This window comes from Candoia aspera, chromosome 3 (genome assembly GCF_035149785.1).
Source record: "Candoia aspera isolate rCanAsp1 chromosome 3, rCanAsp1.hap2, whole genome shotgun sequence".
In the NCBI taxonomy this organism is placed as follows: domain Eukaryota; kingdom Metazoa; phylum Chordata; class Lepidosauria; order Squamata; family Boidae; genus Candoia; species Candoia aspera.
In genome coordinates, this window is record NC_086155.1 from 105,815,820 (window position 1) to 105,887,908 (window position 72,089).

The window sequence follows — 72,089 nt, forward strand, 5'->3', positions numbered from 1 at the left end:
ACAGTTCCTGATATTTTTTGGCTCCAAAACTAGAAATGCGAATTGCTAGGTTAAGGTTGACCAACTAAGGCAGCAAATGTTGGGTAGCCCCAAGCCTTCTTTTGTTAGCAGATACAGTGAAGCAGCCTGGAAGTACAAGGTGATAAATTCATGAACAAAGCTTAAGAGCATATCATTTGTTCCTCTCTTCCATACATCTGCAGAAAAACCGTAGAAGTCCTGCATCCAATAAAAGACTGGATGTGGGGGGAAAGTGGAGCAACCAATAGCCAGAAATGGGTATTTATTCTGTTCTTGAGGGGTTCTGAAGGAGGCTACGGAAGGCTTTTCTGAAAAGACTTATGCTGGCACACTTGCACAGACTGTATGGTATTTCTAGAATAGATTGTCCTATAACACTCTACACAAACATCTTATAGTGAAATGCCAAGTAAAGTTTGATTCACTGAATAATGTTAACTTAATAATTTCATGCTGTCAAAACAAGTGTAGAGGCAAACTGAATTAATTTTTGAAATCTGCATTTCTCTAAGTATAGTAACGCAATTCTCCAGAAAGAAAGGATTGCAAATATGCATATATCAGGGAGAAGAGTCCCACCTATATTAGTATCAAATGTATTAAAATGCATTCTGTTGGGGAAAATTGCTTGCAGAAGTCCATATATTAGCAAATATTAGTAAAATGATGTACTGAATAAAATATATTGGAATAGCGGTCCTCAAATGTGGCAATACTGCTTATTCCCCAAAACAAGACATTAATTTGTTTGTGACCCCCCCCCCCTCTCCCATGAATAAAACTAATGACTTCATTTGTGTTCAGGTTGGGCAAGGAATAAATATACTGCTTTTAATGATTAAATGTTAATCGTTATGTCACAGGATTTCTCAAATTTTATGGTCCTATTTGCATGCACAACCCTGATCAGGTTTTTTATTTGTTTGTTTTCATTGTGATTCCCCCCACTGCCCAAATGTTTGTGGCCTTCTGCAGGATCCCAAGCTATAGTTTGAGAATTTTTATATTAGAAGATACACCCCCCCAAAATACATAAATATTTTTATGCAGACTTTTGAAAAACAAAATTTCAAACTGATGCAGAATAAGTTGAATTAAATGTAATCTTATTTATTTATTTATCAAATTTATGACCACCCATCTCCCACCGAGGGGGGACTACCAAATACCAAAAAATGAAAAGCCAAAACTATCAGATATGCCCACTCCCATCCGTAATATCTTACAAAACTAATGCTTCCGCTGCTGGGTTGGCTTCCAAGCTCACATCAAGATTCTGGGATTTTGAAACCTTAAATCAGCCTTCCACAATTTTATTTCCTCCAAACGTAGTGAGCCTGTAATTTCCAGACAGGAGTGCTGCTTAAGTGGAACATGCATGGATTCATCCCTTTTTAAAAAATAAACTCCACAAATTGGGCCATTTCTTCCTATATTGGGAAGAGCTTCAGGACAAAATGAGTGCCCTCAAGCCTTAACACACACCCTGCACCCCTCAGTAGCTCCATAGTGGACCTGCTGGTGATACCATGATGTCACCATCTGCTTCCTGCAATTGAGGATATATGGAGAATACATAGCATTCTTGCAGTGTTCTCAAAATTCTTTGCGCACAGATTAGTCAGCTTTTCTAAATGTTTTGTGCAGATTTCATCACCTTCCTTGATAGATGATGGCTCCGAGAAAAGTGTCAGAGTTCCTCTCTCTCCCCTGTTTCTCACTGAACAAGGAGATCAGAATATACCCACTCTAGTCTAATACACTCCACTCATAATGAGGAGATTCAGGTATTCTGATTAAATGACCAATACCCCAGTGTTTTGAAGGTAGTGGCAAAAATTTTATTTATAGCCTTAGCTTATAGAAACCATTTGGTCCCTTCAACGAAAGCTTAACTTGATAGGGTCTCTTCCTTTTATATATGTATGTACTATATATAGCTATTTATGCATGTATTAATGATGTGCTGTATTTTTAAATTTTATGACTTGGTCTTGGACCATAAACCAACAAACCCACAAACCAAGGCTTATTTTGCAATAACTCCAAGATTCCATGTCTGCTTGTGCTTCTAGTTATAATCATCCTGTTTCTGTATATAAATCAGCTCTTCTCCTCTTCCATAGAACAGGGATAATTAAAGATGTATTTGCCATGATTTAACTACTTTTCTGTATAAAGAGCCATTAAACCTTCACCTCTTATGGTTCACCTGCTATGATGGCATGCTCATGTCAACCTTTTTCTGGTACGGAGGCACAATTATGGGAAATGTTTCACCTGCCACATTTATATGCGTGGGTCAGAGCAAAGCCAGTAAAATGAAAAGGAAAGGGATATTGTTCCCCTTATTCTGCAACAAATTGCTTTTGTGCCATTACCAGTACTCCTGAGTGTGCAACAGGAGGGAGGAAATAGTGGGTGATAGCCAGATCTTTATTCCGTTTGACTAAGGTAGACTTCCCAACTGAGGATGAAAAATACTAGGATAGGGAAGGTTCCCCAAGAACTATTATTTTATTGAATGTTACATATATTAATGTATATGCAACACTAAATTTGAAATTGCAAAACACATCCACTTTTTCCTGTACATTCAATCTCTAGTCCTCCTGATTTTAGACAATTGTTTTAAAGATGTTTTACTTCCTTTTATAGCTTTTCTTTTCACAAAATATATAAAAACAGTATTTTTCTTGGGACTCCATTCTGTGTACTGTACACTATTAACTCTAACAGCATTATCATATATGGTACTTTACAGTGGATCAGCACTGCATACCCATGGTCACATACTACGTTGCAATTGAGTAGCTAAGCCATTTCACTTCCAACTCAGCTGTGGCCCAGCAATCAGAAATGGCCAACAGTATTTGGTGGAGTTCTGAAGAGCTTAGCAGCAAGATTTTTCTTCTGCAGTAAGTTCTGCAGAGCTTAGCAGCAAGATGTTTTCTTATTTATTTATTTATTTATTAATTATTCAAATTTCTATTACCACCCATATCCCCCCAAAGAGGGGGACTCTGGGTGGTTTACAATAAAATTATCCTTTAAAAACCTCAGCACATAAAATTACAAAATCAACATCTACAACTTCCACACTGGTTCTGAATGGGGCAGTGCCACCCCATCCAGAACTAGAGATGACAGCTTCCCAGATACCGAGGAGCCATCAACCCACAGCAGCTCCATTTACCAGGGTTCAGCTGAAGCCTGTTGTTCCCTATCCAGGCCCCCACAGCCCCCAGGCACTGAGAAAGGGCAGCCACTGCATCACTTACTTCCCCTGGGATGGAGATGTATAATTGGGTATCATCAGCATACTGATGATACCTCATCTCGTGACGACAGATGATCTCACCCAGTGGTTTCATGTAGATGTTAAATAAGAGAGGAGAGAGAACCAAACCCTGCAGCACCCCACAATGGAGGGGTCGAGGGTCGGATCTCTCCTATCACCACCGATTGGGATCAGCCCATGAGGAAGGAGGTGAACCAGCACAGAACCACACACCTGCCCCCAACTCCCTGAGCCGCCCCAAAAGGATACCATGGTCAATAGTATCGAAAGCTGCTGAGAGGTCCAGAAGAGCCAGGATGGATGCTCTCCCTCCATCCCGCTCCTGCCAGAGATCATCCATAAGCGTGACCAATGCAGTGTCTGTCCCGAATCCTGGCCTGAAACCCAACTGAAAGGGGTCTAGATAATCTGTTTCATCCAGAATCCTCTGGAGTTGTAACACCACCACTTTCTCAACCACCTTCCCCAGAAAGGGGAGGTGGGAGAATGGATGAAAATTGTCCAGAACAGTAGGGTCCAGTGATGGTTTCTTGAGGAGAAGGCACACCAGCACCTCCTTAAAGGCAGCCAGAACCACCCCTTCTCTCAAGGATGCATTAACCATTGCCTGGACCCAACCACATGTCACCTCCCAGGCTACCTTCACCAGCCAGTAGGGGCATGGGTCTAGATGACATGTGGTAGCATTTACAGACTGGAGGATCCTGTCCACTTCCTCGGGCCCAACAGGATCAAATTGTTCCCAGATAACAGGGTAAGTACATTCCCTCGGCATCTCCTCAGACTCTGCCCCACGCTTAGAGTCCAACTTGGACCGAATCTTAAGCGATTTTATCCTGCAGATGCTTGGCAAACTCCTCCGCACAGCCCTGTAGGTGGGAGACTAAACCCCCATTACCTAATAAAGATCGAGTAATTTTAAACAGGGCAGTCAGGCGGCATTCTGCGGATGCAATAAGAGCAGAGAAATATTGATGTTTTGCCACTCTTACCGCCACAAGGTAGGCCTTAATAGTGGCTCTAGCCTGTGTTCGGTCAGATTTCAGTCTTTGTCTTCCTCCAGCGGCACTCTAGGCATCTCTTAAACCTCTTCAAAACCTGCAACCCCTCCATGAGCTACAGGGAGTGTCGGGTAGAATGGGGCAAGAGAGGCTGCATAGGCACGATCGTGTCCAAGGCCCTGGCCCCCTCCCTATTCCAGGTTGCGACCAGGACCTCCACTGGACTGTGCAGCAGATCCCCGGATATAACCCCCAGCTCCTTCTGAAACCCTACCAGGTCCATCAGTTGCTGGGGGCAGACCAACCAAAGGGGTCCTGCCTCCCTGTGGATGGGGGCAGCACAAGAGAATCTCAGGGACACCAGGGCGTGGTCTGACCATGAAACTGGGAATAGATCTAGATCTCCCCTCAGATCACATTGCCACTGCTCCAACAAGAAAACCAAGTCTGGAGCAAGGCCACTGTCTCGAGTCAGTTCCTGAATAATCTGGGACAGGCACATGGCTTCCATGGTAGCCATGAACTCCCGAGCCACCTCCGAGGCATGCCCCAGGGATGGCAAATTGAAGTCCCCCAAGATCATAAACCTGGGGAACTCCACTGCCAGCCCTGAGATGGCCTCTAGCAGCTCAGGCAGGGAGGTTGCCACACAGCAGGGAGGCTGGTATAGCAGCAACACTCCCAACTGTTCTCGGGAACCCAACTTGAAGAACAAGGTCTCACAACCAGCCACCTGTGGAGCAGCGCCTCTGAAGGCCATTAGAGACTCTCGGATGACAACTGCCACCTCTCCTCCCCTGCCCCAGTGTCATGGCTGATGCAACACCTGAAACCCAGCCGGGCACATTTCCAAAAGGGCTACCCCCCCTTCCTGGCCCTGCCAGGTCTCGGTGATACATGCTAGGTCTGCCCCCTCCTCTGTGATTTGTTGTTAGCTGACCTAGTGTTCAAAAGCAGCAGCTGGAGACCAGGGCCCTCAAGGGTCTGTTGTCCAGGGCCTGGGTATGAACCCGGAGGGCTGGAACACACCACCGGTAACAAACACCAGGGGCGTCTTCCCCAAAGATGGCCTTCCCTCTGGTTTGCATCATAACATCCCCGACCCGTCACCACTTCAATAGTGTAACCCGCCCTATAGCCCCCAGAGTTACCGGGCCAGTTGCCTCCACTCCAGGCTGTTTTTCTGTCATGAAATTCTCAGTGTTTTGAGGTTGGATGAGATTAGAACACTTGCAGCTCTATCTCACAATTTCACTAAGATTGAGGGTGAAATTGATGGTGGTGTGAAATGGTCATTGATCTAGTAATAGTGATAGGTTTCCCTTTTCCTCTCTTAAAAATACTGATGAACTGTGCATGCATTGATCCTGCAAGCAGGCAAAATAAATGAATATAGTATGCCATGAGAAATTCACCTTCCAAGAAGAGTACAAGTCCAGCCTTTTTATCTATAAAAGTAATTGTAAATATATGGCCAGTGCTTTCTGAACCTGTAGAAGAGAGAAGGATATCTTAAGCAGATTTCTTGTGAATGTGAACTGGGCTTCAGTTAATGTTGAGCTCCTTGGCTCTCTGCAAAACTAGAGTAAATGAGGAAAAAAAGGCAAAAAAAAGAAAAGAAATTATGTTAAGATACTCAGTTGGCACAATTTATACTGGATGCACAATTCAGTGTACTTTAAGCAAAACAAAAATGGCCTCATTACAAAATGTTAGCATGTGCTAGTATCTTGACAATTATTTTATATAACACAACATGGGCTTTGCTGAGCTTCACAAAGCAGTGTAGTTTTGCGATTTTACTGGAGGAGGAGGAGAGCCAATATAAGAAGGATTAATTGGAATGAGCAGTTGGGCATATTTGATACAGAACTTTCATTTCTTGGGAAAAGCTACTCTGATTTCTCTAGTGCATAAAATGAGGAACAGCTTGCTTTGATTGAAAAGTCCATCAGGGAAGGAGCAACAGTGAGTTGCCACAGTTATGATTAGAAATTTGGATCTCCAAAATGTTGTTAAACTCCTGCTCTTATCAGATGCTTTTGAACGCCAGCATGGTCAATAGTGATGGATGCTGGGAATTCAACAACTTCTAGAAAGCTGTACATTTCTTACTCCTGCATTATGGTGTTCAATTCTTTGACTTTAAAGAACCTGGAATATATTGAATTAGGATAGGAAACAATTTTCCTGTCGTTGTCATAACCTCCAGAATGGCTAAGCATTTCCTAAACCTTTTCCCATTTGCACCTAACCACAGCATACAACATGCCCCACCCACTCCTTTTTCTACATTGTCTCCATAACATTGCCTTCAACTTATTCCTAACCCATACCTGAAACATACCTTAGCTGTCCCAGCATTAAATAAGTGTTCTCCCCCTTAAGAGGGCAACAAGCCATGGCAGTTTCAGTACAATCCAATGCAATCCAATCCACCACTATCAGGTAAATCCAGGGGGAGAGAATCTGATTAGTATATCTTGGCTACTTCTGGCTGGTGTAGGCTCACCCCATCACTACAGTTCTTTCAAACTGGACTCTTCCTCAATATCTAGTAGGTCTCTGAACCAATTCCTGGCTCAGGGACCTGGATCAGTCTGAGCAGCAGCTGACCAGCAGTGGTGGTAGAGAGGCTACATGATGATGTGGAAAAGAGAAAGCTAGCTCTTCCTCTCTAAATCCACAGTGCAACCCCTCCTTCCCCAATACCAGCCAGGGGTTGGTTTTGAACATGGTTACTGCTGTTTGAGAAGAGAACCCTTTATTCTGAAGAACACAGGTTTGCCACTTTTCCAGAACAGCACTAAACCCATGTCAGAATCAGCTGGAATAGTAACTGCCCAGTGGAAGTAGGTTGTGCGTTGTGAAATGGCAGAGGGACACCCCTTCTCCCATACCTGTCAGCTGTTGTCAGCTATTCAGATTCATCAGTACTATGCTTGGTGGATGGTTTCACTGCTGGTTGGTGACATTCAGAAAGTGGGGAGATGGCAGCCTTTAATGAGGACATTGTCCTCTAGCTGCAGGTCAGAGCATTTCAACTGGGATTAGCAATGGAAAGGGCAAAATTATGCTGGATTACTTTTCTGCTGGCTCACTGAATGGAGGCAAGCATTTAAACCGAATTGTGAGAAAGAGCTCCTAGAATATAAGGGTGAAAACAGAGTCAGGAAAGTGTGACATGAGGCATGTATCCACTGGCCTCAATTTCTTTTTCACAGGGGAAAATAATCAGAATGTAGAATGAAAATAAAGTGACCACTCTTTCCTCTGCACTGCTCAGGAACAGGCATTAATGAATAATTTTCTTCTTATCCACCTGGCCTCTTTCGTTAGTACTGCTGGTTGATGGGTATAAAGAGCCTTCTTTGACCTGTTATGGATATGTTGGAATACAACACACATCATTCAAACAAGCATGTCTGTTGTGCAGCAGGAGGTTAACTTGTGTAGTTGCAAAGCTCACAGCATTAAGTTGGCGTGGAGGAGGGAATTTCTCAATAATTGACATCTGCAGTACCCCAGCTTCTGATTCTACCTGGAACACAAAAATATAGTTTCTTTAGTCATACCATTTAGATTCCAAGGTGGAAATTTGGGAAATATATTGGTTGAGTGATTTTAAAAAAAAAATAATATTCTGTTTTTCCTAGTTCAGATTTTGATTTTGTGTTGAAACCAACACAAAACCAATAAAAAACGTTGTGTCTCTCTTTGTGTGTTGCCTCAATATTATTCTCTTCTACCAAGAGGAAGAAAGTATGTTATTATAATCATACACGATGGTGTCAATTCAAGAGCCAGCTTTGCTCAGTGAAATGACTGGTACTATAGCTTTAGAAATGTTTAGACGCTGTAAAATAAGCAGTTAAGATTAAGCATTTTTACTATAGAAATTTCATCAAAATTACAGTGAAACCTTAAAAATGAAGAAAGAACATAACTGATTATATTATCTACATGAGGGTCACTGTGGAACACAAAAACTTCTCTCTGGGACAAAAAGTAAGCTGTAATACTTTTCATCAGGTACAGAGGATGGCAATTATAAATGAATTTTAAATTCCAATGGAAGGGAGCTATAATTCTTAATGAACCTAATCCAAATTGAATTCATGGGAGTTCACATATGATTAATGCCATCTCTTGTAGAAACCTGATCTTCACCATCTGAAATCTTTACTTCAGTTTGTAGACTATATATCCTCTAGATGAGGTATCTTGCAACTCTCGTAATTTCCATTCCATCATTTCTATAACACATTTAAGAGGCAACAAAGTACTTGTATCTGCTCCTGAATTCTTGTTTCAGGTCAATTTCTCTCTAAAACTTGTTCAGTGTTTTTTGTATTCACAAAGTTTGGTAAAAACAGAATGGCTGTATCCCCTAGCAGGATAGAGGATATGGTACCAAGCTTTCCCACTGCAAAACAAATGATATGCTTGATGAAAACTCTTGCTATTGATATTTCCTGAAAGGAGTCTTGTCTTCCATGAAGGAGGAGGGACTATTGCATTCTGAACAAATCATCTGCAGTTCTTTAGCATCTTCCCAAGGCAAACAAGCTTGGCAGTTCTAAGCAGGGGATTTAATGGCTTCTTTTCCAGATCTTCGGCACATGAAACATTTTGGACTTTTGAATCCAGTTCATTCCAGCTAAGCCATCACTTCTATTTTGTGATGGCTTATCACAGATACATTATCCTAATTTAATTTAGTGTTATCAAGCAGCTTGACAACTTTGATTAAAATAAGTATGGCATCACTTGAAACAAATATTAACAGTAACCAAATCCCAGTCCTGTTTCAGTGGAGCAGAAACCACAAACACCTACCCATAAACACCTTAAGATTTAATATGAGACAGAAGGGACATCCCAAAACACAGATTTACATAGGATATTCAGTCTTTGTTTCTAAAACATAGCTGTGCTTGTGAGACCATCCAAAGCATATTTTTCTCTATTATCAGATTGTCCTTGTAGGCAGATAGATCTTTGCAAGCCTGACCTGGAAGCTTTAGAAGGGTTCCCTTGACCCACTCTGTCCTATTTAAATGAGGTTTGAAATGACTGATCTCCTGGCAATTTCTCCTCTTTCTCTGCCCAGAGTTGGATTCTAGGGCACAATCTAAATCTGTGCCTGAACCTTTCAAGTCAAGACCAGTTGCTGGCTAGTTAGACTCAGGGTGTGATGCATGTATGTTTAGTGTGCCATGTGGGATTAGTTCACATTCCAAAAGAAATCATGACTCCTAAGGGATGAGAAATGTTGACACAGTCCTAAGATCATGACCAGTGCTACCTAATCTACACAGGAAAATACTCTGTGTTGTCACTGGGATCCAATCAAGTTGTCCAGCTGCCATGGTGCCTATTTTCCCCTGGCATGTTTCCTATGAAACAATGATTTCAGTATCCAGAAGTGCTTGAGAACTTATTCTTTCTGGCAGGGAATGCTTGGGGATAATCTCCTGCTTCCTGCTTGGAAGGGTGCTTTGTGCTTTCAAGATGACAGAGGTGGTAGAGAGCTGGGTTGGATTGGGATGGGATGGGAATGCAGGAATCTCATGGATTGTCACTTCAGTATCTCTAACCTAAAAGATCAGAAGAGCAAGGAAGCTATTAAGAGTTCAATCCCATATATTAGAGTTTTCCAAGGAAAGGCAAAGTAGCTGTCAAGCTGGCTTTAATTATGATGGCTTTATACATTAAAGAAAATGTATTGGCTGTGTTGATCTACTAAGATTCCTTATGATTCCACTAGATGAATCTGGATTGTTAACTAAATCATGTTCTATCAACATCACAGAAAAGACTTGTTTTCCCCAAGTGCAGCACAGCAGAATGTTGTGTTCAATTTCATGGCAGGCAGGTGAGTTCTCCTCGGGTACAGTTGGAACAAGCACTGAGTATGTATTACAAGAATGTTACCAGAGAGTGCAGCTACCTGGCAGAGTCACACTAATGGGTTGTTCTTGGCATGCAAACGTGGTAGCAGATGTGAAACAGACCAGGGAATTACTGGGATTTACAGCAAAATTACAGGTACACTTTCCAGTAAAATGTTTAGAAACTCCATCTTTCAAGAGGGCAGCTTAATTGCTAATTTCAGCACCTCTCAAAAATCTCCAGCCACAGGTCAAAGAAGGTAAGGTATTATGTTACAGCAAGAAAACTTAGCTGAGAAGAGGCTTGGTTTCAACTCTGTCCAATGCTACATAGTGTGATATTTAGGCACCCCATGATCAGGGAGAGCAGCTCATCACATAAAGTTACATTCCAGATATCAGAACACTAGGACAGCTTGCTGGCTTTAGATAACATGTGTTCCTAGACAGTTTACTGGAACTACTGAAAAAATTACAGGTGAGACATGAAAGCGGTAGTCTTCCTTTTCTTGCTTACTTCTATCTGATGTTCAGAGTATGCTATTGATGCTCCCAGACAGACAGCTCTTAGTGCTACCAACGAAAAGACATCCTGCAGATACTCTGTTTTCCCCTCATTTTTTTTAGATTAGAAAAAAGATGGAAGAAAATACAGTGGGAAAATGGCTATGTGTGTGTGTGTGTTACAAAAGGGACATCATAATATTCTGGACTCCTCTGTCATATTTTATGAATGAAGCAGGACCACTGCATAAGAAAAGCTTCATCTGGAAGCATCCAGTCTCTGGACTTTAAGGTTCCATCATCAGAACTTTTGTGTTTACTTAGGATCTTTCCTAAAGATCCTAGGAAATTTATGCTAGGCCATATGAAGAAGTGTGTATGAGTGGGGGCAGGGAAATAAGACAGAGATGGTATCAGTGTAGCAGCAATCAGATTTTTCTGTTTTCAAATGGCATATTATTCTCTTGAGGAAAGGTATCAGGGATGAAACGAAGGGCATTAAGAAGGAGGGATCCTAATGGCTGTCCCATTAGTTCAGTATTGGGGAACATATTGAGTGCAAGGTCAAGTGAACATCAGCTGTTGATTAGGAACAGGTTAGCTAAGCTGCCCAGAGGAAGCTGGAAAACTGCAACCGGCAAGGAAATAGGGTGAGAGTAAAGAATAAGCTACAGCCCCTTTGTGATTGGTAAGAAGAGAGTGAGAGGTGTTTTTCACAGCAGTTTCAGTGCCCAGCCCTGGACAGTTAAATCCTACAATTAATATTCCTGATTTGTGCTTACCCCTAGAACATGTGATTCCATTGAAATAAGGCAGCTGCCTCGGACAATAACTCCCTTGATTTGGTACAAGATTGTTGGATGGCTATGGAGAACTCAATTCCCCTATTATTTAGTACCACAGAAATTGAAAAAAGAGAGGGACAGGGGGTTATACAAGAAAAAGATATCGTATTTATCTGAATTCCTTCTTAGCATCTTTCATTCTATTCACAAAACTGTCTTTCAGTTTCCTGACCTAAGTAGGGAATGTTCACACTCTCCAACAACAGTGGTTTATTGCAGCAATAACTTCACTTCTGTTGTGTCTGCTTTGCAAGTTCAGGAGAAATTAAGTACACAAATGGGGTGTTTAATCACTGAAGTTATTGCTGAAGTAAATTTAGCTGTTTCCCTGGATTCAAAGTTCTTTTCTTCCATGCACCTACATATGGAGAACACACTCACACATTGCACAAATTGCACAGACTATTAAAGAAATAATGTAAAGTATTTTGATTGTTTACTGCTTTCCTTTTTCTTAAAAAAAAAAGATTCTCTCCCTCCCCATCATAAAATATGATAAAACATACATTTGGCTAAGATGTGTGCAGGAGTACACACTTGAAAATGGGATGTTCCACTCCAAATTTTTTTAAAAATGCAAAAGTCAAATGTTTTTTAAAAAGCCAATCAATTAAAACAAATACATAAGTGAGTAAGTAAGTTAGTAAGTAAGTAAATCCTTGAAAGACCAATTGTTCCAAATATATATTTCCAAGTATATATTTATATTTCCAAATATACATTTAACAACAATTTCCAAATATATAATTGGAAACAATATATATCGTTATATATTTGGAGACAATATATTGTTTGCCAAACCAAATCAGTTCCAAATATATATTTAACAACAATTGCCTCTGCATCACTTTTCCTGGATGGATGTCTTTTGTTTTCCTTAGGAAATTAGTCACATATGACAGAATCTGGTGATTAAAAGGGACAGAAGAGTGTGGCATGTTCCCTAGTAAGGAGAGGGAGAAAGAGAGAATTTAGGCACACTTTTCATATCCCAAATGATATCAGTCACTGAAGGACTTGCACCCTAAAGTAATGGCTCCAGGAATGAAACAAACAAACAAAAAAAAGTGAAGCAGGGATATGGTGAGGCTGTTGAAACTTGATTCCTAAACTTCTTTCTTTGAAAGGCATATTTCCCACTGACAGAGATGGAGCTACCTTCCAAGAAAGGTGTGCTTAGGACGGTGGCTTTAGAAGGGACCACAGAGAGTATCAAGCCCATGCCATCATTAGAAACACCCATAGAAATAATACAAAAGTAAACAGTACCAAGGAAAGCAAGGACTAAAGAGGGTTTTCCAAACTGGGCTTTCTTGAAACACTTGCAAGAATCATGTCCAACCCTTCATCCTCATCCGTTTAAGGGCTTACTAGCCAAAACTGTCAGACACAGAGCAAAGGTCTTTATTGCCGTTCCTGTCATGCTGCTTTCAGTCACTTTCTTTTTCCCAGACTACAGGTCCCTTCACATTTTCTTGCATGTTCCACTTGCGTAGTCTCTAGGAAAGCGAAAAGGATGACCTCTTCAGTGTCTGACTAGGGCATTTGCAGCAGCACTGCATTGTGGCCTCGTCTTAGGTAAACTATTCCAGAGACTTGTGCCATAACCTATTTCCAAGTTCACAGAGCCTGCAGTCACCTGAGTCTAATAGGCAGGTCGTCGGCTGTCTCACGGAATTTAATGGCTGGCATGAAAGTAAGGCCTTTGAATGTTGCAGTTCCTTTTTCTCTCCAGGGTTACAAGAGTAGCCCCACCTACTCTTAAGGCTAGCTGCAGAGTTTACCAGTCTCGTATTCCACTGGGTTTGGCAGCTTGGCATTGAAGGCCTGCAGGGTAGATTGGATCCGGCTCACTTCATTGTTGGCCAGTTTGAGCCTATGCCTAAGCAAACAAGAGAAAAGGTCGAAGCGGGTTTTCCCAGGCGGAGAGAGACGGTTCACTCGGTCCCTGATCTCAATCAGTTGTAATATAGCAGAGTCCTGGGAGCCTTGTGTATACGGGTAATCTAGCTGAAGGACAAGGTCCCGAATTGCATCAGACTCAAATGGCAGGCTGTAGCCAAAGACCTGTAAGCTATTGATTCTCATATAACCTAAGTTCTTAGAAGGATCCATTTCCAAAGGCTCATAAAAGATGGTTTCATTAGAGCTGTCATTAAGAGATTTGATGCGGCTCCGCAAGTAGACATGGACTGTTTCAAAAAAGGTCTTCCACTTGCTGCCTAAGGTGAGAGTCCAATTTTGGCACTGGCCAGAGGAATCCACATTAGTCCTTTCCCAGTCAGGGAAGCCAGTTTCATTGGTAGGCATGAACCAGCTCTCTGAATGGCTGCCCCCAAAGGGGTTGACGTAAATGGCCATGACTGGTTCCAAGGTGCTATTCTTGGTGAGGCAGATCTGGAGGGAGAGGGCCAGCATGAGGTGGACCAAATTTGGCTTGTATTTGTTGCTTTTCAGTGTCACCAGCATCCTCTTCCTCCAGGAGGGGTCAAACCAAGTCCCCAGGCGCATATCATTGCTGATGAAGATTGAGTGAACTTCAATGCGGCTGTCCCGCTTTTGCAGAAGATATTTGAGCTCCAAGTCCTGCAGGTCTGTTTCCAGCCCTAAGTAATGCTCAAGGGACTCTGCCACCTCTGGGCGGCACAACCCTAAGGTGAGGATATAGCCAGGATTGCAGGATCCACACTGAGTGACATTATCTTCCGCACAGGCAGCACATCCTGGCCCTTCTCCTACAGCGCAGGGGATGGTGACCTGACAAGAGGGCTGGTCGTAAGGGCAGATACAGCTGTGGCTTTCTTCAGCAAATGTCCCTGGCACAGAGGTCTCACTGCAGTAAAGGAGAGACTGAGCACGGCTCCACCAGTAGGTCAAAGGCCTAGAGGAAGAAGACAACAGAGAGAAAAGTGAGCTCTGGAATAATACTTCAGAAGCATACCATTAAGTCTAGCCAGATTCTATGCTTCACCAACTCACTCCCCAAAGAAAAAGAAAAAAAAATTCCCCTAAAGGAAAATCTTATATTGCAATATCCTTCATAGAATTCTAATTGTTAATTCAAGTTGAAATAAAAATAAATTACAAATATCTGAAATCTGTCTAAATGGGGGAATTCCAGACCAGAAGTTTCAATTCACTAGCTAAATGGAAATATTTTCCTTTGCGTTACAAGGGCTGGGCAAATGCAGTCCAACTGGCTTGAGGTGAGAATCTGAAACCAGAGAAACTGTGAGCCCTCAGACAATTTGGGATGCAGTAGAAGATTCAGACCAATTCCCAAGTGGAAAAACCATCAGGCCTAATCAGCATACTCTTTTTTCCCTACTTCTCCCCCATTGTCTGGCAACTGAGGCAATGTAGGAGAAAGGGAAGAGGACTGCAGGGTCACTTCTCCCAAATCCAGAAGGGTCCATTCTCACTTCCTCAGTTGCATGAAATAACCTTTACCTGCTCCTGCTCAACCATTATACTCAGTGGGGATGTATTTTCCCCTTCCCATTCAGACTACAGCTGCATTGTACAGCACTTCTACCTCCTCCATTCATAGGACTCCTCCCCATTCAGTTGCCTGAAAGTCTTTCTCTCTTAGGCAAAAGATATCTGGGTTGCAAAAATCTAGATGACCAATAAATGGTACTAAGGAGTTAGACTTTTCTGAATTGTTTTGTTGCCATCTAACAATTGTCCAGATTTCTGCAGCAGCCCAGATATGGTATGCCTATTCTCTCTCATCTTATTCCTTTTCAAGCAAGGGGGAGGAGGAGGAGGGGGGGGGGAAGAAGAGAGTTTCCAGCAACAATCACCTGGGAAGCCACCAAGATCTCTGAGGTCGCCACTACCAGTGTAATAGCTAAGGTGACAAGAGCCTTTGGACCAGCAGTGGCAGCAGGTCTTTCCTCCCTTGCTCTCTGTTTCTGCACCATTCTTCTGCTATGGCTCCACACTTGGGCTTCCATATCTGACCTGCAAAAATCTGGAGGACCACTAGATGTGGGAGCAAAGGGATTCAGAAAACTCTAATTCTTTGTGGATGAACAGTTTTGCCACCCAGATATTACCAGCATGACCAGGTTTGTTGAAGGAATGGGAGGTAAAGGGGAGCCTAACAGACTCCCTGTGCCAGCCTTCACTATATTTATGCCACTGCAATCAACTAATTATTTATTTAAAAGATTTATATGGCTGCCCATCTTAAGCAACTCTGGGTGGCTCACGTGTCAATATAATACTCTGTTTTTCATTTTACATATGTGGCTGTTTGTTATAGTTCTTGGTTTGCAGCTTTCATTTTCTTTAGGTTACTAATGTATTGATTAATATGCACTCTAAGTCTCGATACAAAAAAAAAAGAAAAGAAAATTTGATATGATCACATCACTGCATCAAGATTCCTTTCTGAGCTATGATTTAATTAAAAAGACATAATGTGAACACTGTAGCAAGCTGTGTATCAATTCCAACATTAATTTTAGTTCTCTAAGTCAGACCAAGAGACAAATAGAGCAGAAGACAGGACAGGCAGAACCCTTGGAACAATGACAGATTGGTACCCCTAAGCACCTATTCATAAGACTTGAGAGATATAGCACAAATTCTGGTGGATTCTTTTGTCCATTTTTGTAGTGAGGATAAAAGGTAGAGATGTTAAAGTGTTCCCCACTCCCAAAGTACAAAAGAAGCTGAGCGTTCTCCAAGGTCTTTCAGTCTCCCTGAAATCCTTCTCTGCCCCTACCACTCCTATGAATATATGGAGGGGTGGGGAGCGTATGAAGACTCACTGAGCTACTTTGAATATTGATGGTATTCTTTCAATCTATTTCAAAAAGTGCAGAATAAGGATGGAAAGTACCACTGCCACAGATTTTAGTGGGAGCAAAATGGTACAGTCGCCAAGCAGATTCAGTTGTGGTGATGAACAGCCAAGAAGATATGGAGTATGTTAGCATCCATCATTTTCCACATGCACAAGCACACACATACACCCACCACCACCAACAAAAGCACCTTTGAGAAAGATGCATCCCAAACCAGAATGTATATTTGGGGCAGCTGCATACAAAACAGCATCTATTAAGTATAATTATGTTTTGAAAAGTCTATATTAGGAAAGGCTGGTGACAAAATTCTATATGTATATTGGGAAAAATTACAAACAAGACACATGGATTTTCCAGCTTTAAAAATAATTACAAAAAAAATCAATGTACTGGAATAATATATAAAAAACTGCAATATTGTCTGGAGAGCCAGTTTGGTGTAGTGCAGCAGGCTAGAAACCAGGAGGCCATGAGTTCTAGTCCCACCTTAGGCACAAAGCCAGCTGGGTGACCTTGGGCCAGTCACTCTCTCTCAGCCCTAGGAAGAAGCAGGTGATGGCAAACCACTTCTGAAAGCCCCTTAGCATATTTTGATTTAATATTGTCTTTCAGCCAAAATTATGTACTTTTCCTAATTACCCTGATATTGTCAATTTAGTTTTGGATACTTTGGATATTTGAATACCAATTTCCTTGTACTGGTTAATGGCAGCAATAAAGACTATGGTTACTAAAACCTTCTGAAACCTTGCCAAGAAAACTGCAGGGACTTATCCAGGCAGTTGCCAGGAGTCAAAAACTGACTCAAAGGCGCACACACACACACACACACACACACACACACACACAATCTTTATCTCTGGATAAAGAATTCTTCTACTACTCAGGTGAGATCCCTTCAAGTTCCAAGGGATACTGAGATGACTTTAGGCCCTTAACATTTAATGACATTATCCAGAGTGCCACAAGGCCCAGAAGCCCCAATTGTGAAGTGTGTGTGTGTGTATTCAGATCATTAGTCAGACTGATGAAGGATGTGTATGAGTGTGTCATTACTGTAGCAGGGATAGAAGAACTGTACCCTCAGCCTTGATTGGCTTAGTACTTTCTACATCAATCATTACTATAGAATATTCTCTCTGACTCTTCACCCCCTCACCCCACTTCAGTTTAATGAAAGCTGGAGAGCTACTCAACAATTACATGTCAAATAAATTGGTAGAGATGACAGGTTTCAATACTTTTTAAAAAATAAAATATTAAAAATATCAGTCACATAAAATTAATGGAAATGCTGATTAGGTAGGAATAGCTGGAATACTTCATCCTATCATCACATGTTGACCTATTCTGATGTCTACAGAACTGTTAGAGAAAGTGGCTTCAGTACTGAATGGACCTGCTATTCTGGCTATATAAATTGAAATACGTACATACATAAAATTCCATGTTTGGAAAATACTGGAAAAAAAAGTAAAGGTAAAGGTTTCCCTTGACGTAAAGTCCAGTCGAATCCGACTCTAGGGGGCGGTGCTCATCTCCGTTTCTAAGCCTTGGAGCCGGTGTTGTCATAGACACTTCCGGGTCATGTGGCCAGCATGACGACTCGGAACGCCGTTACCTTCCCGCTGAAGCGGTACCTATTGATCTACTCACATTTGCATGTTTTCGAACTGCTAGGTGAGCAGGAGCTGGGACGAGCAACGGGAGCTCACCCCGCCGCGCGGTTTCGAACCGCCGACCTTCCGATCGGCAGCTCAGCGGTTTACTTACACTTCAGCTCCAATTCTGTCATTCTCTCCTGTTATTGATCCCCTCTGAATCTTAATGCAAACTGCAGCAGGTCTGTTTTAGCCAGGCTGGCCCACCACATTTTAGCATCTAAGGTGGGATACTGCTCAAACCACACCCATGTGCCCCTTGCTTGGGCCCAAACCTAGGGAGTTCTCAATTATCCTTCATCCTGTTTTCCTTTTCTCATGGTACTGTTCTGCAACTATCACAGTAGAGAAGAATGAACACGTGCTTTGTTCAAAAATTTCAAGTAACTTTTAAATGCCTGAACAACAAATATAACTTCTCCTGTTTTCTTTCTTCTTTCAGATGAAGCACTGGAATTTTCATCTGTTTGAATGATCAAGATGGTGCTTCTCCTGGCTTCTTGGTTGCCAAGATTTGAACTGCTTTCTAAAAGTCTACAATCTGGGCCAACTCATGCTTTACTAGATGAATACAAGGCCATCTTGCCTCTTCTCTGTCATTACGGAGTGTTTTGTTTAACTTCACTTGGAGAAGTTGCATTTTCTACTGGGCATCTATTAGAGGAAATTTAGAAGTCTGTGCAGAGGAACAAAAGCATTTGGAAAGAGATAGATTCCAGAACTTTGCTACTTTGGTGGTTGTATTTATTCAGGTAGGTTCACCGCCCAAACAACAATACCATCAGGTGTTTGTATTGCATACAATCCAATGCTATAAGGTTCCAAGTGGGTCCAAGGTTTTTCTATATTTCATCACTACATCTCATAGATGGTTGACCTTGTGAGCATCTAAAGTTGTAGGACCACTAATGCATTGTCTTTCAGGCCTATCAGTTATCTTGCATCTATGTATAAATAGTTGCCTATTTGTATTTTCAATTTTGTGCCACTTTGATGATAACTTTGACATTGGTTCTGTGGTGAATTTTTATGTTTCAGATTTGGTTTCTAAATGAATCCTTTAGTATGCCTTTCCATCACTTGCTGTGTTACTCAAAGCTGATTTTAATGACAATTGCTCTCCTTGCCATATTGAGCTCACTTAAGCACTGCTCACCTCCCTCCCTCCCTCCCTTTAGATTTATATGGCCACCCATATCACAAGCATGACTATGAGCAGCTAACAGAATTTAAAACAGCAATACAATTATCAACAATGAAGTAGCAAAAAAGTAATAACAAAGGCCAAAAAGCATAAAATGACAATCAAGAGAAACCTCCCAACTCCCATGCTGAGGAAAACAGCCATCTCTTAAAAGCTTTCCAAAAGGCCAGCAGGGTTGGAGCCAATCTGGGATGGTGTTCTAAAAGGCAAGTGCTGCCTGAAACCTGACTGAAATGGGCCCACTTCCTCCAGGGCTCTGTGATGCTGCAGTGCAACCTCCTTCTCAACAATCTTCCCTAAAAAGGGAAGGTTGAAAACAGAATGAAAATCATCCAAAATTGTTGGGTTTAACGATGGCTTCTTGAAGAAGGATAGACCACTACATAAGTGCCGACAGGACCAACCCATCTCTCAAGGACTGATGCCCAGACCGAACCATATGTTGTCTCCCAGGAAGCCTTGGCTAGCAGAGGGACATTGATCAAACACAGAGGTGGCAATAAGATCCCTGCCCACATCCCTTGGATCCATGTCTGATGTTCACAATGTCTTTGGCAAATCTGCGGAGTTGAGTGTCTTGCCATCAGTGTTGATACCTTCAACTCCCCAATTAAATGTTCTGAAAATTTCTTCAAGTGTTAATGTGAAGAGCTTGGGGAGATAGTGTTGCATTGTCAGACACCTCAACATACAGGGATGGTGAATGAGCAATAAAAGAGAGGATGATATTGACCAAGTAGCCTTTATTTATTGATTCAATCTTGAAAAGGCTTTCAATTCATCTCTGAAATCACTTGCATTAATATTGCACATGTCATGTGTCAATATTGTTAACAATGTTCCCTGCATTATTGGTGTATGTCTTTTTCAGATACCAAGAGGAGTTTGGGAATATCATTTAACATCTCATATATAGTGCTATGCTCTTTGAGCTACAGGAAATGTTTTTCAGCTGACTGCATTGCACAATCTAGTACCTGGTTAAATATTTCTCCTTTTGTTTAGAGTCTCTAATGGGATTATCCCATGTCTCATAAGCAAAATGTCTTCTTTAATGATTCTTGTATGCTTGAGTGAGTGGGAGCTTCTATGCACTCTTCATCTGATTGGTAAGATTATAGGTATGACTATGCTTTCACTGGTTGTCCCACTGCACCATCTCTCTCTCTTTCTCTCTCTTCCTCTCAGAGTCAACATGCTGGAATCTCCTGCTTATTTATTTCAAACATTAAGCCATAAAGAAATACGAAGTTAGATGTTTCTGCTGATTCCCACTTTTTCCCACGAACAATTTCTGTTAAAGGATTATCCTCCGTAATTTGAACTATGACATCATCTGTCTTCTCAGTCTTGTGTTTGATAAGCTTCATCAACTCCACTTGACTTCCCTATCATATGGCATTCAGTGCTTTCAGTGTTACAAAGGAAGTTCCAAGATGTTGTTTCAAAATTTGCCATAGAGAAGTTGATACAGAAAACACAGAGATGCTTTACATTACTTTTAAAAATTCGGCAGCCTTGCTAAAAGCTGATGTAGCATCACTGACCAGCAAGTTCAGTGAATGAAAAATACAAGGGATTAAAAGAGTTTGAGGGTTTAACTCTCTGCTCCATTTTTTCTTCTTGTATGGGTATCTTTATCATAGCCCTGATCAGGTCAGCTACTATAATTCCTCTATCTTCCAGCTTTCTAAGAAGCACATTTGCCGTATCTGTAGTTCCTGTATCACCAGAAGTATTCATACATTCTAGAAAATGTTCTCTTACAGCCCTAATAGCAGGGACATGTTCACTAGCTTCTGTTGCTATTACAAAGTGCATTATTCAATTCACATGTTCTATATGACTGATGTCAGGTGTACAGTTCAGAATAGGTAAAGGTAAAGGTTTCCCTTGACGTAAAGTCCAGTCGTGTCCGACTCTAGGGGGCGGTGCTCATCTCCGTTTCAAAGCCTTGGAGCCGGCGTTGTCATAGACACTTCCGGGTCATGTGGCCAGTATGACTCACGGAACGCCGTTACCTTCCCGCCGAAGCGGTACCAATTAATCTACTCACATTTGCATGTTTTCGAACTGCTTGGTGTGCAGAAGCTGGGACGAGCAACGGGAGCTCACCCCGCCGCGCGGTTTCGAACCGCCGACCTTCCGATCGACAGCTCAGCGGTTTAACCCGCAGCGCCACCGCGTCCCACAGTTCAGAATAACAGAGTAATAATACCTTGCTGATTTTATATTTGCCACAATCTCCTGTTTGACTTTTGTTGCCAGTAACTCTTATGGTTTTATTTCATTTTTTTTTCAAAGTAAAGGGGTGTGTAGAATTTGTGGGAGGATGACTCTTCTTACATACTCTCGGAGTACAGCATCAAACTCAGCTATCAATTTTACAATTTTAAGGAAATGTCCACTCTTTGGAGCATAGAACTAATCTGAAATGTCACACAGTGCTAGCTTTGGGGTAGCAAGCATTCTCACAATGGTAATGAAACTTTTCGGAGCATTTTGTCCGTGAAGAGACTCTGATAAAATTTTCTCTTGATGCTAATAATCTATGGTGACCTTTAACCTTGGTGTCCGCTTAAGCTCTTTCCACTTACGGAAAGCTCTTTGGTGATTTACTGACTTCTCATGGCACACCAGATTCCTATGCCAGATTTTTCCAGTCCTTTTTTTCCTGAGGAACCCATTCTGGCTGGAGTATTATGATGGAAAACTTTGCAACAAAACCATTTTGGGACAGTCTGGGTAGCTGAGTACAAAAGCCATGGCATCTAGACTTTGCTGCTGCTAGGGATTTCACATCAATAATAGGATAAACTGAAACATTTATTTTTATTGTTTCGGAGGAGCATGAAATTTTTCATTTGCTCTAACCCATGCAATACATGGTAAGTGCTCACATGGGTCTATAGTCCTGGATAATCTATTGTAGATTTAAGAGATTTAATTTAGTAGCAACTGTTTCTTGTGCCCTCACCAAACTCTTCCCTGGCCAACATGTTTCTTCAGAAATTTGCTTGGTTATATCCATTTGAGAGCAGTTGTCAGGTCAACTGCATTTGGACTAACTAGAAGGGTTGTCATGAATATTTGTGCCTCTGTATCTCAGAAAATCTGTGGAGATAAAAGGCTTCCTTTGCTTTTTGTCTCTTTTTGAGCATTGTCCCAGAGGTATTTTTTTTCTTTCACTCATAGCTGCTGTTCTGTGCCAGTTATAGTGCCTCTCAGCACTAAAAAATAAGCAGGCTAGTAGCAGGGCCCATGTGGAAAGATATTATTGTTGCCCCAGCAACAATATCTTAAGGTCAAGTGCCTTCTACTGATATTTCTTCCTGTGTCTCTGAGCAGTTGACTGTTTGTTCTCCTCAAATGGATTCAAGGTAGCAGCTTCTTGAGAAGCTTTTGTTCCTCATTGTAGGACCCTGGGGTTGCTGCTATACTGTAAGGGGGCCTTCCTTCTTTCCCTCTCCATAAGTTTCTCCTTTCTATTATGTCTTCTCACTTCCTCCTGGTATATCTCTTGTGCCCTACTTTCTTCAGCATAGTACTTTCTTGCCTCTCTATGCATCTAGAGCAGAAGGAATACATTTGTCCCAGCAAAAATTTTCTACATTCTGAATCTTAGTAGCAACCCCTTCCATAGTCCAGCATCTGAGGCAGCCACCTCATTTTACCTCCCAGTAAAACCAGCACTGTGTTTCAGCACGTATATGGCATAAAAATCCAGGAGAAAGATAGCAGCTTCTTTTCATTTCTTACTTTAATGGGTTCCTCCTATCATCATATAGAAATCACTAACTTCCATAGAGCAAATACAAACAGTTGCCTACATGCTGGTGCCATGTACAAGGAAATGTTTACTTTTAATGTGGGGCAGTTTCACAAATACATTCACATAAAATATGTATGTATTACACTTGATATCCACTGCTATGCAAAATCGGGTGGTAGAATGAAGGTAAGAGAATGTTGACTGCATAATCTGTATGGTTCAGAATTCCACTGCTTTTCATTTTGTACCATATAGCTAGTATCCCTAAGCTTTTCAGATCTGAAATTCCATGGTAGATGGCACCAACCATGCAAAAATTAAACCCAGAAGTATTCCCAAAGTCAATCCAACATAGAATTCAAACACGCTTAGGCCCCAGAAACGAATGGGCTTAAGACAGCATTCTTCCAAATGAATATTTCTGTAAGTTTCACCTACAACTAACTTTTCCCTGAATATTCTCCCTGACTGGAGATGTGCAGGCCAAAACATCTGGAGGATCAAATTTACAGTGCAACTATCACATATTTTCCCTAATTTAACTAACCTCTCCTTTAGGAGTTTGAAGTGAGGTTGCCTGGGGCAGCGTTTGGCTAGATTGAAAAGGCGTCGAACAATCCGATGGCTTTTCTTCGACAGCATCTTCAAAGTCATGCCCAGTTTTTGATAGCGATGCTGAATATCAAGATCCACTGCCCAATATTGGGAGATGGCAGTTATGTTCAAGAAGCGATCCACTGGCAGCTTCTTCACGAGGGACTGTAGTTCCTCTGGGAGGACAGAACAAAATGTCAGCTAGAAGAAAGCATTAGAAAGCATCACCAAGTTGCTATACTTCGTTTCAAAAATGAGAGGGCCAGGGGGTCAGCTGGGCCCTGGACCATGCTACTTGAGGCTGTTGAGCATGAGAGGCAAGGGCAGTGGCTCCTGCAGATTAGAAAAGAAAAAGTAAGGACCTTGAATTGATCATCAGCAGTGAGCCCTTGGGGGGACAGAGTAAACAAGTACTCAGATCCTCTGGTTACATTATTCCCCACTAGGATGAAATGTCTTTATTTCTATTGAAATAATAGTAAATAGTTTTAAATGTGCATGTATACAAATAAAGTATTGTCTGCATATTTTATTCAATTTTATGTTCTCCCTTGTCATCTTTCTGGTGATGGTTTCTTCTTCTTTACTGATGCTAAATAACCCTGTGTAATTTACCCTGCATATTCTACCTTTTGAAATACATTGGGGAATGACTTATTAATTTAGATTTGTGCCTAACAGGATTTACCTCACATGATTCTCTGAAAAGGGTACATATCTATTACAGGAGAGGTAGGGCACCAAATAAAGGAGAACAAAATTGGGGAAAGGAGGATTATCCTGAATCCATTGAGGTAATACTATCTTCCTTCCTTCACACTTTCAGGACAAAGGTGCTGAAAGTTACTGGAGCACCCACACAATTCCAATCAGCAGAAAACTATCATTTTTCTCTCATCCTATTTCATAGCTAACAAACTGTCAGAATTGTGACAGTCCTCCACTGAAGTCCATTCTCCAAACAGAGTGTACGTCCTACTCCTAAGAATGTTCCAAATACCTCCTTTCAGTTTTGTGATTTGAGAATGGGGCTATAAATTAGATTGGGTAACCACCTTTCAGTCCATTCTCACTCTATGCACCTCTGTCAGGATACATATTTAAAATTCTTACAAGGACCAGCTGCAGTTCAAGCACTGGGGGAAAAATATGTGCAGGTTGACTTGGAATCTGTCTCCACCTCGCAGTCACAGGGGTAACACTAGTTTGAGCTGAGGAGAACTTGGTAGCAGGAACTTATTTATTTATTTATTTAAACCTTTTTACCACCAACCCCCCAAAACAACAGTCCCAAACCCAAGAAAATGCAGTAACAAGGATAGAAAGAAATGGCAGGGGTGCAAGTCCCACCATTCTCCATCTCATGCAACTACAGCTTGTTTGGACTCTTGTTAGTAGCTTGAAACCTCGGGGGTCAGTGAGAGGAGGAGGAGAGACAATTCACGTGGAGGAGGATGGCAGCCCTTAATCTCTAACCTCCGTTCCCCACTTGTTAAGTAAGCACTGGCTTACAAGAGATTTATTGAAGCTGACATATTGTATTCGATTTACAGAGGGAAGAATTCAATACATATATTTTTAAAACCACCACCTTGACATTCTTTGGAAATTCATACAGTACTGGGAAATAAATTATAGGAAAAGCAATTTTAGTTGGATAAATGTTATTGAAGCTGAATCCAATACTTTGTGTCTTGTTTTAAGAGCTATGATGTTCGCATACATTGTATAAACCCAGTAAGTATCCTGTATTTGATGTAATTGTATTGACCACCTTTCTTTTTATATAAACTGATTTTTTAAAGAGAATAAAATGTCTTCATTCTCTACTGAATATAACATTCAACTGAACAGAACACACATCCTTCCTTCCATCTCTCTTTCTAGCCTCTTATTGTCTTGAGTTTTAGACAGTAAATTCTTCAGAGCAAGGTTTTCAGACTGTTCCTGTGCAAAAAAGAGTCTCCCGTTGGGGGAGATGGGCAGTGATATAAATTTAAATAATAATTAAATGAATAAAATGCACCATGCACATTAATGGAACCATATAAATAATAATGATTACTAGAGTAAATAAAAAAGATTTTTAACTGAAATGTAAAATTCAAATATTGTTCAGTTTAACAATAATCTTGTATACATTACTTTCCTACATGTATAAAACACTAATGAAATCTTCTGTAAACCTTCATCCATTTCAGCTTCTGTTTATGTATAGATAATTAGATTTAAACTGTTCTGTATTATTTGATATTTTAAAAAACAATCCGTTAGCTGCCTTGAGTACCCCAGGGATGAAAAGGTAAGATACAAATTTAAATTATATATTAATAACTATACTGGGGAGGCCAAATAACTCTTTGCATGATTTATAATTGCCATCGTATTTTTTTCCACTAAGCTTGAGTTAGAGGAAGGAAATTCTCTGACATATTTCTGCACTGGATGTGAATGGATTATTCTTGCAGATCTGATGCAGAGAAGCAATTGAATTGTTCATCCTTGAGATAGGCTTCTCAAAAACTCAGTCCATTGACTAATACACTTCTAAGCCTATATACTTTTACTCATATAGTTTTACTCTTCATACATATAGGTTGTTAAAGTGTGTTTTCCATTTTAATTCAGAAAGTGAGAGCATTTGAGTATTGGAAATTTGAGAGTGAAGCATATTTTCATTCACGTTACAATCACAGGATACCTGAAAAAAAAAGATCTAGGCTCATCAATATATGTCAAAACCCGATTTCATTTTTCCCTCAACCACGCATCATTAGCATGCGGAACATGGAAACAGACTTCTATTTGTGAATGAACCTGATGCTTTATGGGTGATTCCTGGTGCTCTTACAGGCCTGATTCAGCTGCTGGTCACATCATCTGTAACAACTCTCAGCAGTTAGTTGACTGTAGGACAGGAGGGTAATTTAGCCAGCCTCACTTCCCCTAAAGATTATTGCTGATTATATGACCATGCTCCATCTATATAGCTAGGCTGTTGCACTTGTTGTAAACTGTTGCAATAGGAAGGTTATACAGTAGCTATATTTCTCCCTAGAAGATCTAGTACAGAAGTTGGCAATCTAATGCCCTTCAAAAATATTTGATTTTGATTCCCCTCAGTTCTAGCCAGCATAGCCAAGAGCAAGGGATTTTGCAGTCCAAAACATCTGGAGGGCATCATACTGCCTACACCTAATCCAGGATAATCACATTTCTTTTAAAAGTCATTTCCAGACCTCACTGAATTCCCTGGAATTAGGGATGATTAGTTAATAAAGGAAGAACACATGGCAAGCTATTTATTATGGGTTGCAATGACTTGGATCAAGAAGAGTAGGGCTTCGAAGAGTAGGGCTTAAATACCTGAAAAGTTTTGTATGAGCACCCAATTTGGATCACTCAATTGCTCTCTCCCTGAGCTTCCTCACAGGGTTAGTTTGAAGAGAATTGGAGAAGGAGCAGAGCTATGTACATAGCCCAAACTCCTTGAAGTCAGAGGAGGTGGATCCAAATATATCAAATAGCAACATTTCTGCATGCTGCTCATTCTTTCTGACATCAAGCCCATGATGTGATCTGCTCTAAAAACCTCAAAATGATGTGCATATACCAGAGGGATGCTTACATATGAAGAGAGATGGGTGGGTGGGTGGGGGGGAGAGAGAGAGAGAGAGAGAGAGAATTGAAATGCCACTATCTGAAGTGCAACAGAAAATCAGCAGCTTTCTCCTAACAAGCTGCCTTGGTAGGAGTGGTGGGGGAGCTTTGTAGCCAGGGCCATACTTTTATTATTTCATTATTCTTATCCTTGGAGGACTGCAAGGGTGTGGTAATAATCTTTGTTTTATTGTAAACCACCCAGAGGTTTTGGGAGATGGGCGGCAATAAATTTGATTAATAAATAAATAAATAATCTGAAGTTGTTACAAGAAGGGACAGGGTTCAAGTAGTTTTTAGGAAGCTTGTAGGAGTTTAAACGAAAATAATTGTCTTAACTCTATCATCATTTTGGTCCTGATTTTTTTTTTCCAAAGCTGAGCTGCTGAAAACTTCCCATAATCTTGGGGAGTTCTAGGTGCTGCAAAAATGAGCAGAGAGGCTGCATGTAGCCTATAAGCGTTGGTTGCCCCAAAGCACAGTGAAGTGGTTTGGTCCTCTATACCCCAGTTCAGACCTTTCATTCTCTGTATACATTTCTAAAATAAAAACAGTAGGATTTAGAAAAGATATGACCAACTCATACAATAAACAAGAAGAATGTAGTCAATACCAGCTAAACATGTATTGCGTTACATTACATTACCGTAATGTAATCTGAATAGTCTCTACAGCAGACTAATATGGCTATCCCTTCAGAAGTTCCAAAGAGAGAGGCAATCAGTTACAAAAATTGGTCCTTCTCACAAAAGAAACTACACAGATATCTGCTTCGAAGGAGTATTAGGACTGGTGACACAACCTATTTCTCTAAATATATATTTTTTCTTTCTAGTGTTTTTCCTGCATGTGCAAGGTCATTTACAAGGATTAGGAATTCCCATATTCTAGAGACAGATGTAAGACTCTTTTTTAGATTTTTAATGTATTTTGATGTTCTTTTGATGTTCTTTTTGTTTTGCTTTTTCTCTGCTGTACCCTGCTGAGAGTCATGAGTAGGTTGATTAACAAATATAGATAGTTAATTAATTAACCACAGTCACAATAGGCTTGAAATTTGTGTGACCTCAGATTCATAATTGGTAGAGCCCTTCAGGCATCAGGGAAGATGTCATAAGGACTAATTAGTTAATGGCCTCCACAGCCAGTATTTCCTCCTTTCAAACTGAGCATGCTGGAAACAGTTTCCTAAAACTGGAAAGAGTTATGTTTCTTACTGAATATATTGATGGCACTATTAATGGCATGGTTCCAAAAATGTGACATCTCTCTTCTTCTAAAGCCAATGTTTTGAAAATCCGTATTTCCCCATCTCACCTGATTCCAGAAACTGTTGGTTGTGACTCTCCCAGATTTCCTGGATCTGGAGAAGGCTGTCTTCCATAGCCTGGATGTCAGTCTCAGGACAATTGCATTGTGGGTAATTAAACCCACATTGGCACCAGCAGTCATTATCTCGGCAGAGCAGCTCCCCCTCTGAATTGCAAGTGATGTAACTTAGGGCAGCAGCAACAAAACGTTCTCGCAGGTATTCGGGTAGGACTGCCTGAAGGCCTGCAAAAGATGTACAAAGTCACAGGCCTTACTTCAGCAATACCCATGTTGGGAAGAAACAGGTATTTTGGAAATCAAACTGCTGCCCTCATAGTTCTTTTCAGGAGAGTAAACATTTAAATATTGCTAATTAACTTTTCAAAAGTTTAAATGCACGAGGAGAAAGAGAAAAAGAAAATGAGGCCAAAAAAAAATTGGTAGGTTCAGCTAATTGTTGGCAAAGTGATATTTAAAAGGTAACACTGATATCTGCAAAAGCTCTCTTTTGGACCAAAAAAGTACTTTACATGTTAATTTTGTTTTGGAGGACTAACTGGCTATTTAGAGATATTCATTTCTTAAAATTATATACCAAGGTTCTGGAAATTAACAGGTAGCCTGCAGATATGTATACAGTATATTTTTATGATTGCAAAAAATCGATACTACAACATTGGAAGACTATCCATTCTCCATAATCAGAGAATACTGTCTTTCTGGTCATATCTATCCTCCTGCACTCAAAAAAAAAAAGCAAGATGAATTCATATCCAATAGTATGTGCTGGCAATTTGACACAGCATTCTAAATTACACTGGCAATATTGATAATATCACTTAAGTAATGCACACATTTTCAAAGCACATTTTCTTCAATTGAAAACCATGTATTTGCAATCAACAAATTTATGGCCATATCAAGATATTTTAAGCAAGCAATGTAAATAATGCCTCTGATCAATTCACACTCTACTGTATCCATTAGTAATTATATATTTTGAATGAGTAATATTAGAATCTCTCTCAGTTCTGTTAATATGTGAACACTCTCTTCATGGGAGCATGCACAGTTGCCAGCATTTGTGTATCTGAGCAGTCAAATTTTAATAATCCTAATTTATACCTGTAATATATACAAAAGCCAAAAGTTGTAATTGGGCTATATGTGATTGATTGATTGATTGATTGCTGTGGGTGTGCCTTTGAGTTAGCCTTGGCTCCTGGGAACTGCCTGGACAAGTTAATTAGGACCAACCAAAATGCCATTACACAATTTCTTCAATTGACTTTTTTTGCCTAATGACTTATAATTAATCTCCAGTTTTGCTAATGTAAAGGCAATTGTATTTCTTTTATTTCTGATCTGTACTAATACAGAATCTGTGCTTTTTGTTCAAAGCACAGCCTTTACATTTACTGAAACTGGGGAATGGGATGGGATGGGGAAGCCATTGCTAATTCTACACTAAACTTTAAGCCATTTCAAGTCTAAACTGCAACTTATGTCCACAATATTTAGTCTAATGGGAGGGGTGTCTATTTATTGCTTCATCTCACAGCCTAGAGAAATTTCTGAGGACCTAAAATTTTGATTTTTTTCCTCTTATGGACTAGCATGGTTATACTTGTGTATGTATATGTGCCTGTGAATGTATGACATGTTAATGAATGAATGAATGAATGAATGAATGAATGAATATATATATATATATATATATATATATATATATATATATATATATATCAAATAACTTGTGCCTCTGTTCCTGAATATGTGATACAGTTTTATCCTCAGCCAGGTAGTTGGTTGACACACATTGTCTGACATGAACCTCCTGGTTAACTTTTATGAAAAGCATCCTCATGTTTGCCTTGAGTGGGATCAGTGGAGCTCTATAATCGTAATTCCTCCTGAGATTAGATTGGCCCCATCCCTCTTAGCCTTTCTTAAAGCCTTGTAACCTGGCTTTGTACTTGATCCTGGTACCCTGGGTGTGGGTTAGAGCCTGTCTCCTGGCTGTATGGGTGATAGGTTAGATCCTGCCTTGCTGCTATGTGTTTTTATTTTTCTTTTATATTATGTATTTTGTGTTTTGATTTGTTTTATTGTAAGCTGCCTAGAGTCACATAAAAGTGAAATGGGTGGCTATATAAATTGAGTAAATAGATAAATAAATAAATAAATAAATAAATAAAGGCTATGAAAGTATGCATCAGGGATGTTTCTGTGTGGGAATTACCTTGGGACAGGAAAAGTTATAGTCAAAGAAGCAGAAATTAAACTCACAATCAGTGTAGGAAAAAAGATGCTGGGGCTGAAATGCATATCCCATTTTTAAGCCCTTTGCCATATAGTTTCCAAAGAAAGAAAGTGAAATTGTTTCAGTCAGAAGAGCAATATCTTGTATTAAATGCATTTTAATATTCTTTGTATCAGCATATTACAATGACACACAAACATTACGAAGTGAGTGTCCGGTGACTAAAGCAGATAAAAAGAGCAGGTAAAAAGAGAAACACCCTTACCAAGTAGCTGAACTTTGTTTTCTGGGCTCTGCACAAGGACAGAACTCACGGAATCAAGGTTGTCATAGTTACTGCAGCCCAGTGGCCCTGTCCTGGTTTCTGTAACCTAAAGGTGGGAAGGGTACAGCTTTAATGTAAACTTCTAAGTAAAAGAAATAAAAGGTAACTCATTCTGACCCAAGGAGATACTTGGTCTGCCAGAAGGTTCTTTTGATTGATGAACAAGCTGGCAATTAGAGGCAGAAAAATGGTGCAGCTTTTAGAATTCAATGGTTCAACCAAATGTTTCATAGCAACCTTTCCCAATGGCTGAAGGGAACCAGCCAAAGAGCATGCTTATATAAAGATAATGGGAACTGAAGTACAACACACCTGGAGGGCAGGTGTTGGAGGAGGCCACTATATATGGTTTCATAAGGTTAGATGTGGAAACAGAATTGGCTACAATCATGCCATTGCCTCCTCGACTCCACTTGCATCATCCTGCCAGGATGGTACCCTCATGTAAACCCTCTGCTTCAGAAGAATCAGTCCAGGTCCTGCTTCTGAATTCCAGCTTCTTCCAACTGGCAAAATCAGCAACTCATTGCCTTTCCAGTAATTTTCCTCTGCTAGCATAAGATGTCTACAAAAGCTTCATTCTTCATCAGATCCTGCTTATATGGGCCTGCATTGTTAGATACCAACTGTTGCAACTGGATCTTGAGAGTCTCTTGTCTTACTTCAGTATGCCTGCTCCCATTCATTATTGGAAATACATAATTTATTTATTATTTATTTATTAAACAGATTTATAAAGTAGCCCAACTCACACATAGTGACTCCAGGCAGCTTACAGAATTAAAAACCATAAAAACACAGTAGACACCCCCACCCCCGGCAGCAGCAAACACATTCATATCAGTCACTTGATTGACTCCAAAGCAGCCTGGGGTTCCCAGGGCCGTTGACAGAACCATGTCTTCAGGGCCTTCCGGAAAGGAGCAAGGTGGGGGCCATATCTGGGGGAATGATGTTCCAAAGGGAGGGAGCCACTATGGAGAAGGCCCATAATTACAACAAAGCTAAAGAGACATTCTTTTCATCTGAAGATCAAGCTCTTGCTTCTTGCCTAGTCTCACTGCCATTATGAAAGGGCATTCCTGTTCCTTCCAATGGTCCTCTTTTCTCCTTTCCAAAATGTCAGCCTTTATCGAAATCACTTGTGAAATTCCACATATCCATTGCAATAAGTTATGCATATTAAGTACCCATTTATAAAACTGACCAGATAGCATAATTTATTCATAGGGGACACTATGCATTATGAAGTAGTATAAGATAAACACTGGATATGTCATAGGCAATATGTAAAGTGTTACCGCAATTAAAATATCGATAGCAACGAGGGAGGGAGTCTCTGGATTTATCTTAGGCAGTGTTAGGTAGAGGAGGTGGATATATTTCTTTTCCAACAGCCATTTGCCTCTCAGAATTGCTTCAAAACCGTTTTTGTCATGAAGGTAGGAATGCATTTGAGAGTGAAGGAAGGAAGGAGAGCTTTTTTTTAACTGGAAAAAAAAGTGGTTTGCAAGAAAAGGTTTTATTATCCTGTGCTGCTTGGTCAGATTCAGATCTAACTCTAGCCCTAAACAAATACAGCTGATATAAAACTACCATATATTTCATGAATCACTCCTATTTGGATTTTAAGAGGTCAGCATCCTGAGGCACCTCCAGATGAATCCCAAAATTAAAGCAAAATAAATACTATTTATTTTTTTAAAAATGGTAAAAATGTCATGAAGTGACCAAAGTTGTGAGACTTTGTGCAAGAACACCCTAAAATTGTGTGATTTCAGTCATTTAATAATTTTTTTAAAATGAAGAGATGGCTGAAAAAATGGCCAACCACTGGTTTAGAATATTAAACTGAACCCTCTAGCTTAATTCTCCATCAGTTGCATCAGAAGAATATCATGACTGATAGCATCAAAAGCCAGTGAGAAGTCCTGCACATCTAATATTGTTGTCCTCTACCAATCCTGATCATCCACCATGGAAATTAAAACTGAAAACCTGATTCAAAACAGCTTAGATAATCAGATATACATAGAACTGGAAATCTCTCTAATTGGAGAAGGCAGGGTTGAGAAAATGAATGAAAGAGATATTTCTTTTGAAACTCAGGTGGAATACAGTAGAGTCATGCTGAAATATAATTAAAACAAAATAACAGCCTTTGAAATTGCTCCACTGTTACTTTTTATATTTATTATGGTTCTCTGACTGGTTTTTTATGGTATTAATACTGTTTATTTTGCTTTGATTTCTTATTTATTTATTTAATTTGTCAAATTTATATGGCCACCCATCTCTCCTGAAGTGACTCTGGGTGGCATACAATAAAACCATTTTAAACCACCATGGCTTCTTGTACAGAGAGGCAGTATAAAAATAAAAGTATATTAATAAAGGCAACATAAAAATATAACAGAGCATAGAATTTAGGCTCTAATTGGTCAGAATAATCTTAAACCTTTAGAAGTATATTCAAATGTATTTTGAAGTTACTATTTATTTAGGCTATAACTAGCATAATTTCTATATATTTTGCAATGTCTCCCTATAAAATAATTCCATACATTTTACACCCAGAAAAAATGCAGTATAAAATAAGATAGTGTTATGTTTTGGATGCCATTAATGGTGCACAGGAGAAAGACAGATCTCTATCACTGGCAAGACTGAACCTGATTTTTTTCCCCTAAGCAAGGAAGCTGCACAAGAACATTAGACCTTATTGCACAACTTAGATTTGTTTCAGTGAGGCTTGTGCAGAAAAAGCTTGCACTGGAATGTACCCCACGTTAACATAGCAAGAACAGGAAGGGAACATTTGCACAAACATATCTAACAGCTCCAAAACTTAGAAGTGGCAGTAAAAAATGGAAAAAAACATTTCATGCATATGAAATTAAATATGAAAGTACTTTGAAACAGCAAGACTGGAAAATTAGTTGTATAAGCATGAGTGAGGTATTTCAAGTTTGTGACGGTGCAAGAGACAGCACTGCTTCTAAAAAAAGAAAATAAATGTGTAGTAATTGGCTTGTTGAGAGAGAAGATCCCCCACCTGGACTTCCTTCTCCAAAACTCAGCATAATTAGTAAAACCAATTTCCCATAAATAGCATAAAGTCAACAGTTATGGCCTGACTCTTGTTTGCTATTCCTCCTGATGCCTTCGGAGGGTGGAGGGAATAGAAATAGATGACTAACATGATGGGTTTATAATTGTAGAGCTGCACAGCAGATCTCAGGGATGGGAGCGCTGATTAAGCAACCTGAAAATTAAAGTCCAGGCATACAGAGGGGTTGATGGGGGAAAAATAAAATAAAGTCAGAAGTGTCCTATCAAATGCAAACAGAAAAGTAAAGTAACCAGTTCTGAACCTGCATCCAACAGATACAGGATACTCCAAGAGAAATATTGCAAACTTCCATCCAAAACATTGTCCCCTTCTTGCACGTCTGGTTGAAACGTGAATTAGACGGCAAGGCCGAAAAAGTGGGAAATGATGGACCAGCAGTCTAAGTCTTAAGTAGCTTTATATATAGGGATTGCCATAAGCTTATCCAATAAGTGGAATCTGTACATGGCTCTACCAAATCCAAGTCCATTTCTCTGTCTAGGGATCAGGCAGCTGGCAGGTTATGTACATCCATCCCTTGTGCAGCCCCGCATCTCTCTCCCCTCATTTTGCAGTCAAGATCCAACAGTAAAGTAGTATTTTAGGCCTCTGTGTGCTTGTGTTTTAACATTACTCTGTTTTGGCATTCTTGAGTATTTATTTGAGTTTTAATTCTTTTTATTTCCTGTGGTTATGCCTACTTTTCTATCATGCCTGAGGGTACCCAGTAGCAGAAAAACAACAACCAAAGACCAAGTGCAGCCTTTGACCAGTAAAAGGTTATTCATCCTGGAGCCTCTTTTTAACAGCTTCATCGGGTGCAAAATCTGCAGTTTTTCTACAGGCCTAATGCTTTTTTACCATCATTCCCAATTTGCAACTTCAGGGTCTCAGTTATTGCACAGAGAAATGGCTTTGCACAGAGCTGTTTCTCAAGGGCACCTTATATAACACTTACTTATGTATTTCTAGATTTACCTTGATAGCAGCTGTTGCTATCTGGATATGGTGGAGACGTCTTAGGGTGCTCTCCCGGTCAATGAAGTATGAGGCTGCCAGCTGATGCAGCGTTTCCAAGGAGACGGTGGTGTTATTTCCTCCACCCCCTGATAGGCTACCAGCTTCTGCCTTCCGACTGAGCTTCCGTTTGTCCACAAAAATGGTCAAGGATTCTTCCCCTGTGAAGACATGAGGCTCAATTCTGAGTTGGTTCCACACCAGGATTCAGAAGCATTGAGGCAATGGATAAATTTAGCCACTCAAGAAAATAATGAAAAGAGTAAAAGTATCTAGCTTGTAGGATAGCTGTAGTCAAGGTTAATTATTTATCATCGTTGTCTTCATCAGTCATAAACCACCATTTATGTAAGACTCATAGCACAACTTCTGGTAGGCCTACTTCACACCCCATAGTTAATCATCTTGAATTGGGAGGCACTTATTAGTTGTTGAATCCAGTACATTTTTTGTAAGATAATCAGGCCCAAGGATGGGCAGATAGCAAAGATTGGGAACACAGGGAGACCAGGAAGGTGATACTGGGAGGGAATGGCTGTTGGTTGGAGGAGATTGGTCTTCCCTGTCCCTCTCCCCCACCACTGCCATTAGAAAGCCTGGACTTGCTTTGTTTATACACTGCTCGCTCACTCACTCACTCACTCACTCAAAATCTGATTAGTACAGTGTGTTCTGGTTTACAGTAGGCTGTCTTTGAAAACAACTATACTGTAAGCTCAATAACCCAGAATGCTACAGCATACCTTCTAGGAGATTATGGTAAATGCAAATCTAAGCAACCTGTTTAGCATCATCACCTTAATTGCCCATTTACTTTCAGATTAGGACTACCAGGTTGGTCTACAAAAATCCAGATAATTTCTAGATGGCAGCAAAGACTTAGTGTTTTTGATATTTCTTTGCTGCTATCTAACAGGATTTTTGTTGTCCAGATCTGATAGCCCTATTTCAGATGCAATTTGATTTAAAGTCTCCCAGAGCCTGGGACTTTCATATTTTAATGATTGTTTTTTTCCTTAACAAGCTAGAAATCTAATGGCCTATTCTACATTTGCAACAAACCCTAAGAATTGGGAGCCAACTCTGATTGTCCCCCAAAGTATAGGATTCCTTGTCTGAGGAAGTAAAACTTAAGAAAGGGATGTCTTTATTGTCTTTTCACATCCATTTTAACTAAGAAATTAGTTTCCTGTGTTTGTTTAAATAGCATATTGTAGTTTCTATAGGGTTGGTGAAGTTTGTTTCATTTTTAAAATATATTTCAAATCACAGAGAAAGAAATACAGGAATGTTTTACAATGAATCTGGTGTCCTCTCTCAGCAATACAGGTTATCCTGATCTGAAACTTCCTATCAGACGTTAGCATCTAATGGGCCTTTGGATGGCAATAGCTTTCCGGGACCTGGAAAATTCTGGTTCCTGTGCAAATATCACACTCAAGCACATTGCAGTTTCCTTCTTTGACCAAAATTCTTGGAGTTAAAAATGGACCAACTTCTGATCTACAGGAATCCTGATCTACAGGAATCTACAGATTTGAGGGACAGAATGTTTGATGTTGCTTATAGTTCCTGCCTAACAAAGCATTAGCCTAAACACTTCTATCAGAATATCTATTGCAATCATTTCTCATTGAGTAAATAACTAAGTCTATCTGCCTACCTCTGGGAAATGTCTTGCTACATAGTAGAGTCAGATCCAGTAATAACAGAGAGAATTACTTTACATGGCAAGCAAAAGCTCAGTTAGTTACTCTAGTAGCTGTCATCTTTAGCACATCAGAGCGTTAAAAAGGATGGTTAACATGGGTAAAAGAGGGAAGATTAAGTTAATCTAGCAATGGAAAAGGTATTATTTAAACCAAACAATCACTCACATAGTGAAATATCACTAATTGTCTTTAGTCACTTGGCAAGCTTGTTTTGTTACTAATACTAGATGTGGCTTATGGATTTTTAAAAATCCATACTGCTGCTTTAATTCCTTCTTTGAACTATGGCTTTACTCAATAACAAATCCTCCACACCAATGAATCCTAGTGTGATAAATCCCTAGAGAAAGGTGTGAACTGCTTTGCCTACTGCTTTCTACAGCAATCTCTTGACCACCATGTTATACACAGCCTGAAGCTAGAATTAGTTCCTTTTCTCTTGAGAAGTGGTCATGTATCTTCACTCTCTACCCAAAGCTATTTTTGGAAAGAAAACTATATCTTGTCTACTCTTTCTTTTTGCTCTTTACACATTAGCAATGGGGGGAGAGGGGAGAACAAAAGTCACGAAAACCCTCCCAGAGTCCAGAAATATTATTAGGAGGAGTGAATGTTTGTGTGGGTAAAGTATGTATATAAGTATGTATGTAAGTATGTATGTATGTATGTATGTATGTGCCATCGAGTCAGTATTGACTCCTGCCGACTGCCTGGACAAGTCCCTGCAGTTTTCTTGGCAAGCTTTCAGAAGTGGTTTGCCATTGTCTATTTCCTAGGGCTGAGAGAGAGGGACTGGCCCAAGGTCACCCAGCTGGCTTCATGCTGTTATTTACAATTACAGAACATACTGTATAAGATGATTCATTTTAAAAAAATATATCTCCCCCTTTTTTTAATACATTAAAAACCAAGTTGCCCTTAACTTATATTTGGCAACCCTTCTTAGTGATCATGCACATTCCAACAGGAGCCATGAAGGCTTGAAAGTGATCATCCAGAATGACACGCTGTCATTCTGAGGGGCAATGAATGGTCTTCTGAATGGTCCCTTGGGGGGGGGGATTTCCCTTAGATCATTGCAAGTATTATTTTAAGTTCTAGAACCCACTTACCTGAAAAGCAAATAACTTAGTGTCCTTCTCCACAAATTATTGGGGGTGGGGATGGGGAAAGGTAACACAGATAGTAGAAGAAAGAACCTGTGAGGTATCACTTATTCAAACCACAGCTTTGGAACATGTGGTTGTTTATCCATTACTGTAGTGCTGTCTATTGAATTGTTATCTGCAAAGATCTTCTTGTGGTAGAAAGAAGGGATTTGAACTTGGATCTGTCAGCTGAAAGGGAAGCATTCTTGAGCACAGAGCATCAGGCTGTGGTGCCAGTTGGAGGTTGCCTGAGAGGAATATTCTAATATTTCATATCCTTCTGCCTCTGATTGATTCTAAAGAAATGACAGTGATGGAAATCTTTGCCAACATGGTTGTGAGGCTGCAGACTGTGGCTCTCAGTGGGAGGTTGCAGGGAAATGTTATTAAGACACATATTTCCTGGAGACAAGTGCTGTTCCCTGATGGGGAAAGCTGTTGTGGTGATCATGACAGATGTAGTCAGGATGTGACACTGCAATAGGTAGAGCAGAAGCACTATCACTATGGACTACAGTTTTTACACAATCCCTATATATTCTTGCTATTTGGACACCTGATCTTTCTGACTATGCCCTGGATCTCTTCATACCTGTGCTTTGGCACAGCATAGCATTTAATGAAACTGGATTGAGCTGCATAGCTGCAATCCTTTTCATGGTTACTTGAGAAAAAAATCCCACCTAAGGCAAACATATATTCCAAACATATATTCAGAGGACACACCTATTATGCACAAATGTTTGCAAATAACTCCATTGAACTTACCAGTGATTCTTTTTGTCTCACTTGAGCTTATTTAAGGAATAAATAGTATTCATCTTAATATATAGTTTGAACCCTTAGAGCTGTTACATTTAGGAAAGTCTCCCTCACTGCAAATGCAGTTGCACATCAGGAAGTATTTTTAATATAATATAATCTTTGCTGATACAGCTTGAATCTATCATTTATGAGTTTAATACATGGGAGGAAAGCTGAACATTTACCTCCAAGAGTTGCTGAGAGAAGGAAATGGGTCCCATATTTTTTAATCAGGTACTCTGTGATCTGTTGAAGGGTGGGCCGTCGCCCCAGAAGACGAATGTTGCGGATGAATTCTGGAGCCAGAGGCAAAGGCAAACTGAAGAAATCTTTTCTTTCCAATGCCAAGTTATTGACTTTCCAACGAGCAAATTCTCTGGAAGAAAATAATACGAGAAGAATATAAGAAAGGTAGACATAAACTAAGCACATCACACCCAGGAGGTTCTAGGAATTTATGTAAATTAAAAAAAAAAAGGAAGAGCAAGTTTCTAGCCTTCGGAAATAAGTAACAGGTTGGGGGTGGGGATCTGCTGAAAATAATTTGTTCAATCCTTTTGAATATTTGGGGGATTTCAGATTTTTGAACACAACTGGTTATAAGTTGACCTTAGTTTGCTGCATGACATGGTGGGAAGATAAAAGTGGAAACTTATTTAACCAGCTGAATATTTTTTATCATGCAGATGTTCAACAGACTGAATTTACTGCTGAACTGAGTGCTTAATTTCCATTTTTCAGATGGGAAGAATGAAGTCTGTCTACAGCGGTGGAAAGCTGATAAATATCACAATTGGCACCAGATTAAATGGACCAAAGACCTGACTCTGAAAAAATAGCTTTTAATATTAAACCCCATTGTCTCTTTAAGCTGTTGGTATTTCCAGAATTTATTCACATCTTTCACCTACCTGAGAATGCAGAAAAATGTTACATGCAAACCAGTTTAAAAACTAGTGCCATGTGTGGAAATCACACCAGAGGAGTATAATTAAAGTTACATTTCTAACCAAAGTTAACTTAGCAAGACTTCCTTCTGATTAGGCCTGCCTGGGATTCCATTCCATATCTGTCTTTGATTATTTAAAAAAAAAAAAAGAAGTTCCCTGTGTATGAGCCTCCAGCTTGCCTGCTGAAGTTGCTTCATAAGCCTGAGACTCCAGCAGGACATGAAATATGACTGAGAGAAAAAAAGGTGACATCTGTCATGTTCACTGATTCAATGTAGTTTATACATCGTAACATTTCACATGCCAAGGCGCTAACGCGCGTTTCTGTTTGGGAGGGAGCTGCTGTGAGACCTTGTACCAAGCTCTGTATATGGAATCAGTACAATGGAATGTGTTTGGAATTATGTTCTCTGTTCAAGGCCTTTTCCCGCAGACCATCAGAAGCCGTTAGGAGCACCTGGGACTGTGAACATGAGATGATTCTACGGGGGGAGGGATTTCATTTGCACCGAGGGTTTTTAGTTTGAATTTGGCGCGCTTTCATCATTCTCAGCTTTCTCTGTGATCCTGCATGCTATTCTTCAATAAATCAGATATCTTTGAATTCCTGCTCATGAGTCTGAGAGTGTTTTAGAATAGGCAACCATTACAACATCATAGGTATGACTTGATTACCAAGTAGAAAGACTGTTTATTGTAGACCTGGTGGAAACAGCAGCAATCACAAGAAAGGGAATTTTCAAAATTATGAAACGGGTTGGAATTCACAGCCAATGATCTTAACATTCCCTCCCACTTTTCATTCTGCTTGGTCCTCCAAATGTAGGGTTTCTACAGATCTAAAGTAAGCAGTGACCTTGAATGATTAAAAAAAAAAATCTAAGTTGGCTTGCACCTGGGTAATGGGCTTTAGATGGGAGACCACTAAAGAATATCAGGACTGTGGGCTACACTGGAAAGTCAAAAAAGATTCCTAACTATGTGTGAGACTTCAGACTGTAAAATAGTAAATGATAATGAGGGGATGTCTTTCAAGTAAATGATTTCTGACTATTAGTAAGAAAAGTGCTGAATAGACAGCAGGCGGGTCACAACTGATCATTCCTGATTGCCAAGGAGGAACAAAACGGGAAAGAATTGAAACACTTTATCAAACTGCCTTCATATGAGAACTAGAACAGGAGTCTTTGTTTTCCACAATATGTACGAGTTGGACAAATGAATGTAAGTTTATTATACTTTTAAAATAATAAAATTATGGTATAAAGTTTTGTGAACTACAGCCATCATTAAATACATAAATTCTCATCTTAAGTTGTCAAGGGTGATTATTACTGAATGATTATTATATTTGTTTTGCATATATTTAGTCTTTAACTATTGGTTAAAGTTAATAGTCTTTAACTAACAATTAACTGGTCTTTAACTATTCAGCCTGAGGATGTTACTTCACACAATACCAAAACCTATGCCAGAATAAATGCTGTAAACAGACCAACATAGTTAATGCTCCCAAAAATATGTCTGCAAGTAGCTGATCAAGGACATACGATTTTAAGATTTTAAATGTTACGTCTAAAGTTAACCACAACCTATCCCTCACATTTATTTTTAGCTGTTATAGATATAATTCTATTACAAAAATAATTTAATTTTTCTTCAGTTTCGGTCAACATATTAATAATTCAGTGCTTTTATCTCTTTTTCACTAGAATTACTTGGCATTAAAGCATGGTTGAAGAAAAAGAAGTGAAACCAGAATGGATTATTATAAATTGGAATGGTAGAAGTAGTTTTAGTAAAAATCTGTCTAGAGGGGTAAAGGATAGCAAGCAGTACACTCCAATATTTATTTTTTCAGGGAACCAGGCTAGATCAAGCTAGCACTGTTAAAACTTTTAGATAAAGAATATCAGGTAGCAAGATTAGGAAAAGCATACCTAGGAGGAAGGCATTTCTGAACAGAACACGGTCCACTGGGCTGAATGGAAAGGTGATCTCACCCAGTGTAAAATAACTTCATAGAGTCTGATTTAAAATCTTTTGTCAGTGAAGTAGAAAGTACTTTTTGAACTTTCTGGAAAGATTACAAGAAATACCTATTGTATGTAGTGTACGCCAACCAAATGATCAAAATCTGTGTCAAGGCAAGCATTGTACAGTGAAAACAATACTGGCTTTTGTTGCTGATATTGTTTAAATATCTCTTCAAGAGAATGCATATATCATGCTACAACTGCAAATTAAGACAATGTGCAGGTTTTACTCTTATTTAGCATAATTTGTTTAAAAAGTAATCTAGGTTGCATTTTTCTTTTGGGACCCAGAGAGAAGAACATGTTGCTATACAAAGTAGTGCAGCTCTAGTTCCTGCACTAGAATACCTGTTTTGCAAGCAATAGGACCAATATTTCACCCCCAACATCTTCAGCATAAATTGATAATCAAATGGCAGCCTGGCTCTGCAGGAATTTTTCTGAGATAAGATGGAGACAAAGCTGCACAGTGGAATGTGGCTGTAATTTGCTACAGCACAACTGTGAATTTTCTAGTGCATGAACTTTGCTACTTTGACATTTTGGAGTCCAATAGTATTAAAGCAGCAGAGTGTTACATCAAAATTTCACACAATATGATCATGAATTCCAGTAAATCTTTATTTGGAGTGAGTGATATAAAGGAACTGAGAACAAGCTCCATTTGCCATGGAACTTCTGCACAGCCTTTCCCTCAGCAGGTACAACCACAAAAATGTCTCAGGTAGAAGAAGAAAGGACTCCAAAGAAGACATTTAATCCTTATTTCTAGTTCTCCTGTTTTTACAGGGAAAACAATGAGCCATGTATTTAGCAGAAACTTAGAAAAGCATCAGCTGTCAGAAGCTTGAGGAACAATGCAACATTCTGGCAATTGTGTAACTGTCCTTTGAGCTCAGCAACAACCTCTCTATTTCACCATGTACTAAACGTGGCTTAAAAGCTACTTCGGTAGTTATGTGGTTAGCATTCATATATTCATCTTGGAACTCTGTATTACTTCTGGCTTTGCCAGTCAACCTTTACTCCCTTGCTTCCCTTCCACCTTTCCCAGTCAGGCTTAATTAAAGTGTTAAAAGCCATTGCCTGGTTTTAATTACCCTGAAATTTTCAAAATTGGAATGAAATTGGCTGATGATTGTTTACAGAGGCATTGTTTGGAGAACCCAGCAGGCTGTTGAAATCATCTTCATGGCAGTCACCAGTGTGAAGAGTATGTGCCACCTCTGAATCTGAGGCCTGGTTGGCACATGCCACAAGAGTTCCTTCACAGGCAGCAGATGTTAAGTCGATGTATGTGAAACTACTGAGTGTCAGCATGTTTATCTCTGGCTGAGACCTTGGTGCAAGGAATATCAGGAAGCTACCGTTCTGATCCACTGCTTTCTATTCCACCTTCCTTCTAATTCAGTCAGGGTGTCATACTGGGGAAAGGGGTATGTCTATCCTCACAGGAATCCTTCATGTTTGTTAGGTGGAAAGAGAATGGCTGTGTTTGCATGACACATTGATCCACAATCTAATCAAAACATCAAACTTTAGCTTATCAAGTTGTGTGAACCCAGAAAATCTGATTAACTGGTGTCTCAACGTGTCATGCAAAAAATGCAGACAAGAATTAAAATAGGATTATATTAACTATGGGCAAGGGATTTGTGTGAGCCTAGGTAATGACTTGCCCAAAGACATATATGTAACCGTGCAAAAAAAAAAAAAAAGAGTCATGTGTAATACATGGAAACCCATTATCTCAGATCCCCCCAGGCAGAAACAAAGCAGTTGATAGACTACAATGACCATCAAGAAATACAGTGGTTGGAAAGACAGCTGTGCCTATCCTCTTCTTCATTTTCCTGAATGTCTCCAGGTCCTGTAGCAAGCATTGTCATCTGGCAATGTTATACCACCTGACTCAGATGAGGTTCACATAGCATACCAAATCATAGTTTGTTTAACCATGTTTACTGAATAAATCACCACTGGCTATGTTTGCCCAATATGCTAATCGCAATTACATTATGGTTTAGAGAGCAATGTGTAAAGCAAGTTTTTCTTTCCGTATCAAGATAATCCTTTGGGTCCCCCATTTATTCCCGTGCTATTCTTAAGCATTTCATTTGATCCACATTTTCAGAATATGGTGATTTTTCTGATTATACCTTCTGACATTTGTAAAGCTGCCCATATAAAAATTAAAATGTAGATCAATTGTGTGTTTTAGAATAGAGTATGTTTAGAGATGTATACCTTGGAAAAGAATTAATATTTGATACGAAAGTAAAATGCAAATATGTATTCAAACTGCACCTTTTGATATTTATTTTTTAATAGTAGAAGAATACAGAAATAGGATAAAGGGGATATATGACGTTATTATTTCACTCTGGCAGCACTTGTCCTGATTTTTGAAAAAGCTTGAAACACCTGCAACAAATGCCTCTGCATGTTCACATGCACTTTCAAAGATCTACCAGATGCACCAGCCCCGACAGGCGCCTGCATGTGTTCATGCCCACCCAGACCCAGACCCAGAGTTCTTAAGTGAATGAAGGTCTCAGGAGGCATCTATTACTGTTTCATTGACAAGACTATAGCTCCTAAGGCTGGCCTCACCATTTTTCCAGGACATTTCAAACATGACCCAGCTCTCCTTTTTCCTACAGAATGCTATACTGAAGGCTGTAGACAACTTTCCCCACCCCACCCTGCCCTGAAAAATCCCTGCATTTTGAATCTAAGCCAATTCAGCTATTTATCTTTTTATTTACTAAAATGTTGATCCATGCCTTTCTACAAAAAACTCAAGAGAGTACATATAACTTTAAATACAGACAGACAGACACATATGCACAGAGATACACATATGTACATAGACCTAAAAAACTAGAGTATGTGGTGGAAGCCCCAGCATAATTCTGAGCACCTTCTGCTCAGAAGGCTGCCTTCATGCCCTGCCTGTGGGCTTCTTTGATGTATCGGTTCTTAGATTCAAATATGGAAACACTGGCATCAAAAGGAAAAACTTGCCAAATTTCACCTTTGCCATGTTCACTCTCTGACCTATCACTGAGAAAACCTCATTGGAGAAAAGAGAGAGGGGGCTAATTCTATATATAAAAAAGGAACAAATATTGCTCTGTAGTAAAGTTTGCAAAGCATCTTGCCCTTTCCAATGTTTGCAAATTAACATGCAGTGGGATTGGTTGCCTACCCATACCGGTACTGCTCTCAGAGAAACCACAAAGGATTGGAATGGAAAGATTGAGGCAAGCATAGTCCCAGGGGGTTCTCTCCTGCCCCTCCCCACCTCCGTCACAGTGCTACCTCAAGAGAAGTAGTGGTCCCCAGGGGAAAGGGAGAATGGGTAGGTGGGTGGTGAAGGAACCAGTAACCTGGCTGTCCTCCCCTCACCAGCTCTCACAAGGGCTTCGGAGAATAATAACAGGCAATGCTCAGGTTCTGGGGCCAGTGACACTGCAGCTGTTTGGCACTGCCTTGCAGAAGTTGCTTCTTTCCTGTATGTCTTTTCCCAACCTAACTCCTGGCTGTTAGGGCATTTATAATGGTAGAGATGGGGAATAGGCACACAATTATTTCAGGAATGATTAGGTGGGCTTGGATGATGCTCATTACAGTGAGAAATTGACAGCACTGATTACAGCTAGGCAGCTTGTAAGCAAGCACCGTAAAAAACTTGCAGGCTGAAACTTGTTCATCATGACCTGTGGTGCCTACTTCCATCTTTGTTCCCACTGGCGAAACATCAGTAAGTGATGCCAAATTACATCAACCTACACAAACAATGAAAGGGGAGAAGCAGGCTGATTGGAAAAGAACTTGCTTAGCAAAACAAATAAATGTCCATTTGGAAAGCTGCCAAATACCAAGAGCTTATCAAGTATCAGCGCATGGTTGGCTTCCTTTCTAACCACTGTGTGGAGCTAAATTCACACCATGATCCATTCAGACACCTTCTGTGTAATTATCCTCCCCTCATGGGAAAGAAACAGAGCCTAGCACATGAGAACACAAGGGCAGCATTCACTAAAAAGAACAAACAATGTACTAGTGAACACAGCCCACTCACATTCACTTCATATTTAACCAGGAAAGGGAGTGTTCCTCATGACATCTGAACCTGGAATCCTGGTTTGTGCCACACAACAGCATTTCTCCAGCCTAGGTGTCCAGGCTACACTAGCAGGGGAAGTAACCATACCACTAACTCCTCACCATTATTGATAGAGCCAACCTGGAACAATTCCCAGGCCAGGCTGGTTGCTAGCTTTCTTCCTACCCCCACCCCAATTTCTATGCCCAGACACTGACATCACCAGTGGCTGTTAAGTCTTATCTGTCTTCCACTGCACCTGGAGGCAGCCAGTTATTTATTTTATTTATTTATTTTTATCCCATCTTTATTATTTTTACAAATAACTCAAGGTGGCGAACATACCTAATACTCCTTCCTCCTCCTCTTTTCCCCACAACAACAACCCTGTGAGGTCAGTTGGGCTGAGAGAGAGTGACTGGCCCAAGGTCACCCAGCCAGCTTTCATGCCTAAGGCAGGACTAGAACTCTCAGTCTCCTGGATTCTAGCCCAGCTTAAGGAGATACACTCACTCCATCCCTTAAACCTACACTGTAACTACCATGGCTGCCTAACAGGAGGACCAGCTGCACCCAGCCTTGAGGTGAGAGTTACAGCAGTGGCATCTGCAGGGATGGTGGTCATGGCAGTGCAACCGCCATCTTGACTGGGTTTTTTTTTACCAGCCCTGCAGACACCACTGACATCAGAGCTTTGCACAGCAAGAGGCTACAACACTTGACCTAGAGAAAATGGCTGAACCAGGAACTTCAAAGCAACAACCTCAGGATGGATAACATTGTTAATAACAGCCTTGTGAAGTAGGTAGCCAGTGTTTCCAATTGGATACAGTATGATACAGCAGCTGTAATCTAACCCTTAAGTTCTTGTACTTAATAATACATTAATTTTTTCTCCCCTAGACATCTTTATTTTTTTATTGGCTCTGGCTTTCTTAAAGATAGCACTTGGGGTTGAAAAAGCTGACATCACCTTCATTTGCCTTAGGAGCATCAGGTTTATATACCATGAGTGAGTAATACAGAGTTCTGTATCTCCCCACTTATTTGCTACTTTAAGAATTCTTGTTAAAGCTGTTATCCTTTCTGCCTGCACTTTTAAAAAGCCAGTGGGCTTTCAAACACATAAACTCCAACCCCAACTGCTCCAAGGGATCATCCATGCTTTATCCATAAATCTCACTGAATAATATCCCTAATCTTTGTGAATAGATTTTTACTCCTGAGAAGATTCTATAAAAATGGGGTTATTTTATTTTATAATCTTAGTTTATAGGTCAGTCTCTGGAAACTGGTTGTTTTTGAATGGGTTGCATTGCAGAGGTGCAAATACCTGCAGTGTATCATTATGTGTTATAGACATATAAACTGCACAGGCTTTGCAACGTATGTATAGCACTGGTAAGCCTTGAACATGCATTGCCATGAAATAATAAAACTGTACATGACGCATCTTTCAGAAGCTCCAAATGTATTCCTTTGTATCACATTTGTTAGTTTTGCAGACTAGATGAATGTTTAGTTTGATCCAGCAAGGCTGCTTTTACACTGTTTCATGTTAGAGCCTCACAATACAGTTTAGTGGAAGCCCTCTACATATCATGCTGAGAGATTCTTCACATACAATGCCAGGAGACCAGCTCTATCATGATCATCCCCACCCTCCTCTAAACTCTTTTTGACTTGGGGATGTCAAAAAAAGAGATCTCCCAATCTCAGCCTGTGAACAATGCTTTCCTCTCTAAGACAAGCACTGAAATAAACCGTATAACTGATGTTTGAAATGACACTGCTCAATACTAGAAAAACCTATTAGTAGCTCTTCTCTCATTGCAAACAAAGGAGTAAGACCTCTATACTCCCAGAAACTCTTAGTAACTCCCCAAAGACATAGCTATTGAAAAAGAAAGTGGCACTAGTCTAAGAACAACTTTTTATGAGTGCCTATAAAGCTTACTGCTAGTTTTATCAACTTTTTCTACAGTGTTTTGGATTGTTAGCTGCTCAGAGCTTTCAGGAATGAGTAGGAATAAACATTGCAAATACAGGTTTTCTACTCCAGTCTCTCTCTCTTCTTTTTCTGCTCCAATCTCAAGCAACCAATTACAGCTATGCTGTTATCTTCTAGATCTGAATGTTGTTTCTATGTTTACAAGCAACATGGCTATAAACAGAATGAACTGGAAAGCTTCTTTTCATTAAAAGAGAGTTTTTATTGCATTGTATTCCTTTGCATGTGACCTGCAACCTCTACCACTGGAAAACATTCCTCCAAACAGAATGAACTATATAGAAAAGCTCAAAATCCACATTTTGAAGGCATGATACAGGATACCAGCAAAACCGACACTGGGTCTGCTTACAGCTTTACTCTTACCTCTTAATGTTTTGATTGTGTCTCACTTAGAACACAATTTTGTGTTTCGATGTGTCTAACTTAGAACACTGATTTTGCTACTGCATTGAATACACACACACACACACACACACACACACACACACACACACACACGGACGGAGCGGCTGGATAGCATAGTGGTTAGAACGCCGCCTTTGGAGCGGGAGACTGGGGTTCAAATCCCAGCTGTACCTATCTTACCAGTAGGGGTCCTTGGGCAAAGACCCCCTAATGCTTCACCTGCCTACCTCAAATATGAGAGTGGCACAAACTAAGAGTCATGCTGGCTCAGACGTCACCCGGATTAACAAGGTCCACGTCAGATGTTGGGGTACCAGGACAATCTGACAATAAGTGGGCTACTGGAACAAACCATACATGGATGAGACAAGAGAACCTGGAATTGATGGAATGCTACTACAACAGCAGACCTAATGAGAGGGGGTATATGAAATGCATGAGGGAACTATGGATGGACCGAAGACCTGTATCCACACTAACTGAGAAACAGCTAGTTACCCAATGCTTCAACATAGTGAAGAGGAAGCTGTTCTCACAACTTGAGATAGACCAACTACACATTATATCCCAGACTCAAGAAGACCTGGAAGAACAACTGGAGGTGTAGCCAACACCTGAATCTGGAACATCACAAGCTGGAACATCACTGCCACCCCCTCCGTTACAAAGCACAGCAGCTGATATGAGCCAAAAGATTATGGATAAACTAGCTACAGTCAACTCTCAAGACTGATTACCAAGGCTCAGTGGAGAAGTACCATCAGATAGTATGCTAGAAGATGCCAACACAGCCCTCATGACAATCCCTACTACCACTATAACTCAAACCAATGAACTGGTATATGCTACAGCTGCTGTAATCCTGGAGATGCTTGGCTACATGATCAAGAACAGGAGTACACCCCCTCCCCCAGAAAATGAGGTTGGAGGCTAAGATCAAGGCAACTCGGAGGGAAGTTAGTTAGCTGGTGGAACTACAGCAGGGTGCGGAGATTAAGGATAAGACTCGGCTACTGAAAAAATACAAGGGCCTGACTCCATCTGAAGCCCTAGAGACTGCTAAACAAAGGCTCACATCAATGGCTTCCAGGCTAAGGAGACGCTAGAGAAGCAGAGGCCAAGAAGATAAATGCCCTGTTCACCAAAGAACCATCCAAGGTGTACTCCCAACTGCAGTGCAACAACACAGTAACAGCAGAGTCACCAACAGCAAAAACTGAACAGTACTGGAAGAATTTACAGGAGAAAGAGAAGTCACATAACACCAGTGCAAAGCAGCTGCAGGACCTGAGAGCAGACCACAGAAATCTCCCAGAGCAGGAACCAGTCAACATCACAGTAGCAGACATCCAACATGAAGGGTCAAGAACATGAAGGGCTGGACAGCACCTGGTCCACACCTACTGGCTAAAAAAACTAACAGCAGTGCATGAATGCCTAGCAACACAGATGAACCAGCTGCTAGCAGCAGGTTCCCACCCAGACTGGCTAACCCAAAGTAGGACAGTGCTGATCATGAAATACCCCAACAAGAGAACACCACCATCCAACTTCCGGCCAATAACCTGCCTCCCCACAACATGGAAAGTCCTATCAGGCATCATAGCCACCAAGCTGCAGGACCAGAAGGGCATTGGGAACAACACCAGAGGCTCCAAACACCAGCTGCTCATAGATAGAGCAGTCACCTGAGACTCAAGGTCTAGACAGACCAATCTGAGCACAGCTTGGATTGACTACAGGAAAGCCTACGACTCAATTCCACACACATGGATCTGTGAATGCCTGGCACTATACAAAGTCAACAGGACACTCAGGACCTTCCTCAAGAACTCAATGGGACTGTGGAAGACAACACTGGAAGTCAACTCAAGCCAGCTTGCACAAGTGGCCATCAAGTGTGGCATATACCAAGGAGATGCACTGTCCCCACTGCTGTTCTGCATAGCTTGAACCCCCTCAGCCATGTCAGGGTATACTCAATGTATAGAGAATTTTACTGTGTGAATGAGAGAATGCCAAGGCCATTGCACAGCTGAGCACTAAGTGATTAGCTTGGAAGGATCGTGAGATGTAATTGCCGGCACCTGTAAGTGACTCAGCACCTATCACTGTATATATAAGTAGTATGGGAAGAACCAGTGCTATTGGGGGTGGTGTTGGGTGGTACCGTGTGAAGGATATATTGCTGGTAAGAATTAGCTTGTATATAGATATATATAGTAAAGACTAAATAGTTAAAGTACCGGACTCCAGGCTGATTTCTTCCAGTGCCACTCGTGGATTGCAATACTTGCGCTACTCTGTCAAGCCAGATTATCACAAGAACTGGATATGGATACAAGTTCAAGAGTGGAACTACCATCAACCACCTCCTCTACATGGATGACATCAAGCTGTATGCTAAGAGTGAATGAGAGGCCTCAGACTGTGCAGAGAGGCCTCAGAGACAGTCCAACACATAGTGGCAAGGTGTGAGATGCAGGCAGGAACAGCATACACTGAACAGCACAACCAAGTAGCTGGCATTGTGTACAGGAACATCTGCACAGTGTATGGGCTAGACCCTCCCAAGTCCAGATGGGAGATTTCACAGAAGGTTGTGGAGAATGACAGGGCTAAGATCCTGTGGGACTTTCAGACCCAGACAGACAGACAGGTACTGGCCAATCAACCAGAAATCGTGGTAATACGAGACATCGACTCACTGATCCACCTGACACAGATCTACGGTGAGGACACTGGGATGTCATTCAGACTGGAGAAGTGTGGGCAGATGGTAGTAAAGAAAGGGAAGGTAGTTAAGACTGATGGGGTGGAAATACCAGAAGGCCACATAGCAGACATACAGACCAGCTACAAGTGCCTTGGTATGCCACAGACATATGGGAACCATGATGAGGATGCAAGGAATATAGCAACAAGCAAGTACCACCAAAGGATAAGACAGGTCCTGAAGAGCCAGCTCAATGGGAAGAACAAGATCCATGTCATCAACATGTATGCCCTGCCAGTCATCCCACTATAGTGAGCTGGCCAAAGGAGGACATGGAGGCTGCCGATGTGAAGACCCGGAAGCTCCTCACAATGTACGGAGGCTTCCACCCTAAGTCCAACACCCAGAGACTGTATACCAGGTAGAAAGAGGGAGGGCGGGGTCTGGTGAGCACCCATGCCACTGTCCTAGATGAGACCCAGAGCATCCAGGAGTACATCAGTAAGATGGCCCCTAAAGATGAGTTGCTGAGAGAATGCCTGAGGCAGCAGCAGACATGGAATGAAGATCACACAGAGGAAGTGCCATGGCAAGACAAGACCCTGCATGGGATGTACCATTGACAGATAGCTGAGGTGGCTGACCTTGGGAAATCCTACCAGTGGCTGATCGTAGCAGCACAAGAGCAGGCACAAGGCACCAGTTCTATAGAAGCAGGGGTCTACCACACTAGACAGGACCCAAGGGGCAGACTGTGCAGAGAGGCCTCAGAGACAGTCCAACACATAGTGGCAGGGTGTAAGATGCAGGCAGGTACAGCATACACTGAATGGCACAACCAAGTAGCTGGCATTGTGTACAGGAACATCTGCATAGTGTATGGGCTAGACCCTCCCAAGTCCAGATGGGAGATTCCATAGAAGGTCGTGGAGAATGACAGGGCTAAGATCCTGTGGGACTTCCAGATCCAGACAGACAGGCAGGTACTGGCCAATCAACTGGACATTGTGGTAATAGACAAGGACCAGACAACAGTGGTGGTGATAGATGTAGCGGTGCCTAGTGACAGCAACATCAGGAAGAAGGAGTATGAGAAGCTAGAGAAGTACCAGGGCCTGAAGGAGAAACTAGAGAGGATGTGGAAAGTGAAGGCCAAAGTGGTGGTGGTAGGAGCACTTGAGGCTGTGACCCCCAAACTGGGAGAGTGGCTCCAACAGATCCCAGGAACAACATCAGAGCTTTCTGTCCAGAAGAGTACAGTGCTAGGAACAGCTAAGATACTATGCAGAACCCTCAAACTCCCAGGCCTCTGGTAGAGGACCTGAGGTTGAGGAAGACACATACCACCCATAGGGGTGAGAAGGGAATTTTTTGGAACACATGGAACTGCCTTATAACAAGTCAGGACACTGTTCCATCTGCTGTTTACTCTGACAGGCAATTGATCTCATACAAATATTAAACAATCTACTGTGGAATGAAGCAAAAGTTTTATCTGGGTTAGGATTATGTTCCCACAATAGCCAATCAAATGCTAATAGAGAACAAGACCATGAGCACAATGGAGCAATCACTGAGGTGCAAAAGCATTTTGCTTCAAATATGATATGATGGCTCTCATATATAGCTCTCGTGGCTTGTAGATATGAATTATACCCCTTCATTTGTCTGATTCCCTATAAAGCTATTTTAGTAATCCTCCAGGGTTATCATGCTGTATAGATTTTCTTCATCTTGCTTCCTAATTGGTAATACCATGAACTGAATCTAATCTCTTGTGCTCTATAGCTGACCTAGAGCTCTTCATCAGCTGGTACACCAGGGGGGCTGGGAGACAACATTTACTAGACCCATTCTGTATTCTTGTACCTATTTTATACATGAGGAAAGATAATTTCATTTACAATTCTCTAACTCTGGATTTAATTGCAAGTAGTCAACCTTTCTGACCATAAACATTATGCATAGCATGACTATAAACATTATCCATTATACTTTTCAAGCTGAAAGATGATATGTCTCTCTCCCTCTCAAACACATTCAACGTAATTCACATTGTGTCCCATTAAATAAATCATCAGAGCAAAACAACATGCTCTATTCATTACTCGTAAACCTCACCCCCACTCCCAGCTTGAGAAAGCCAGCCTTCAAGAGAGAAAGGCAGGAATTTTAGAAACACATAAAGGAAAGGAGAACTGCCAGTCCATTTTCTCTATCTGTAGTTTAGCTCCACTCACATATCCTCTTATGACAGAGTGGAGCAAACTTTTGGTGGCCCAAGGCAGCACTTAAGTGGGTGGTCATGTCAAGTGAGAGCCACAGTGAATGGAGCAATGATGTTGCATTAGGCCATGTCAAACACATGGCAAGACAAGGGTTTTAGGGCTATTTTTCCCAGGCTAGAGAGAGAAGGAATGTGAGTGTGTATTGCTTTTGTTTTTCCTTTCCTTTCCTAATTCTGTTAGGCCTTACTTAGGATTTATACTAGATTTACCTTGTGTCTCAAAATGGCAGGAAATTATGCAGAACTGGACTACCATAATTTATTGCTGCAGTCAGAGTGGGCTCAGAGGCCACAAAAAGAGGGGTCAGAAGCCACAAGCAGCCTAGGCCAGAGTTTACCAACATGTTTTAGAAATATGTAAATATTTAGCAAAATACCCACAGACGAGGGATGGGGTAGCAAGGACAATTAGTTGCTTAAGGGGAGCTAAACTGCGTGGAGAGGAGAAAAGGTAATTGGCTTCAGCTTGACTTGCCTTGCCTGCAGACCCCTCTGGTTGCTCTGCTTGTCCCTGGGAGCACTTTTCAGGACTCTCAAAAGTCCAGTCCAAGCAAATTAGGTAACTAATTTGTGACTTGACAGATGTCATGTGCAGTTTTAGTTAAATCCTTTATTTCTATACTTCTATACTGTAATTAACCCAAGCATTTTCTCTTTTTCCACGCTTCCATACTTTTCTGAAGATTTGCCAAGCAAAAATGTTCACATATCAATCTGCATTTGAATCAATTTTTTCTATTATCAATGCATTTTAAGGGCTGGGTGGAAATACTAACAAAGAAAAAAATAACCATCTTATTTAATAGGGCTGTACTTCTAAAAAGGTGTTATACATCTTTTTCCCCAGGGGGAAAAAAACAACTTCTTTAAGGAGTAGCACACGGGTCCTACTTTTTGAACCACCTTTTTGGAATTAAATCCAGAGCATTACACAGGCCTAACAATTCATAATGATCTTATGTGTGGCATAGAAGTAATGAGTAACTCTAATAACCCTTCTTGGAGGGAGCTGATTTGGAAGAAGCAAAGGAATTGACAATTTTAAATGGTTATTTTTCCAATCTAATTTGATGCCTGACAGCTTTGTTGCAGCTTGCCAAAGATAGAAAGCCAGTGAGAAAGCAGACAAATAACCACAACATACTAAAAATAATATAACACAAGCACTGATCCTGCCCCGTAAAACAGGCTTTGCTCATTTGCTTTGACAAGAACTATTGAAGTATCTATAGTTAAATGGCATGTTCTATTCAAAGGAGTCCCTAAATACTGGTTTATGAAAAATAAGCTGGGTTCCCGAAGCTCCTTAGTTACACCAGATTTAGTATTAGCAGACACCATTGGTATTATGGATTAAACAAGTTCTTTAAAAAATGCATTTTGCTTTTTTAAAAATTTCTGATATTGTCTCCTTTTTTTCCTTTTGCCTTTCACAGCAGTGGCTCTCAAACTATGGAATATGAAGAAAGCTTAATATGTGTGCATGCAAAGGTCTGTGATATAGTAACCCCTTGAAGTAAAGAATGCTCATACTGGAAGATCTTGTGTCATTCATGTAGGATGGTGTTTCTCAAACTTGGCAGCTTTAAGATGTGTGGACTTCAACTCCCAGAATACCCCAGCCAGCCATGGCTGGGGAATTCTGGAAGTTGAAGTCCACACATCTTAAACTTGTCACGTTTGAGAAACACTGATGTAAGATTTCTCTTCCAGTATCAGGAAAGCATTTGGTACCTCAGCCTTTCAATCAGCCTTCCCCAACTATAGAGGTGCTAGACAAACTCCCATTATCTTCCAGCCAGCACAGTCATCCTTAGACAGAACAGCATGCTATATGAGTACCATATGTATAACAATCTTTTCTTCTTCCCAATTTGTTGCTGTGATAAGGGAAGGAATCAAGTGATTTGGAAGAAGTCCCTACTTAAAAAGTTTGGAAATGCTGCTTTGCAGACGTGAAGGAAAAAAAAACAAATGTCAGTCAAAAACATAAATCAGATTTAAAGATGACAAAGTTCAGTTGAGCAAATGCTATTTTTTTCCAATACAGGTATCAATTATCAGGCAGATAACTGAATAGTCTTTTGTTGGATCTTGGACCACCTAACCTAATTTGGTTAGATCGATCCATCACATTACTATTGTCATTCAATATAAAATTGAAATACTTCCAGGATAATCTTGGAATGGTTAAAAACAAGTCTGAGAAATTCTGGAACAGAAATTCGATTTTACCTTGGATTTGGGACTACAGTTACCAATATCCCTAGCCAGCATGACTGGGAACAGTAAGAGCTATAACCCACAATATTTACAAAGTAGAGGTTGGGGAAGGCTGGTCAATAGTGTTATCATTCTATCCATTCTGCCCATGAATTGCTGCTGAACTTGAATGAAGTGGATTAAACCTTGCAAAACAAAGATGATGGGAATGCAAGAAATATTCAGGAGAAGATTAATAGTCTTTCTACTATATTCCACATGAGATAGCATCAGATACCTTTCATGCCCAGTTGAATATCCAACAAGACACCTTCCTCCCACAATAAGTTAACACAATTCCAGTCAATTAAGAATTTCTGTTCAGGCTCCACTGAAGTTTGCACACGAGCCAGGAATTTCAGTTCCAACACATTTGGAAAGTGCCAGATTGGGAAAGGCTGCTGAATAAACAGGCAACATGGTATCATGATTATGGGTTCCATTTGTTTTGGTGGTCCATCAGAGAAGATCTTCCTATTGAACTGGTCCCCATGGGCTTTATTTGCTTGCCTTCCAATGTCCCACCTTTAATGAATGCCACATGAGCTAGCAGCTACCATACACCGCCCCGCACTATAAGGCCCTTCTGGTACTTATAGACATGGCACATACCAATACTGCAAATCCATACTCTTTTATATTGCTATTCCATAATAGCCTGACATAAAGAATATTATGAAGTGTTATAGTCTGTGCAAAATTTTGTTTCATCAGTATGGCTTACCGGTAGATCCTGTATCTAGTGGTGAAACCCTGCCGATAGCGCTCTATAAAGTCAACATACTCTGGGGCTCGGTGGAATGGTCCTCGATCAGTAAGCAACCAGTCCAATGGTACCTGGCTGGAGGAGGCAGTTGAGGCATGCTGTTCATGTAGTGTGACAACAGCTGTAGCCAGGCCCCAGAATCCCAGAAACAGGACCAGTACCGATGACAACCATGGGACCATCAGCCAGAGACCATTAAATCGAATGTCGCGCTGCCACCTCATGCTTCTCCTGCTCGGTTGGCTTCTTCATTCTCTCACCACTCTTTCCTTCTTGGTACTCCTTCAGGATTTCCTGTATTACGAAGGAACAAGGATAAGGAAATAAATTATGCTTGAAGCACTGAGAAATACAATGGGTAGGTCTGCACAATCTGTGACCCATCAAACCAAACACTTGAAGGGTAGATGCTTTTCTGAACATGAGTTCCAACTGAAACATTCCAAGATACTGGGATCTGAGGTTCATGGTAACAAATGTGTAACAAAGCAAATAATTAACATGTTTGTAACTTTAATCATACACCAAAATCTGTCCATTTAGGATGGCATGCTGTTTTCAAATGAGTGATTCTTTGTCAACATGCTACAAATTTGTTGAAGTTGCTTTGTCCTGATCCATCTGGGGATAAGACATAGAAAGCAAGAGAAATGCCAGTGATCTGGAATGTATCAATATGTTATAACAACTGGGTAACCGAAAGAGAGCTGCAGGGAATAAATATAATTGTGTTACAACTGCCTTGTCCAAGACATATTACATTTCAGCTGATCATGCAAAAGAATCAGACTTGTGAGCGTACCAGCAGAAGTCAATGCATAGGCAACAGCTCATTTCCCACTTCCTATGTGAGTTTAAACATATATGGGGGTTAGAGAATGAATATGCTATCATTTCTGAATATCAGCTGATCAAGCCACATGTTTCAATGGCTGCTTGAAAAATTGGAATTACTGTTACACTTAAAATTTACCTAAAAAATACGCCATTATCACGAGCATATTTTGATATTGGGATTAGGAAGAAATAGAAGCCACCTAGAACGCCCATCATTCAGATTTATCACTCGCCAGTTTTATCTTATTCATATTACATATTTCACCTACATTTATCTAACAATTCCCCATCATGAGTTATCTCATCTTACATGGGCAACGTTGTCTGTCATTGAAATATATCCTGCTTATTCAGAAAGGGAATTGTCTACCCTGTCCCTTCTCCCTCTCCAAAATTTTTAAAATAAAAATATTGTCAACTCAATTTCAGCATTACATATCCTATTTCACTTGTTCTAAGACATCTGTTGCTGCGGAAATGAAATGCTGAATGACAACAATGGGAATAATTTGTCAAAACCACAAAACTTGCCAAGCCACCTAAATAGCCAAAATAAGTTAAATAAATCCAAGACAGGCAGCACAAACATAGTATAAACAAGTTGCTAAAAAGACACCTCTTACCTCCAGTGCAGAACTAAAACAAGCAGGTAGATTATTTAAAAGTTTTAAATAATGGCAGTTTTGCTTCCTAGGTAAATATTGTCTCAGGGCAATATTTGAAAAGATGATCCCTGGGATCTTCATTTCCAAATCTTTGAAGGATTCACTTTTGTTCTCAAAGCAAACATTTTCTAGTCTCATCTCCCACCCCACTCCTCTCTGAAGCTATCCAATAAATACCATAAAGTATTCATGTGTTTATTTCTTCCCTAGCAAGGAATTATAAAGTTATCTCCCCTTTCCCTCATTCCAAAACAAATTTTCCCAATCTGATGCCCTTCACAAGTCATGCCAGGCTCAGAATTCCAAGAATTGCAAGTTAGGGAAGTCTGCACTAATACAGTATAATCTGGCTTCCACTGAGGACCTGTTGGGACTTGGGGATGAAGTATCAGCTGAGGGGAAGGGAGGGGAGAGGGATGGTGAGGCCTGCTGAGCTACTTCCTAGCAGTTCTGACCTACCTGGAAACACAGTAGAAAGGAACTGTGTCACAGAGGTTGTTGAGAGGAAGGGTGGGCTCCGAGACCTATTCATCCATACAACGCTTTTCCTGATTAGCTCAAAAGTACGTGTGAAAGCCTATTAATTTTAGCAAGAAGCTCTGTCCTGGATTCAAAAGTGAGATCCCTTTCTATGAAACTGGAGCTGGAGAATGTATCTGACAACTAGAGGGGGTCAGAAGGCAAAGGTATCATGCTGTGCCTGTACTTTGTCTGCTATTTTAGTTTAGTCGGTAGAAGCTACACTATGGTACCTACAATCTGGATTAATGTCCTGGGAGCATGTTTTTTTTGTCACTGACGGATTTCTTCAGTGGACACATAAAGATCAGTAGGCTTGCATTCTCACATTTTCTGTGATGGGGCTTGAACATGCATCCCACATTTCTCAGTCTTGTGTTCTGATTAGCTGCTGTTCCTGGGCTATTCCTTTCCTAGACTGGCCAGTGGTTTCCCCTCATGCAGTGGGCACTCTGATAGCTGAAAATGCAAATAATCTGCAAGCTGAGAAATGAGAGTCAAGGAGCACAGTGAAAAAATGGGATTAAATATAAAGAAGAGACCCAGAGTAGTAACAACAGGTACAACAACCAGCCTTAGAATTGACAATGAAGATACTGAACTCTGGTAGATAGTTTCTGCCTTTTAAGATCAACCATCAACAGTAAAGAAACCAGCAGTCAAGAAATAAATTGCAGATTGGTAGAATAGCCATGAAGGCCTTGGAAAAGATATTCAGGTGCAAGAATACCTCTATACCTACAAAGAATCATGCAGGCAGTGATTTTCCCTGTGGCACTCAATGGAAGCAAAAGTTGGACTTTGAAGAAGCAGGATAGAAAGATGCTTTTGAACTTTGGTGTTGGAGAAGGTGTATTCTTGAAAATACTATGGATAACCAAGAAAACAAACAAATGGATCACCAAAGAAATCAACCCAGAGTTCTCACTCAAGACACAAATGACCAGGCTCAAATTATCATATTTTGGACACATGTGAAGAACAGCTCACTGGAGAAGTACATAATTCTGGGAAAAATGGAAAGAAAGAGAAGAAAAGGACGACCAGCAACAGGTTGGATGGACTCAATTACAGTGGTGAGGGATTCAAGACCTGAAAAACCAGGTTAGGGACAGATCCTCCTGGAGAAAATCTATCCATGTTTTTGCTAAAAGTTGACACTGACCTGATGACAAATCATCACGATCACGCAGTAGGACAATCTGCAACCCAGCTCCTGTGGAGAGCTGCGTAATTCTCTCTTGGCTTCCTGCTACAGGAACTTGTCAGGTGCTTTGTTATACAGCCTCATCTTCCTTCCCGCTGTATGTTGTGAATCAAAATGGAACTATTTGCCTGCCCCAGTTCTCACCAGCATGTCTTGTTCTTATGTTAGGGTCAAGAAAAATGAATTTGATCCCCTGCCTGCATGGACCCCTTGCACTTCAGACCAGCTAGGTCATTGCTGACTGTACCATCAGAATTTATGACAATAAGAGGCATATTGTGGGATGCTGTGTAATCATTGTATATAGACTAAAGCAGGAAGATTAATCCCCATCACCAGCAATGCATAGACTGTCTTGGAGTTTGAAACACTCTCATTCCTATCCTTAACTCTCCCCTTTCAACCCATTAAAAATAGGTCAAAAAGCTTGGCCAACCAGCACAATTCCACAGGCTGAATTGCGATCTCAACCTATAAGAAGTTACTCATAGCTACTTTAAAGACCCACCTTTCCCTTTAAGATCTTCACTTCAAGATGGGTAGTAATGTATAGTAGTATGTTATATGATTAAAAAAAGAGTATAGCACCCTAATTTTTGAGTACTCTTCCAAGGAACGATATCAAAGTGATGATACCAAAGTTATTCATACTGTAGCGATGACTAGATTCAGTTATTATAACATGCTGTATTTCTGCCTTTGTGGTGCATAATACAGCCACTTTAAGAATAAGGGAATAAGGTGCCCCCCACCCCCATCTGCTGCATTGGCTGTCTGTACCTATCTGAGTCAAATTCAAAGCAGTGGTTCTTATATTTAAAGCCTGACATTCTATGAGTCCAATTTGCTTGAAAGCAGGAGTGTTATCTAGCTGGTTCATGACAGCTACTTGATAACTTTTCATACATTACAGCTAAAGTCAAAATCTCATTCCCCCCGCCCCCCCCCCCGCCCCCAGTTTTGGCCAGGCAGAAGAGTAAAAAAAGCCTGGAGTGGATTTGACAGGGACTGGACGTTACATGGCTGGGCCATGCCACAACCCTGACAGGATTGTGCTCTGGGCTTTCCAGACACTCAGAGCAGGAAAAATATGAGCTTTTGCTTAGCTCTAATTGTATTGAAAATACTGGAACTTAAGCACTTAATGAACAATTTAATTTCTATTCTTTTTAAAAAGAACCTGAGGTGCATAATTGTGGTTTATAATGAAAATTTCTCTCAATTTTTTATATGTACATATACTTGTTCAGTTCTGTGGGACTCAGGGCATAAGAGGGTATTACATCAACCCAGTTCTAAGAAGCAGTAAGACCAGTGAGTTTAGGATTACAGCTAATGCCTCTAATTAAAAATTGTTTTAATTATCTTACTGGGTTCCATATCAGCAATAGTAAAAAGAAGGCAGAGGGGAAAATTAAATGAAAAAAAAAATCCCTCTAAGCATTTATATTTTTACCATCCATACTGAGGAAGGAAATCAAGCTATTTGTCCTTATAGTTTCAGTTCCCTTAAGTTCCTGAATCAGGAACAATTTTTCTAATATTTTATTACCCAGAAATGCTACGCAGCTCAAAAGGAATACTCTATATAGGCAATCTTGTTTTGTTATCTTACATTCCAAAAGCACTGCATTTCTCAAGAGGTCCAGTTGAACTTTAGTTATTTAGTTAGACATTAAGGTGGTGAGAAAGGTAAATCCTGTTTGAAATTTTAAGAGACCATGACACTGAAGTTTCAGTACTCTTGGTGTATTGGAGGTTTTTTTTAAATTCTTCATTGGCATATTACAGCTTTTTAAAGTTAGGATATTCTAATTATTAAATACATTGATATTTTTTCATTCTGATGGGCTAACATGACAATGTCTTTCAGAACTGATTGTTTGTTATTTTAGACAATACACCTGTCTGAAGGACTACCATTGCCCCACGGGCATCTGCAGGGGGTGGGATAAAAAACAAATATGGTAGTCACATTATGTGATTGTAGCCTCATCTTTTTCAAGCATAAAAAGACTGGGGTTTTGATCGCACAGTCTGACTGCCATCTTTATGTTTTTGACACACACACCCTGCAATGGTCTTTGTTTTATTGCATCCATCTGGCCTCTTTTAAAAATCTGTTATTCCCCTATGAAGATTGCTGTCATGTCCCCCATTACGATGTATACATACATCAAAACGGGGAACATGCCTTCCCGGGGAAGGGGAGGAAGGAGGAAGGAATCAGTGATAATCTCACAAACACTTAAAGACAAATACAAATAAAGGACAAAGGAGCCATACCTTTGTCCTGACCTGAAAAGCCATCACCCTATCTCCCTGACATCTCTGCATTACCACGGGGGACACACCTGCTCTGGACACAGGAAGAGGACAGAGGCAATCAGCACTAATCCCCCCAATTGCCCATCGAGATCCGGAATCGCACCCTGATCGCCCATCAAGACTCCGGATCAGGACTTTGGGACAATAGGGGGTGGGGAAGGATCAGGTCTGCACCGCAGGTATTTACCGGATACCTCTCACGCCATGTGCTCATTCCCGTCTTTTTTCGTGTCTGCATTCTATTCCCAATAAACCAGAAATCCTTAGCCTAACTAGTGAGTCTGTGTTTCTTTGGGAATAAGGCAATCATCACATAAAGACGGGAATCTAAAAAAATTTTTTTCCGCTAGCACCATTCCAGATTTCGTCTGTGAGGGATCAAAGACGAAAGGACGAAAGACCAAAGGCGATGGAAAGACTCAACCCACGAAGAGGTGGCTGCCAGAGGACCGGCGACGGGACTCCCGACTCCACGGCACGGGCGATCGGTGAGAACCCTATTCCCAGACGGTACGAAGTCCAGGAGGGTTCGGGATCAAGCTCGGAGGAGGAGGAGGCTGGAAGAAGCAGGACACTTGAAGCCACCAGAGAGTCGCAGGGTGAGTGGGTCACCATGGACAAAACACCGAGATCCCTGCCAGGGACGCTCGGGGAGTCTAGGAAGCCGCGGGACTTGCTGTCTTCATCGATCGCAGGAGCCAAGGGAAGGCGCCAGATCGGACGATCCGAGGAAAGCCCCCAGATGGCTGAGAGGCTGAGGATAATGGAGGCAAGGCTGGAGTTGACTGAACAGCTGTTCCTGAGATGGTTGGTGGCGTGGGAATCCCGAGGAAGGGGTGAGCTGGAACCAGGCACCAGAAGTTCATCACCCCCCCCCCCCATCCCTGAGATGTGACAGCCGGGGCGAGGAAGGAGATGGCAGGAGGCTGAGGCAGCGCTGGGCAGAATTCACCTCACGGAATCCGCCAGGAGGTCATCTTCCCCCCCTCCCACCCTGGGGACGCGACCGCTGGGAAGAGGCTGGAGTCGGCACGAAACGGAGGCAACGCTGCTCAGAGTCCGGCTTGAGGAATCCCCACACCGAGACCGGAGAACCCCAGCAGCCCGAGGTACGCCCAGACGACCAGATTTGGTTTGGAGCCCACCGGGAGCGGGGGTGAAAGACTTTGGGGTCAAATTCGACGGGGACCCAGCAACATTATCCTTCTTCCTGACAAATGCAAGGAACTACATGGAAGAATTTGGGCCATATTTCTGCTCAGAGAAGGGCAAAATTAATGCCATTCTGAACAAACCTAAAAGAAGGGCGGCTGACTGGTATGTGCAGCTATGCCAGGCAGATGCCCCAGAGCTTGATAACTTCAATGAGTTCCTCTGGGCACTATATCTGCACTTCAGAGACCCCTTGGAAAAGGAGAGAGCAAAGAGATTCCTAAGGGGAATCAGCCAAGGGCAACAATCCGTTGCAGATTATGCCATGGACTTTAAAGCACTGGCTGGAAAGGTGGTGGACTGGTCGCAGTCTACCGTAATTGAACGTTTCAAAGAGGGCCTGAACTTGAACGTTCTGAGATGGGCATTATCCAGAGATGACCCAAACATTCTACATGAGTGGATACTGCTGGCCGGTAAGGCGGAAAATGCCCAGGAAACCTTCCTACAAGCCAAGAGGGCGGCGCAACAAGAGGCGATGGTAAAGGGACCCCAAACCGCTGCAGGACCGGTGAGGACAACATCCCAACCCTGGAGAGAGGAGAGGGAGAGACGGTTCGCCAGGGGGCAATGCCTTTGATGTGGGAAAGAGGACCACAAAGCAGCGGCATGCCTGAAAACAAAGGTAGCTGACAGACCAGGAAAAACGCCGGGCAAACCACCCACAGCGCCCAAAAAGATGCCAGCGGCCAGGGGAGAGATCGGAGCAAAAGAACTACCTTACTCCAGTGACAAGGAGGAGAATGACCAAGTAGAACCGGCGGGAAACGCCAGCCACCTGCCCTAAGAAGCGCCAGAGGGCAGGTGGAGGAGGAGAATGGGCGCAGTGACATCTGGGTGAGTGCCAACTGTCCCACCCTGTACGTAAAAGTTAAGCTAAAGTCCATTGAGAAGTCGATTGAAGTCTGGGCCCTAATAGACTCGGGCTGTTCTAGGTGCCTAATGCACCTGGACGTGGTTGCCGCTTTAAATCTCCGCTGCTGTCCACTTCAGCACCACATAGTGTTCACACAATTGGACGGTTCGGTGGCGGGAGGGGGCCCGGTCACCCAATTCACCGAAGAAGTGGTGCTGCAGTTAGGCAGTCACCAGGAGAGACTGAAATTTGTCGTAGCACCGGTGGGCCAACCTTTAATCATCTTGGGCATTCCGTGGCTGGTACGAAGGAACCCCTACATAAATTGGGAAACCAGGACGAACATGTTTACAGACGGCTTCTACCAAGCACCCACAGGGGACCGAATTCCCCGTGCTGTGGTGGGGAGGGCGGCGTCTACAACTACACACCTGGCTACAGCGGCCCTGGAAGGCTTGCCAGACAGGTACGCGGAGTTTGTAGATGTGTTCAGGGAGAAAGAAGCAGACAAACTCCCACCCCACAGAAAGACTGACTGTGCAATAGAACTGGTCCCCAACACACCCTTGCCAAAGCCCAAAATTTATGCAATGACCCAGAAAGAACTGGCAGCATTGCAGGAGTTTGTGGACAAGAACTTAGCACGAGGCTTCATCGAGCCCGCAAACTGGCCAGTTGGAGCCCCAGTGTTGTTCAGAGAAAAAAAGGATGGGACATTAAGACTCTGTATGGACTATCGCGGATTGAATGCGGCTTCCATATCCAACAAATATCCTTTGCCCCTAATCAAAGACATATTAGCACATCTGGCAAAGGGGAAAATATTCTCTAAACTGGACTTGCGAGAAGCCTATTTTTGCATATGCATACGGGAGGGGGATGAGTGGAAGACGGCCTTCAATTGCCCACTGGGATCATTCCAATACAAAGTGTTACCATTCGGTTTGGCAGGGGCACCGAGGGTATTTATGCAATTGATTAATGAGGTCTTGCACGAACACTTGTTTAAGGGGGTCCTTGTGTATTTAGATGATGTATTGATATATTCTGAGACTGAAGAGGAGCACGAACGCTTGGTTAAACAGGTGCTCAAGAAACTCCGCAAAGCCGAGCTATTCGCCAAGCTTTCTAAGTGCAAGTTTCATAAATCTCGGATAGATTATCTGGGCTATAGAATCTCTGAGAGGGGCATCAAAATGGACCCTGGGAAAGTCCAGGCCATCCTGGCATGGGAGCGCCCGCACACCAGGAGGCAACTACAAAGTTTTTTGGGATTTACTAATTTTTACAGGGGGTTCATCAAGGGACTAGCGGAAATCATTTTGCCCCTAACTAATTTACTCCGCACCAAGGGTTTGGGAGACATGTGCAAAGCACGAAACCCAGGAGCGCTACTTAACTGGACACCTGAATGCCAAAGGGCTTTTGATCACCTCAAAAGCCTGTTTACAGCCGAACCGGTGCTACAACACCCCGACCCCACCAAGCCCTTTGTAGTACAAGTGGATGCTTCTGATTTCTCAATTGGGGCACTCTTGCTTCAGAGGGATTTAAATGATCAGCTGAAGCCTTGCGTGTACCTCTTCCACAAGTTCTCCGAAACACAACGGAGATGGCATGTATGGGAGAAAGAGGCTTTTGCCATCAAAGTTGCCTTAGAGGCATGGCGACACCTCCTGGAAGGGGCCACTTGCCCCTTTGAGGTCTGGATGGACCACAAAAACCTGGAAGTGCTCAGTACCCTGAAATGCCTCAGCCCCAAGCAGGTTCGCTGGGCTCAGTTTTTCAGCCGCTTTAATTTTAAGCTGAAGTTCATACCAGGAAGAAAGAACTTCTTAGCTGACGCTCTCTCTAGGCGGCCCCAGGATGCCAGTCAGCATCTGACATTATAGGTACTGTGTGGACTGACACACAGCTAGGTTGTCACGCGCAGCCAAAATGGAACGCAGCGGACTCCGGCACAACTGCCCGCAAGGGGAGGGAGACGCATGTCAATTTCATCGCAATTGCAACAGCAGTTTGTACAAGCCTTAAAAATGGATACATGGTTGCAAAACAATAAAAGCAATGTTTCTTTTGATAACTATTTGGCCCGGAAACAAAATAGCCTGTACGTGCTGGAGCAATTACGAGCAGAGGTTCTGAGACGTTCTCACAATGACAAAATGGCAGGGCACTTTGGCTTTGTGAAAACGTTACATCTAGTAAGGCAACAATTCTGGTGGCCTACACTTAGGAGGGATGTAAAAGATTATGTCGCTGCTTGCCCTACATGTGCCATGGCCAAGCGAAAAGTGGGGAAGCCCCAGGGACTATTGCAGCCGGTGGCAAGTCCCTCCCGTCCTTGGGAGGAAATCTCGATGGATTTCATAGTTGACTTGCCACCCAGCCAGCGGAAAATGGTCATCTGGGTGGTTAAAGACTACTTTTAGAAACAGGCACATTTTATCCCATGCGCCTCCATTCCCTCCGCTCAACAGCTGGCACGCCTCTTTTTAAATCACATCTACAAATTACATGGTACCCCCTCCCGCTTGGCCACAGATAGGGATACACAATGTACCTCACAATTCTGGAAAGCATTTTTGAAGTTGATTGGCACCAAGCAGGCATTGTCCACTGCTTGGCACCCCCACACGGACGGCTCTACGGAGATCCTTAACTCCACCCTGGAGCAATTTTTGCGCTCCTTCATAAGCTACCAGCAAGATGATTGGGTAGACTTACTCCCCTTTGCTGAGGTGGCATATAACAATGCAGTGCACCAGAGCACGGGCTACACCCCCTTCCGGGTAGTCTATGGTCGAGACTTCATTCCAATCCCGGAGTTGCCACAGCCAACTGCCCCACCTTGTTCCCCAGATGACTGGGCGGCTCAGCTAGCCAACGTTTGGCCAATCATTCAGCTGGCTCTCTCCGAAGCCCAAGCAACCTACAAGCGTTATGTGGACAACCACAGGGCTGCGCAGCCAGACTTCAAAGTGGGAGATAAGGTCTACCTCTCCACTAAGTTCATTAAGTCGCCGCAGCCCTCAAAGAAGTTAGCCCCCAAGTTCATTGGCCCTTGTCCAATAGTGGAAATAATCAACCCGGTAACTTTTAAGTTGCAATTACCACACAACTTGAAACACATACACCCAGTGTTCCATTGTGCCTTACTGAAACCGGTTACCTCCTCAAAGTGGCACAACGAAACCCCCCCGCCTCCTCCCATCATGATCGATGGGCAACAGCACTTTGAAATAAAGGAGGTTCTAGATTCCCGAAGGCTACGGGGCACCCTTCAGTACCTGGTCCGCTGGAGACATTTCCCCCGCCCTGAGTGGGTGCATGCCCGGGATGTCTCAGCGCAACGGCTTGTCAAATGCTTCCATGCAGCATATCCTTCCAAACCGGCGCCTTGACGTTTTTTTGGGGAGGCAGTATGTCATGTCCCCCGTTGTGATGTATACATACATCACAACGGGGAACATGCCTTCCCGGGGAAGGGGAGGAAGGAGGAAGGAATCAGTGATAATCTCACAAACACTTAAAGACAAATACAAATAAAGGACAAAGGAGCCATACCTTTGTCCTGACCTGAAAAGCCATCACCCTATCTCCCTGACATTTCTGCATTACCATGGGGGACACACCTGCTCCGGACACAGGAAGAGGACAGAGGCAATCAGCGCTAATCCCCCCGATCGCCCATCGAGACTCTGGAATCGCACCCTGATCGCCCATCAAGACTCCGGATCAGGACTTTGGGACAATAGGGGGTGAGGAAGGATCAGGTCCACACCGCGGGTATTTACCGGATACCTCGCACGCCATGTGCTCATTCCCGTCTTTTTTCGTGTCTGCATTCTATTCCCAATAAACCAGAAATCCTTAGCCTAACTAGTGAGTCTGTGTTTCTTTGGGAATAAGGCAACCATCACAATTGCTGAGTTAAAACAAGAGAGAGGACCTGTTCTGTAGTGGCCCTACACCTATGGAGTCACTTGCGAGTTAGCCATTTTGAAAAAGAAAAGTTAAACTATTTTTTTCTCTGATTAAAACCTTGTTCCTTTCTGTGGTGATTGGTTACTAGAAATGCCAGTCAGTGTTTGCTAATGAGGGAGCCTCCTCCCAGTTTATATTCCACGGGGAGGGATGGAGGGAGGAACTGTAGAGAGTACATAAGGAAGATGACCTTGATGGAAATATGCAAGAACCGTTGCCTAGGCAAAAGGGGCTGAAACACTTTTTAAGTCCTAAGAAACAAAATAATATTCAGAAGCGGCTTAGGCAGGGGCCTCCTTGATTCACAGAAGTATAAGACAGGGCAGGAGGTACAGCACAATCAGACTTGCAGGATTCTGTTATTAGAGCCAATCTCAATAAAAGTAGTTTTAGCCTTCCTGCGGAGTTGATTTCCTGGTCAGGTCTACCTGGTGGGGCTGACAGGAAGTGAAGAGGTAGGGATTTGGGATGTGTGGGTAGAAAGGTGGATCTGAAAGAAACTCAGAGTCCTTGCTGAAGGAAATCCTCCAACTATTGTTGTGATAGGGCTTGGATAAGACACTTATTGCCAATGAAAACAAAGATCGGTAGCCTACATATATTTTGTGCATCACAAGTCACAGTACATCTTGCTTTGAGAATTCAGAAAATAAAGAAGTTGACCGAAATTCTAATCTTAAAAGAACCAACTGACAACTCTTCTAAAGTTACATAATACAAGTTAATTTGATTCAGACATAATAAAAATAAATAGAAATAGAGAAGAAAACCAAAAGCCTCTCCAAATCAAGAAAAGGTTTGGTGGAGGCAACAAAACCAGTAGATTTCTTAGCAAATGCCTAGATTATTTGAATTACACTTTCCATCCCCCCAGATACCTACTATAGTTAGGATAAACCTAATTTATTCATGTATACCTATTCGTTATTTATTAAATCATCAATTTATTTAATTGATTCATTTTTGTTATTCTTTTTCAGCTTCGTTCCCTATTGTTTCAACGAGACACCTGGATGCTGTATGGCTATGTATGTATAAAACCTGTTTGGTTGTTTTCAATTTTCTCTCTCTCTCTCTCTCTTTTTCTTTTTTCACATTTGACCGTGGCAGTCATGACTTTGGCAGGTCATCCAACTTGAAAAAGGCACACTGGTAAAATCCCAGGGCTTGCAGACGATGCAGTAACCATGTGGTGGCATGCTGGTGGCAAGAGGAGCAAGGTGCAGGGCTTCCCCCACTGCAATCACCACTTCCAAAAGTGGTGAAACAGCATCGGCAGTCCTCTGACCTGATTTATGCACTGTGCTTAGAAAGGAAGTCCACAAATCCAAATGAATCTGTTGAAATGAGTCAGAGAAATTGAATCTGCGGCATACACAATGTTGTGCTGCCTATTTTACTCTAACCTTTACACACACCTCAGAACCTATCTCCTAAATAGACACCCAAGTAGGCAGGATACATTCTCCTCTGACTCTTAACCAGACTACAAAGATGGTTGCAAGATTCTTTTCTGTTGCCATCATTTTGCCTTAGGTTGAATAACAGCAAAATGGTGTTTCTGTGGATAATGTTGTGTTCTAGGTAATTTTGTGATGGTGTTTAAATACAGGGTTCCCTCACTTCATGTTAGGGTTATGTTCCCTGCAAAGACACATGCAGCAAATTTCCATAAAGCGAGGCACTGAACCAGTGGGGAGGAAAAGTTTTTAGAGTGTGGTGTCAAATACTGTAACCCAAGTACATTGGCCAAAGTGCTCCTAAATTGTACAGGCTTGTTCTTCAGCATCACATTACTCAGACCTGTTTTCTTCCTTGTCTTGTGTTCTATGTACAGTGGAAGCAGTTTCTCTCTCTTTTCTATAGCTGGATTTCTCATGTGCATAGTCACCACGGCAGTCAAAGAGGTAAAATGCATCACATCACTGAGAATTTTATTAGCATTCTTCATTATGTTGCATACATAAACAACCATCCAGAGTCCCCTTTTCGGGAGAGATGGGCGGTGATAGAAATTTGAAATATAAATAAATAGATACAGTAGGTTCACCCAGGTTAAAAGCTTGTCCTCGGGTGGAGGTTCCTTCGCCAACTTTGGTGTGATGTAATGTGCCCAACCAGAGAAATCCTTCTGCTTTGGATAAGAGGACTGGAGACGATGCTGATGGCCATTTTGACCTCACAGGAACAGTACTGTAGTAGCTACTGCAGGTACTGAAGTAAGTGGGAGAGAGTACACAGCTAGAGCAACTGAACAACACAATGGTGGGGCATTGATATTGCAGAGGGGAGTTTTGGCGCAAGAGGTCTTGGCACATTTCCAGAGTCTTGATGCAGATTGACTCTGCTGGCACAAAGCTCATAAGGGGGCTTTTGTTTTTCCCATAAATCAGTTTTTGGATGAAAACGATCACATACCAGCAGATTCACATAAAGAAAAGAAAAGAAAGAAAAAAAGGAGGGGGACCTTTTTTTTTTTCTTTTCCCATTTGGAAATCTGATCATTGATTCAGATAAACTTCAGGAGGCTTCTTAGTATAGCATAATTTACATTAGAGTGAATGACAGTTTCAGTAAGCTGGTAGACAGCTCTCACTCATTATTTTGACGTTTTTCTTGGTTTAAACTTAAGGGGAAATTGTTCCACAGTGGCAAATACTGCTCTTTCCCCACTTACTTATGTCTCATTCTATTGGATTTAATCCTCTAGGGATTGAGGGACAGGTGTGCTCTGAGGGGAAGCATACATTAATTTTAAAAATGGGTGCACAGCACAGTAGATAAATGTATATACCTACAGTATTTCTCACACTAACATTGAGGCAGATATGCATGAGACAAGCTCTGCTCAACCAGACTAAATGCCCATGGAGGCCAGTATTCTGTTCCAGATGCTTCTGGGGAGCCCCAGAGCAATAACACTTTCCTGCATGCTTTCCAGCAAGTGGTAATCAGAGCTGTTCTATTTCTGATACTGGATGTTTTGCCAGTTTTGCATGAATTCAGTCTTAATTCCATTCCATCCAATTTCTGCATCATTCTGCAATCAAAGTGCACGCATATGCACAAAAATCTGCACATAAATTCATCCAAAACTTTCTCTATTGTACACATTTTGGGCACAACTTTCCCCAATATACTGTACATATCATATATACATCTTAGTATGTGTTTTATACACCATTTCTCCCAAATAGTTACATTTTATGTGCGATTTCAAAGCTGAGAAAAGCAATCCATTGGATGATTATTTGACTCACTGTATTTATCTGGGAAGTGTGAATTAGGTTAGGTCACTGCAAAATCTCCCGTTCCTTTTGAAGATTAATAGTTAGAATAGTCTTATCCTCCATCAATTAATCTAATCCCACATTAAAGCTATCTATCATTTTGTCATCGTTTGTTATACAGTGTGATAAAAAAGCCCATACTTTAGTTACAGGATATGTGAAGATTGCCCTTTTATCTATCCTGAATATTTCACCATCCAAGTAATTGGATGACCCCAGGTTCTAGGATAAAGAGAGGGAGAAAATTTCCCCCATCTACTTTTGTTGTACAAAGAAGTATCATCAACCATCAAGTCCGCCACATCTTTCTTTTTCCCAAGCTAAAAAGCTGAAATTGTAATCCTTCCCCAACTGCTTTGTTTTTTTGGTTACTTTTCTTTTTTTTGGCGCCTTCTCAGCTCTATAGGGTTCCTTTATACTTTAGTTTTGTATAACACCTTCACCATTTTACCATTGCAAAAGGTAATGAAGGACCAGATTAGAGGCAGATCATCATGGCGAAAACCTATCTGTGTAGAGCCCACAACAATTTGATGTCACATAATAATCATCACCATCATCTTTACCATTTTGGCAGCTTTATCTCATATATTTTCTTACTTTTCAATGAAATGTATTCATTAATTAAATGGAATTTGGGTTCTTCTACTCCCCCACCCTTCATAGACAAAT

General features: G+C 41.4%; 1 protein-coding gene across 1 annotated transcript; it reads right to left on the reverse strand.

Moving 5' to 3' along the window:
* Positions 1-12,325: 12,325 nt before the first annotated feature.
* Positions 12,326-56,802, reverse strand: BRINP2 (BMP/retinoic acid inducible neural specific 2). The gene is made up of 7 exons (XM_063298486.1): positions 56,475-56,802; positions 39,155-39,345; positions 35,267-35,466; positions 31,117-31,222; positions 28,595-28,831; positions 23,571-23,793; positions 12,326-14,447 (listed from the first exon to the last, which is right to left on the reverse strand). The coding sequence occupies exons 1-7, from the start codon at positions 56,738-56,740 to the stop codon at positions 13,334-13,336; spliced, it is 2,337 nt and encodes a 778-aa protein (XP_063154556.1). The 5' UTR covers positions 56,741-56,802; the 3' UTR covers positions 12,326-13,333.
* Between the last annotated feature and the right edge of the window lie 15,287 nt (positions 56,803-72,089).

Excerpts from the sequence above, each read along its gene's own strand:
- BRINP2 (XM_063298486.1), bottom strand. The coding sequence starts at position 56,740 with ATGAGGTGGCAGCGCGACATTCGATTTAATGGTCTCTGGCTGATGGTC. Across the intron at positions 35,467-39,154 it reads TCTCTCAGCAACTCTTGGAG|GGGAAGAATCCTTGACCATT; the intron begins GTAAATGTTCAG and ends ATGTCTTCACAG. Across the intron at positions 14,448-23,570 it reads TTCAAACTCCTAAAGGAGAG|GCCTTTGACCTACTGGTGGA; the intron begins GTTAGTTAAATT and ends TTCTTCCTCTAG.